This window comes from Gadus chalcogrammus, chromosome 16 (genome assembly GCF_026213295.1).
Source record: "Gadus chalcogrammus isolate NIFS_2021 chromosome 16, NIFS_Gcha_1.0, whole genome shotgun sequence".
Lineage (NCBI taxonomy): Eukaryota > Metazoa > Chordata > Actinopteri > Gadiformes > Gadidae > Gadus > Gadus chalcogrammus.
The window spans coordinates 36,274,255-36,344,075 of record NC_079427.1 but is presented as its reverse complement, the minus strand read 5'-3'; the positions used below and the strand labels follow the sequence as shown (position 1 = coordinate 36,344,075).

The window sequence follows — 69,821 nt, the reverse complement described above, 5'->3', positions numbered from 1 at the left end:
GGGCAGGCTCTTCTCCCGCTCACGGCGGCGGTCGATGCTGCGGCGCTGCAGCTCGTTCCTGCGCAGTTTGTACTCTTCATAGAGTCGGAGATCTTTAGGCCAGGGCCGCACTGCCTGGCGCGGAGGAACGTGGGCAAGCAGTACTGGCAGGGAGGAGCCGGCAACACTGTCTGGGGAGACAGAAAGTTGTCATAATTGACACAGGAAGTAATCCAACAACAGAGGAAAGACTTGACCTCACCACAGGTTTATGGGTACAATGTTCCACTGGCCACTCGATTGGCCAGTTTTAACCAAGTGGTACCGCCAGTACTGTTACTGGGTAACTGAAGTGGAAGCAACGTGGTTACATGTTTAAAGGCTGAATCCAACCATAAAGTTAACAAAAGGGTTAGGGATCTAATCTATCAACCAAGCTAAACGCAAAGCTGAGCTTATTTCGCCACAGCTTGCTACTTTCAGTTAGAGTTCTGGGGCCGTATTCACAAAGGATCGTAGGGCTAAAAGTAGGTCCTAACTGGCGAATTTAGGAGTAACTCCTAAAAATAATGGGCGTGTCACTCTTAAATTTAGGACTCCTAACTTTTTTCACTAAGAGCAATTCACAAAGTATTTTAGGCCTAAAAGTAGCACCTAAATCTAGAGGAGTTTAAAAGTCCTCAAGAGGAATCCTAACTCAGTAAGACCTATTCACAAAGAATCGTAAAATGGCTGGCAATTGCAGGTATGCCCGGTGTGGTCGGTGCTATTGACGGGACGCACATAAAAATAATTGTGCCATCAAAAGATGAGGACGTGTTCGTCTTCGAAATGTTGTGGAGAGAGGAATTGGGCAGATGAAACGTCGGTTTCATGTCCTCCACGGCGAAATACGCCTCACCCCAGAGACGGCAAGCACAGTCATCACTGTATGTGCCATTTTACACAACCTCTGCAAGCGGAGAAACATTCCACAGCCAGACGATGATGATGATGACGATGATGAAGAGGACGATGACCACGATGATGATGGCGATCACCATGACAATAAATTTGGCCGTGTGGAACCGAGTGGACTGGCATTTAGGGATCACTTTGTGAATACACATTTTAGGTAAACACCTTGGCACAACACTTGAACTTGCAAGCTACAACGTCATTATCGTAGTCTGCACAAACTTGTCATCACCCGTGTATTCTGCTAACTGCACTAAAACTACTTAATAGGAATTCATTTCTAGCCTAGGCTATTTCCTGGTTTTTCGGTGATTTAGTGGGCTCATCTGAACAACCAATCACCGCACTGACCGCCTCTAAACTCGTGCACGAGAATCAACGTAATCCATAGCAACAGCGTGTCACTCTTAGTGATTCATCCTTCGTAAGAGTAGGACTCAGCGTCTTTGTGAATAACTTTTAAGAAAAAACTCCTACGTAAAATGTTTTAGCGCGAGTTAGGAGCACTCCTACTAAATGCTTTGTGAATACGGCCCCTGTTCCATTAACGTCATTTAAGGGACTCTCCGCTAAGCAACCATTGGAATATATCCGACCAAACTAACCTGGTCAGTAGCAGGTTAACTGCCGGGCTTATTTGAGCGGTGTTTCAGAGAGTCCATCTGTCGGGAACAAGTGTACCATCAGAAGGCTCCGCCAAGCCCTCACGATTTTGACAAGTAAAAGACCACAATCGGTCAAATTTACATATGAAGTACAAACAGCCGATTAAATTACGATTAAATAATTGCAAATAAAATTAAATGAATTGCATGTTATCGTGGATATTTTCTCAACAAGATTTCATACTAATCTATGTGTACTACCGCATTCCTGGAACCATCAGTTGGGTGAGTGGTCTAACACTGTGGTGCGGGCGGCCCGAGTTCGCGCCCCGAGAATGTCATTGAATTTCTGGCATTGGCTTATTTTTGTAATTCTCTATGTCAGAGAAGGTAGGCCTATCAATTTACTTTTTAGATAATAAATATATGTCTTACAATTTCCCCAGTACCCAAATATAACTTAAAAAAAAAACATGGTAAAGTTAATTTTATTAATGTTCCTGATAGGGAACACTGCTGCATGGGAAATTGTCAGCCACATAAATTCCATCCAGGCGAGTTTATAAATAGGTGAATGTATGAATTTATTGGTAGGATGAGCCTTCCAAGAGGTCTATGGTATATAAGCAGCACCACTTATGTCCCTGTAAGAGCAAACAAACATCTGCAAGAATGGCATGCCCTTTTAAAGACAAAGAGCCAATAGATGTGGGTGCTTAGGTGTGAAGGCAGGCATCCGAGACCACTTCTGTTGAGATAAATCCTATGGTTAGTCGATTAAGAATATTATTTTCTTGCTGCATTTACCAGCCCTATCTCTTCAAAGAAATGGAAAATAAATGGCATGAAAAGTTCTTTGTTTCACCAGTAATCCTTCCTAAATTACTGATTGCGTGGGGATTGAACCCCGGACGAACAGGTGCAAGTCTGACACGTTACCTTGATTATCTTCCCGATTACAAAACCATGGTCAATATTCAATTAAAATATATAACGCTTAATACTTATACATTCAACAGATCTGCGATTTTTTTTGCCAGGCGGCCTCCCTGTTTTTATTAAAGAGCCCATGCCATTAAAATCACATTTTTCCTGTTGTTTGTTAAATAACATAGGTCTGAATAAGTTTGTGAGCTGTGGTAAGTTTGAAATCAATGCAGTTTGTCTGCTGAATGCAATAGGCAATGAAAGGAAAAAGGCAGAAGAAATTAGCCAATCTGGATAAGGTGACACTGTGACGTAGCGTTGTCAAACTATTATTCATGGCCCTGCCCACTTGGTTGGTTCGTAACCACCCACAAGAATTCTGAAGGAGTCGTGATTGAGCTAGTGCTAAATGCTAATACGTGTATGGTAGTTGCTTAGTTCGTAGTAACAGGCTAGTTACAGAATTTTGAATGCAATGGCAGAACGACATCGAAGTACATGAACTGCGACATGCTGCCTGCCGCCGGTTGCCGCGGCGCGAGGCACCACCGCCGCGAGCACCACCGCCCGGCAGCGGGCAGCCGGGCGGTGGTGCCTCGCGCCGGCAGCAGGCAGCAGGCAGCGCGCGGTTCTGTCTACTACAGATTGATGTGGAAGTGGAAGAACCAGAGACGTCGGAGAACCCGACGAAGTCCTTTGTGATTCATTATATCGTCTGGACGTGCACACAGCTTTTGGCCGTGATAATATGTATTATTTGATATAGATATGTATCATATGATATTATTTAGATATAGAGCTCCAGGACTGTAACGCAAGTGTTGTACACTTCCTTGTTATTTGGATAACCGTTCTGCTGTTGGTGTTATGGCATAACACGTCGGACTCTCGTCTATGGTATTTCTACAACTAGACCCGTAGTGGGGGTTATCTCAGCCATGGTTGAGAATGAATTGGGGGAAAGGAACTTTGGCTTTGACTCCCTGAAGTCATGAACCACGACATGGAGGAGAAAGGGATTGTTGACCGCGGTCGTCTCCCGCCGGAGCCTCGCTGCCGATGGACCACCGCCTCGGCTTCAGGATGCGGTGATTAGCGCTGACCGCTGCCGAGGCGGCGGGAAGCAGGGCTCAAGCGGGATACATTCGCGGCCAACAATCCCTTTCTCCTCCATGTCGTGGTTCATGTAGCCTACTTCAGGGAGTCAAAGCCAAAGTTCCTTTCCCCCAATGCATTCTCAACCATGGCTGAGATAACCCCCACTACGAGTCTCGTTGTAGAAATACCAGATATGAGAGTCCGACGTGTTATGCCATAACACCAACAGCAGAACGGTTATCCAAATAACAAGGAAGTGTACAACACTTGCGTTACAGACCTGGAGCTCTGCTCTATATCTAAATAATATCATATAATACATAGATATCTATATCAAATAATACATCACGGCCAAAAGCTGTGTGCGCGTCCAGACGATATAATGAATCACAAAGGACTTCGTCGGGTTCTCCGACGTCTCTGGTTCTTCCACTTCCACATCAATCTGAAGTAGACGCGGTCGTTTGAGATTCATAATAACCTATCGTCTGGAGGCTCACACAGCTTTTGGCCGTGATAATATATATTATATGATATAGATATCTATGTATAATATGGGTTTCTAAGAGCCATTGCGATACATCCACCGTAAACAGAGCGCATGGTATCGTGGCTACAAGCTGCTCAGGGCCAGGTGATAATATTATATATTATATGATATAGATATCTATGTATAATATGGGTTTCTACGAGCCATCGAGATACATCCACCGTAAACAGAGCGCATGGTACTGTCAGTCAGTGGCTACAAGCTGCTCAGGGCCACACCCCCACCCCCCTCCTTGACCTGCCTTGACACGCCCACCGTATACAGAGCGCATGGTAGTGGCTACAAGCTGCTCAGGGCCAAAGATCCCATGCCATGCTATTTATGGATGCTTTAATATAGGTATTAGTGGGCTACAAACACAGTATTCAAAGACGTCCCCGAAATTCAGCCGTGGTGCAGAGTTACAGCCACTCCAAACCAGTCGCACATTGAGCTTCCCCCAAACGCGCTGTTTCGGTGGGCGTGTCAAGGCAGGTCAAGGAGGGGGGTGGGGGTGTGGCCCTGAGCAGCTTGTAGCCACAGTACAATGCGCTCTGGTTACAGTGGGCGTGTCAAGGCAGGTCAAGGAGGGGGGTGGGGGTGTGGCCCTGAGCAGCTTGTAGCCACAGTACCATGCGCTCGCCGCTCTGTTGACGGTGGATGTATTGCAATGGCTCGTAGAAACCCATATTATACATAGATATCTATATAATATAATATAATATATGATGTATATTATCACCTGGCCCTGCATGCGCTCTGTTTACGGTGGATGTATCGCAATGGCTCTTATAAACCCATATTATACATAGATATCTATATCATATAATCTATAATATATATTATCACCTGGCCCTGAGCAGCTTGTAGCCACGGTACCATGCGCTCTGTTTACGGGGGATGTATCGCAATGGCTCTTAGAAACCCATTTTATACAAAGATATCTATATCATAATATATATTATCACAGCCAAAAGCTGTGTGAGCCTCCAGACGATCAAACGACCGTGTCTTCTTCAGATTGATGTGGAAGTGGAAGAACCAGAGACGTCGGAGAACCCGACGAAGTCCTTTGCGATTCATTATATCGTCTGGAGGTGCACACAGGTTTTGGCCGTGAAAATATGTATTATTTGATATAGATATCTATGTATTATATGATATTATTTAGATGTAGAGCCCCAGGACTGTAACGCAAGTGTTGTACACTTCCTTGTTATTTGGATAACCGTTCTGCTGTTGGTGTGATGGCGCATAACACGTCGGACTCTCGTCTCTGGTATTTCTACAACGAGACTCGTAGTGGGGGTTATCTCAGCCATGGTTGAGAATGAATTGGGGGAAAGGAACTTTGGCTTTGAATCCCTGAAGTACATGAACCACGACATGGAGGAGAAGGGGATTGTTGGCCGCGAATGTATCCCGCTTGAGCCCTGCTTCCCGCCGCCTCGGCAGCGGTCAGCGCCAATCACCGCCTCCTGAAGCGGTGGTCCATCGGCAGCGAGGCTCCGGCGGGAGACGACCGCGGTCAACAATCCCTTTCTCCTCCATGTTGTGGTTCATGCCTACTTCAGGGAGTCAAAGCCAATGTTCCTTTCCCCCAATTCATTCTCAACCATGGCTGAGATAACCCCCACTACGAGTCTCGTTGTAGAAATACCAGAGACGAGAGTCTGACGTGTTATGCGCCATCACACCAACAGCAGAACGGTTATCCAAATAACAAGGAAGTGTACAACACTTGCGTTACAGTCCTGGAGCTCTATATCTCAATAATATCATATAATACATAGATATCTATATCAAATAATACATATTATCACAGCCAAAAGCTGTGTGCACGTCCAGACGATATAATGAATCACAAAGGACTTCGTCGGGTTCTCCGACGTCTCTGGTTCTTCCACTTCCACATCAATCTGTAGTAGACAGAACCGCGCGCTGCCTGCTGCCTGCTGCCGGCGCAAGGCACCACCGCCCGGCTGCCCGCTGCCGGTGCTTCGCGGCGGTGGTGACTCGCGGCTCGCGGCAACCGGCGGCAGGCAGCAGTTCATGTACTTCGATGTCGTTCTACCATTGCATTCAAAATTCTGTAACTAGCCTGTTACTACGAACTAAGCAACTACCATACACGTATTAGCATTTAGCACTAGCTCAATCACGACTCCTTCAGAATTCTTGTGGGTGGTTACGAACCAACCAAGTGGGCAGGGCCATGAATAATAGTTTGACAACGCTACGTCACAGTGTCACCTTATCCAGATTGGCTAATTTCTTCTGCCTTTTTCCTTTCATTGCCTATTGCATTCAGCAGACAAACTGCATAGATTTCAAACTTACCACAGCTCACAAACTTATTCAGACCCATGTTATTTAACAAACAACAGGAAAAATGTGATTTTAATGGCATGGGCTCTTTAATGGTTACGGTGTTCCCTTTTTGAGTTATTATATGCTTTTACTCTAGCCTGGTCCTACCAGACTCTCGTACTTCATTTCATTTGCACAGAGAGTCTGGACCTAATCAATTGACAAACGTTAATTCACTTGAAGGCGGGTGTCTGTTGAAGTTTAAAACTATTGGATCTGCCGAATGGCACTCTGGATCTACCATAACAAATCGCGAACGTTTGGCTGGGAATCACGTTGCACGCAGGCTGTAAACAAACCAAACACTGTGCATGAAGATGTCCGTCAACGAGAGCTGACTTTAACGTCATTGTTCTCAGCCACTCACCCTCTGTTTGCTGATTGGACACACAAAATTTGGACATCCCACAAATATACCACAGACCCAAAAGTAGTACTGAAGGGAAAATAAAATTGAGCGGAAGTACTCAGGCGGGCGGAGCCAAGCTACTTGTACTCCTCATAGACCTCTGTAAGCAGTTTCTTTTAGCCTCTAGAAAAGATCCCGCTCTGTCCTTTTCGGACATTTGATCCATGATTTGACATTCACGGTTCTGGGCCGGTTACATATCTCATGAGCGTGCGTAGGACACGATAACGTTAGCCTGATTTGAACTAACCTGAACAAGGCTGAATTGCGTTGATGGAAGGGCTTTAGCCTCAAATGGAAGTTGGCATTAGTTCTAATTGGGCTTAATCAACTAAGCGTTAGCAACTTTGATGAAATACCGCTCTTGGGTCTAATCTGGTTTCTAACCTGAGATCTAGGGTCTAACATGGGATCTAGGGTCTAACCTAGGATCTAACCTGGGGTCTAGCGGCAGCCAGAGCCTGACTGGGGATCACCTCTCTTTTTCCGTACTTTAACACCATAGTTCGGGCTTTTCAGGTTCAGCTAACTGAAAATCATTTCTTGTCCAATTAGTTCCTCGCTTTAAGATCAATTTAATAGTGTGAATATCAAATTAACTGAGTTCTTGTCAAAATTAACTGTTTGACAAGATCATTACAGTCCATGACTTAAAGTTCTGTTGATTTATGTCCTTGTTTTGCACACAATCACCGCAAACAATTGCATACAAATCAGAGTAAATTTATGGTGATTAGGCCAACCAGAGCTATTTACAACAATGGTCCAGATAATGTTTTCCCTGTGACGGCACTTACCCATCAAGGTTTTTCTTTTATATATTTGTTGGTCTCTCATAAAAACATGAAATAAGCCCCTGTCTCCTCATGAAGCATTAGTTATCGTGTAATCATTATTTTCTCTTTTCCATGATTAATATGTAATGGAAAACCTTTGATTGTTGAACTGAAAGAATTTGATTAGACTCCCGGCTCTCTAAACAACGATTCACTCATTCGACGTTTAGGGTACAGCCCTGCTATAGATCAAAGAGTATTTTTCTTCAAACAAGACACCCGCTCTGCAATGATGGTGGTCTCAGTTCTCACAAATGCTGAAGACAAACCTTTACCCGCTGAACAACTTCAAAAGTCTCCCTAACCCAAGGATCCCAGTGTCTTACTGAAGACCACAAGGTGAGAGAACATATTCTGATGATATTTTATGACACGAAACACAAGATACAAAAGTAATTATTTATTCATGTTTATGAACAGTGGAAATGGCTGGAACAAATTCCAAACCATTTCAAATTGTCACAGGAGCTTTCTGAGCTTAAAGGAGTGCTCTGGCTTTCAGTTTACCCAGTCAACAGGAAGTACCGTGCCTTTCTCAAATAGCCCATCGCCCTTACTTTACTGATTAGTCAATCTCAGCTTTCATGGATCTTGGCTAACTAACTGCTGGTTCAATGCTTCTCATTTGACTATGGCTAAATAGAGATAGATTTAACTTAGTCAGGTTAATCTTAGCGTGGGGCCCATCCTCATCACTTGTCTTCACATTTCAGTTCACCCACACGGATCAGCCTGGACCTCCACCCACATCCCCCATCAGACGATCATCCAAACATCACTGCCCTTGTAGCTTTACTCTACTAATGATAACGTTACTGCTTGTTGCTTCTGGAGACACCATCACTGTTTGGCTAGTATTTTACATGATCAACCACATTCGGATACGTCATCAACTACAACACTAGAGCTGTCAATCTACCACTATAATCCCATTCCAACTTTAATTTCTTATTATTTGTAATGCTTATATTGAGCCCATTATTATATTTACTATGCAGCTAAACACTTTGAACAGAGGCTTATGAATTGCCAATGCCACTATCGGCATGTGGTAGTAAAATGTTCTGCCACTAAAGGGCATTCTACCGATAAACATTTCTTTCTTGCGAAGTAAATAATTATATAAGGCACAAATTGGTATTATATACCATGGCGTCATAATTAGCCTTGTTGTCCATGGTGACGACTTGTTCACACGATTGTTCATTGTGATTTTTTCCCACAAAATAAATCATTGAGTTGAATGGGACTGTACACATACAACGTGATATGTTTTTCAAAAATAGCATACGATATTTAACGACTCTAGCCAGAGAATTTATCTTAGGTATTGAAAACACAATGGTGGACGAAGTACTCAGACCACGTACTGAAAGGTTGGGTATGGAATTCTCTTTTTTGGCCATTTTTGCAAAATTACTGGAAATCCCTATCATAACCCACTTGCAGCCACTGAGTTAGAAGTACTGACATGCAATTTAACAAGTCAATCATCTGTGGAACGGGTAGGGCTCAAAAAACTTCAGCCAATGATTTCCAGAACCACCGAGTGGCATTGGACAGTGGTACGGCAATCAAACGGTCGTACTGCCCTCCCCCTCCCCCTCCCCCTCCCCACGCGTGACCCCTTTGTGCACGTACTCAAAGCTCATGACCCAGAGCAAGCTTCTGTTTGTTGTTATCCTGCGGTAGCTACTGCAGCTAGCTAACTAGGTAATCCACATTTGGACCTAGAAGACAACCCTAAACTCCAACCTAACTAGTCTGGCTCGCTCTCGCGCATCTGTGTTCGCGCTCGTTGATGATTGCGCGTCCATGTACTTGGAATGGGTGGAGTCAGAGTCAGCGTTGAAGGAGAGGGGGTAGGACCATTTGAGTTATGCGATTTCAAAATCTGCTGCCGTTTCGCAAATCCCATACCCAACCTTTAAGTAAAAGTTGAAATACCTAGTGTAAAATATTACTCCAGTAAAAGTGGAAGGACTTAAGTAAAAGTATAAAAGTACTAGGCTCAAATGTACTTAAGTATCAAAAGTAGTTTGGTGTAATGTAGTTCCAATGTCTTGCCATGTCCTTTATACACAGTCAAATAAAAAAACTCTCAATACAATGTTTTCTATTTGTGTTATCTGATAGTGATATCAATGGAAACTAGAAAATGCATTTCCTGCAGAATGTGCGTTGGCTGAAGCGCAAAGTGAGGTTGAAAATATGTTTTAGTAAAGCCACATAGATGTAAAGAAATGTTAAATAGAGTGCGTGTGTGTGTGTGTGACACAGCCACAGACAATGTATGTTTGGTACATGAGCTAAAACAATCCTCAAAATATTCATGCATAAAATGATCTTACATTTATGTAGAACTACAAGTAAGGAATAATCACCGAGAGGCAGGGCAATAAACAGTTTGATATGCCCGGCTCGTGGACGGCTTACGGTAACCTTCCGCGAGCAGGGCATATCAAACTGTTTAGGTGGTAGAGGTTTGAGTGACAGATCTGATGGCCCTCCGTCGCCCCTAATTACTATTGGACAGGCAAGCATTGTTTTTCGCATTTAGCTTCTACCTGGAGTACACCTGGATATGTAGAAAGTAACTAGCCTCTAGCCATATAAACGGGAGTCCCCACAGATAAATGCCCGATATACAACAATCGTATTTCAAACGATTAATAATTTTAACGTAACCCTTTAGGCTTGACATGGTGTTTCTAGGTGTTGTATATTGATGTTGTTTAGGGTCCACGATGTCCGCAATGGTTAGCTGTGTCTTTAGTCATGCATGCATGTCGTGGAAAGGAACGTTGAAAGGAACGACAGGTTTTTGGAATGTAGTGGAGTAAAAAGTAAGATTTTCCCCTACGAAATGTCTTTGGGTAAAAGTATAAAGTCTCAGAAAAGAATCACACTCAAGTAAAGTACAGATAAGCTAAAAAGTAACTTAAGTACAGTAACAAATTACTTTGTTACTGTCCACCACTGTGAAAAGGGAAACCTCAAAAAACGTCTTAAAGCATGGATAAATTAAAGAATGCACTCATCATAATCCCCCTTATCCATGAATCCATTCGCTACACTATGTTACGTTGGAATTAAAATTATTAAATAAAAGTAAATCTCCCAGTAAAATTCAACCGTCTAATTAAATCCGATATTCAGATATAAAGCCTGTCTTCACAAGGCTATAGGCAGGTATATAGGTTATACCAGCAACCTATAAAAGTATAGTTTATAGGTCGAGTGTGCCATCTTTTCACTTATGCAGTGGCAATACGCTGCACATTCGCATCGCGGCTGACGTTAACTTTAAGGTGTGAAAAGTTTATTGTTCATCAGGCATGATGTGACAAAAGCTTTCTAGGCTAAGCAGAAGGATGGAAATCGCTTTTGTTAGCACACATTAAAAATAAATAAATAAATGCACCTGCGAAAGGCATTTCTTTTTTTTGCACTAGACTACCGAATTTGGTTCAAACCACCCTATACGACACCTTGATCGGCCCGATTACATTGTGGTTTCAGGAAATCAATGTGGGCGGAAGTCCATATTGGTCTGTGTAGCATAGCTCATGGGATGTCACGTGATCAGGATGGTCTCATGGCTAGGTTTATCTAGTTTTGGCACCACAATATTTTTGACTATTTCGTCATTTGGAGATGAGCGTCAGAGCTCATGTCAAGTGTTCTTCCTACAGGGACACCTCATCAGATGGCGCCAGAGGTCCGTACTGACGAAGGAGCCGTGGCAGAACCGACAGCAGCCGTAGCTCCTGGTCCGCCCTTCCTTTGGTCTCCGCTTGACTTTCAGCAGCCCCGCGCCCCCGGCTACCACCCTACTGTTGTGCAAGAAGTTGCCCCGATTCCTCAGCTGCTCCAGCAGCACCTTCCGTTTCTGACACGACGGTTTGAGGCCGAGCACCAGGGCAATCTCTGGGTGTCCTTTGTGGACCTTCAGGTGGCGCGCCAGCTTGACCTGAGGCTTCCCGCACACCAGGCAGAAGTTCTTTCTCTCATGGATGCTGGTTTGGTATTGGGTTTTGTCCTGGTCCTGGGTGGTCTCTGGCGTGGTACTGAGGAAGCCTTTGAGAGGGTCTTCTAGAGAAGGACCCCCCCCCTGGTCCAACTTCAGGCTGAAGGGGCGAAGGTTCTCTCCCATTCCCAGGATCGGGTCTTCAGAAACACCTTGATGCTCCCCAAACTGCTAGATAGAAGTACGAAAGACAGCGATCAGTTAATACTCTTGTTAAACAGGATAACTGCTCCTTGTAAGAGCATGTTGGTTTTAATATCACTTACTTTCTGCTCAGAGGCTAAAAACATCTCTGCTTGGGCTGACAATCTACTGACCACCAGATTGTTGTCATTACCTGCAAGAAAAACAAAAATGCACATGGACCAATCAGTGTTTGTATGCTGTCACTAAAAACAAATAAAAAGGTTAAATGAGTATTGGTAATATTTAACAGGCTACATGTGTATATATTAGAGGCCCTGGAAGGCTGAATGTGTAGTCTCTAGCTCCATTTGGGTCTGATTCACATGCAGTACAGCCTATTATCTGCTGGTTGATCTTTGGAAACTGCCCTGTGGTTGGAACATTGTGGGGTAAACCGGACAGCAAGGATCCGATTAGCACTGCATACAGTTAACCTAGATGTGCCGCCCAACCGTATCACACGTTGTACTGTTTGCTAGCTAATATCATCCTATCTAGTTTCTCTCTTAAATGCCAAGGGACACAGAAAGACAATTTAAGGAATTAAATGCTTTACTTACTTCTTCGCCATTCTTTATTTCAGCTAGCTAGCTAGCTACTGCATCTCTTCGTCATTCCGAGGTGCATTTAAAAAACGTTCTATAACCTCCATAACGTTTGAGTGCTTCATGTACTAGCATCAGCACACACTAACTGCTTAGTCGGTCAGCAGCTGCTCAAAAACACGTTTTCTACCAAAAAAGTGTTAAGCTCATGAAAACGAAGATTAACCGGGTTTATGAGGAGGTTTCATTATAGGGAAAGGGGGTACAACCTATCCTATCACCTATTGTTATTTTGGCTTTTGGCATTTACTATGATTTGAGAATATTTCCGTAACTATTTCCTCCTACAGTTTGAGGAATCAATATCAAACCACTACCAAAAATGTATTGCAGAGCGTCTAATTTTACAGTGTACACATTGCGTTCAATGTTTAGAATATTATAATTTAAGATCAAAATTCAACTGGGCACCAAAACTCTAAAATCAACCAATTCAAATGTGAACAGCTGGAGTGGTCAAATTTAGCCCATATATGGAAACTGCGCTTTAGCAGGTCTCCAGAAAATTAGGTACCACTTTGACCACAGGGGCGCTGTAACTCGGGTTCAATGTTAAACAACCAACCACCCAGCCCGTTTGAAACTTGGTATCTGAGTCTTATTTGACATCTACATCAACCTTTCTGTACCTTTTTTTCCTCTTGAACCATGAGCCAAAATGACATTAGTTGGACCTGACGTGAGTAATTATGATTTACTATTGGTGGGAAAAGACATGAAATCATTTGCTGGGGTCTTTACGTTTTCTTACATCGGGGGAAATTTGGAGACCAGGGAATCTCCGCAGCACTCTTAATTAATGTCAGCATTTTTGTTTGGCCCTATTTTAAATTAGATAGTAATGTAGTTCAAAATCATAATATTTTAGTAAGACATGGCAGGGAATCATATTATAGTTATTATATAAATATAATCTATTATATTAGATTATATTATAATCATATATATCCGATTGATTGATATTTTTATCTACAAAAGCAAAAAGGAATAAAAGCATAATAAATTACGACAGATTCTTATGGTTGTAGGATTGGTTTAAAATGGAGGATTCATCATGGAAACCATGATAACAAACTTCATGAAATCATGAAGCTAATTCCCCTCTTCATAATATTTCAATGGTATAGAAACACATGAGGACACTGGTACTCACAGGAAGTGGACCCTGGGAAGTTAAAACCATGAGCCATGTGGCCAGGAAGGTTCCTCTGCATCATCGAGCCTCCAGAGAATTCTGACTGCTGACCCTGGAAAACCAAAGACAGGGACTCGGAGTCAGAGACAATGCAAGGGAAGCTAATCAACAGAGACCCGGTTACCAGTTTTTAACTGTTAAACAATTTGCTATAAAATTTGAAAGTCTTTAACCAATAATAAAAATCATAAGTGAGCGCTGGGAAGTGGAGAGTGTGCAGTGTTGGATAACGGAAAGCCTAGTTTAGTGTTATTTTAATGATCTGGAAGAAGAGTTGAGATTATAGTGAAAATATGGAAATATCCTGAAACATCGCACCGAGAGTTCAGACAGACTACTCCTTGAGCGAGACTTTGTTGTCCAAAAAAACTAACTGATCAAGCGAAAGGTAAAGAAACAAGTTTTATTTTTCTTTCACAGTGAGTAATATAATCTGAGCATGGTAGGGTTGGGCAATCGTCTACAAGCCTCCATTGTCCGATAGCGCCCCCTGGCGATCGCCGATACTATCGGGGGGGGCAACTTTATAATAATTCTATAATAATAATTATTTAAAATAATTTATCACTTAAAAAAAAAAACACGCGTTTTTATTTTTCTATTTTTTTCTTAAAAATGATAACGATTGGACCCTGGTAAGTTAAAACCATGAGCCATGTGGCCAGGGAGGTTCCTCTGCATCATCGAGCTTCCAGAGAATTCTGACTGCTGACCCTGGAAAACCAAAGACGTAGGGACTCAGAGTCAGACACAATGCAAGGGATGGTAATCCCTTGCATTGGTCTTCCTGATTTAAGTTTCGATACTTCGGTGCCGGCGGCGCTGTCATGATGACACACGCAGATGACACACAGCTCGTAGCTGTGTTCGAAATCGTTCCCTATCACGGATATAGTGCACTCGCCATTTTGTAGTGTTGTTCGAAATCTCACTGGTTAATTTCATGCACTAGTATATAAAATACCCCAAATTTGAGTGTACATATGATGTTCCCTACGTGTTACTCCTGTATACCACAATGCAATGCGGTCGTGTTTTTCCGGCGGAGAAGTAGCTGAATAACCGCGAAAACGAATACATTTAATGATGGAGTCTCCGGCTTTCGTTTAGAAATGTCAACAATTTATTTGGGATTTAACATAGAAAATGTAACATTCAAAATTAATGAGAAAAACCTTGTTCAAGGAAATGTAACATTCAACATCAATACAACCTCGAGAGTGCCCGGTTTGTTTACATGATGTGGGCGCATCTGCCTGCGTCACACAAATACCCGGCGCATTTACTGACGCAAATGACGTTTAGAGATGTTCAGCGTAGTGTCCGAATTCTCGTTTGTTCGTTCCCTATGTAGTGCACTATATCATGAATACTATAGGGAATAGTGAGTGAGTGAGTGAATAGGGAACGATTTTGAACACAGCTCATGTACCACAGCTGTGACCCGGAAATGGTGCAGCAAGGTGTGATGTAATTTCGCCTTGCGAGCAGACCGGTAGGTTTCGAGCCCCTCCCCTCTCCTTTCGCAGCAGTGAGTGAATACGGCAGGTCAGCGCTACATAGTATGTTTTCCACCTGTTCATTTCAATTACAATTTGCAGGGTTTTTTAAGTTGTAAAAATAGCTACCACAGCGCTGTTTTTAAAAAAATAAAAAAATGTAAAAAATAAAAATAATTATCGCCTTTTTATCGGCAACTTCAGACGATCAACGATTAAATCCATCTATCGTCGATAGTCGATAGAATCGACTATCGGCCCATCCCTAGAGCATGGCAGTAACAAAAAGAAAAAAAGCCCATTTGGAGGACGTTTATTGACGGGCTAACATAGAACAGGATAACAGGATAACATGGTAGCCCGTTTCCTGGATCCCCTCTTTCATTCTCGCTAAATACTGAGAAAGGTTGTTGACTGCAATAGTCCCTTAGACCAGTGGTTTTCAAACTGTGTGGCGCGCCCCCCCTGGGGGGCGCCAGAGTTCTTCAGGGGGGGGCGCGACGTGAGAAAAAAATAAACCCGAAAAAAACCCTGAAGACGATGATTCAAATCATCAGTCGTACTTCAACTGTAGAAGTAACATAACTAAATCAATTTTCAACCGTTTATCTTCGTGCAAACCATTTAACAAATCTACACACTTGTATATTCAATAATGTCTAAACAGAATTTCGATATCATTTAAAATGTCTTCAGAATCACAGTTATAGTTTCATATCGCTTAGTTTTCAGCTGTTTTCATTGAAGACGTCAGCCCATTCTGATACACCTACTTCTAGACATCGTAACTCATTCCTTTTTTCAATCGTTTACCATCGTTCAACCATTAAACAAATCTACACACTTGGTATCTTCAATACTATCTAAACGGAATTTTGATAGCATTTATACTTTTTTCAGAATCACAGTTTTAGTTTCAAACCGGCGTCGTTTTCAGTTGCTTATAATAATTTAGGTCACCATAGCAACGCCGGTAAACAAACCCCGCCGAATAGTCGAATCTCTGGACTGAAAAGGCAGATCTGATTCGACTCAGAAAATTCAGAGTCGGGGACCCTGAATGAATCTGTAAACCTGGCAGTTTACACAGATTAAGAAGTTCAAATGTATTTAAAAAAGGTTAAGCTAAAACATGCTTAGATAAAGTTGTTAAATTGTGTTGTTTAAAAACGCAAAAAGATGTAATGTTTCAGAAATATGTTTAAAAAATATGTTAAACAATTTGTTTCAAATGTTTCAAAAATATGTTCCAAATGTTTTACAATTATGATCGGAGATGTTTGAAATGTGTAAATAATTAAAATAGCTTTCAAAACACAGGTATTTAGAAAAAAAAAAATTGGGGGGGGGGGGCTCAGCTGAATTTTTTTCTCTGAGGGGGGGCTCACTCTCTCACACTTTGAAAACCCCTGCCTTAGACCAAAGATCCTAAAGTCAAAGACAAAACTACAACAGAAAAGTTGTAGAATATTTGGGTATAGCCCATTTATGTTTACTTGTGCAACAGAAGCATAAACAAGAGATCCGTTTCGCTAATATTGAAAACCGGTCAAAATGATGTTGCAAAACAATTAAATGTAACAAACCCTAATCCTAAGAGAATCTGAATGCAGATCCAGGTCATTAAGAAGCCTGTCGTGCATCTTGTTCTGTTCTAATTAGGAATGTCCCGATCCGATCCACGGCAATGGTATCAGGCCGATAATGGCCAAGTACGCTGGATCAGATATCGGAGGGCATGTAGTGCAGTATTTCAACCTTATTGGTGCCATGACATGCTATTTTATGTATGCTTTAATATATTAGTGGGCCATAACACAGTATTCAAAGGACGTTCCCGAAATTCAGCCGTGGTGCCAGAGATTACACGCCACTCCGAGCCAGTCGCACATTGAGCTTCCCCCCAAATGCGCCGTTTTCAAGGTTCAAGTTAAGTGTACTTTATTGTCAAAAATCTATGTAACGGGTTAGCACAGAAGTTTGAACTTGCGTTTGGCCAGACTCCAATGTGTAGTTAAAAAACATTTAACAAAAAAACATATAACATTTAAATAAGACATTGACTAATAATCACACCACACACACACACACACACACACACACACCACACACACCACACACACACACACACCACACACACCACACACAGCGACACACACACACACACACACACACACACACACACACACACACACACACACACACACACCAGCAGAAGTACAATCAGTGGTCACAAGGTGCAACAGTAAAGTAAAGTGCAACAGTAAAGTTGCCAGTGTACATGGTTGAAGTTCATGTGGGTTTTCTTCTCAGTGGTTGATGAGTCTGATGGTCTTGTGGAAAGAAAGCTGGTTACTCAGTCCTGCTTGTGCGTGACCGCAGGCCTGGCTGGTAGCCGCTTCCCTGATGGTAGAAGGTGAGGAACAGACTGTGTGCTGGATGAGGTTTGTGTCTTTGATGATGTTCATTGCCCCGCTGGATGGAACAGTGTTGAATTGTACAGTTTCCTGAATGCTGGTAGGGGTGACCTGATGATCTTTTCTGCTGTCCTCACCACCCTCTGCAGTGCCTTCTTGTCTGCAGCTAGACAGCTGCCGTGCCAGACAGAGACGTTGCTGGTCAGGATGCTCTCAATAGCACCTCTGAAGAAGGTGGTGAGGGCAGAAGTGGGGAGGTCAGCTCTTCTCATCCTTCTCAGGAAGTAGAGTCGTGTCTGCGCCTTCTTGACCAGCGCGGTGGTGTTGGTAGTCCATGAGAGGTCATTCGTGATGTGCACTCCCAGGAACTTTGTGCTTTTCACAGACTCTACTGCACTGCCGTTGATGATGAGTGGGATGTGTGTTGGTTGTTCCTTCCTGAAGTCTACAGTAATTTATTTTGTTTTGTTGACGTTGAGAAGCAGATTGTTCCTCTCACACCAGTTGATGAGTAGCTGTACCTCCTCTCTGTATGCTGAGTCATCATTGTCTTTGATGAGGCCCACCACTGTTGTGTCATCTGCAAATTTGATGAATTGATTCGTTTCAAATTTGGCACAGCAGTCGTGGGTCATCAGCGTGAACAGCAGGGGGGATAGCACACATCCTTGCGGCACCCCCGTGTTTATGATGGTGGTCGCTGAGGAGTTGTTTCCGACTCTGACTGTCTGCGGTCTGTTAGTAAGAAAGTCCAGCAGCCAGTTGCACAGTGAAGTGCTGATGCCTATTTTACTCAGCTTGTCCACAAGATGTTGGGGGATGACGGTGTTGAACGCAGAGCTGAAGTCTATGAACAACATCCGTGCGTGACTGTTTTTATTCTCCAGATGAGCCAGGCAGAGGTGGAGTGCTTTTGCTATGGCGTCATCAGTGGAGCGCTTGGGGCGGTAGGCAAATTGGTATGGCTCCAGAGTAGTGGGGAGGGTGGATGTTAGGTGGGCCTTTACCAGTCTCTCAAAGTTTTGGTGTCTGTAGCTAAAATGCAAATGAGGAGGAGTGAGGCGGCTCAAGGAGGAGGGTGGGGGTTTGGCCCTGAGCAGCTTGCAGCCACGGTACCATGCGCATCCGTTTACCAGTGGAATTGTATCGCAATGGCGAGGCGCACACAGCCTTTAGCAGTGTTCTGTAAATATTCTAGAACACACGGGAGTCCTGGAGCTCTATATCTAAATAATATCATATTATACATAGATATCTATATCATATAAAATATATTATCACGGCCAAAAGCTGTGTGAGCCGATATTATGAATCTCGTTGGGTTCTCCGACGTTCCTGGTTCTTCCACGTCCACATCAATGTGAAGTAGACTGAACCGCGACAAGGAGAAGGGGATTGTTGCCGGGCAGTGCTTAGGCACCCCCGCCTCCTGCAGCGCCGAGGCGGTGGTCCCTCGGCAGCGGGAAGCGGGGCTCAAGCGGGTTCGCCGCCAACAATCGCTTTCTCCTCCATGTCGTGGTTCATGTTCTTGAGGGAGTCAAAGTCAAAGTTCCTTTCCCCCCCAATTCATTCTCAACCATGGCTGAGATAACCCCCACTACGAGTCTCGTTGTAGAAATACCAGAGACGAGAGTCTGACGTATTATGCGCCATAACACCAAAAGCAGAACGGTTATCCAAATAACAAGGAAGTGTACAACACTTGCGTTACAGTATATCTAAATAATATCATATAATACATAGATATCTATATCATATAATACATATTATCACGTCCAAAAGCTGTGTGCGCCTCCAGACGATATTATGAATCACAAACGACTTTGTGGGTTCTGCGACGTCTCTGGTTCTGCCATTTTCACATCAATCTGAAGTAGACTGAACCGCGCTCTGCCTGCTGCCCGGTGGTGGTGCTTCGCGGCGGTGGTGCCTCGCGGCAACCGGCGACATGTCGCAGTTCATGTACTTCAGGGAATCAAAGCCAAAGTTCCTTTCCCCCAATTCCTTCTCAACCATGGCTGAGATAACCCCCACTAGTCTCGTTGGGGAAATACAAGAGACGTCAAAGAACCGACAAGAAACACTTGCGTTCCAGCAACACACACACACACACACACACACACACACACACACACACACACACACACACACACACACACACACACACCACACACACACACACACACACACACACACACACACACACACCTCATTGGCGGGCCAAGTCTATGGGCGGGCCAGGCAGAGTAAGGGGAGGAGTTTACTGCATGGTGACGACATAGGAAACCACATTCCAAATCAGCGCGCTTGAGCCTCCGTTTTTTTCAAAGGCGTGCAGAACACTTAGTTCTCGTTTTACACGGAACGCAAGTTTTAGCCACTTGGGGACCATAGGCAGGCTAGGGGAACTCATTTTTATGTTAGACAACCTCATAAAGTGAGATTTTAATGCCATGGCACCTTTAAAGAAGAAAAAAGAGAAACATCCTGATGCAAAATTTGGCTGTCGCCGAGCGCGTAACGCATTCTCAAGGTCACCCACTCAAGCTTGGGCTAGAGCGGATCTGATTCGGTTCCCCTTTGTGATCGCCACAAGCTAACCATTTTGGTCATTGCGGACGTCCAATAAATTAAAATGATTACCGTATTTTCCGGACTATACGTCGCTCCCGAGTATTAGTCGCATCAGTCAAAAAATGCTCCATGACGAGGAAAAAAACATATATACGTCGCATCGGTGTATAAGTCGCATCTATTTTTAAACATTTAAACAATAACGTTTAGTCTGGAGAGACTGAATAAAATTGCAATAGGAATATAGGTGTGTCGGTCCCACTCGTAGTTCTGAGAGTATACCGAATTCAGTGACACCGGGATTCCACCGGACGCGTATGCGCCGCGGTCCTAAACCTGAGCGCACGATCGGGAGGTGGAAGTTGCGCAACTTGCGCTAGATGCCTTCACAAGTCCAGCGGAGGGCTCCAGTTTTCGCCGGCCAAGTCATGCGCTGTGATATGTGTGACAGCTATGTTGCACAACATTGCAGCTAAGGCTGGGGTAGCTTTGGTTGAACCGGAGGACATTGAGGACGATGACGACGAGAATATAATTTATTCGGTGGTGCAGTAGGCTTGCAGCGTTCAGTTGTAGGCCTAATGAATGACGGTGCCATCTTGCGGCCGAAGATTATGTACGCACAATTTTGGCATATAAGTCGCTTCGAAATATAAGTCGCAGGGCAAGCCAAACTACAAAAAAACCGCGACTTATAGTCCGGAAAATACGGTAATTGATTGGAAATACGATTATTATACATCGGATGTTTGTGTGCGGGGACCCCCGTTTATATGGCTAGAGGCTAGGTGCTTCTTACATATCTGATATACTTCCGGTAGAAGCGGAATGCTAACTTAAACAATCTTTTTCAAGTCCTGCTATCTACACAAACAATATGCCATATAAAAGAGACTCCAAGGAGTCCAACCGTACAAGCCTTATCATTTTGTGAGCTTATCACGATTAACTAGATCGAAAGAATAATGTCAATAACACTTTTCCTGGGTACTACAAATGATGACACAGCCATTTAACACAAGCCATTTAACTTTTCTTTAGTGATGTGGTTTTAGGGGGCTTATTGCAGACCTGCAAACTCCTCAGAGAAAAAAAGGTGGCAGTGTCACGGGGGGGATTTTTTCTTTATTGTAATATGCAAATGACACTAGTCTGAGTGTGACTTAACAAAACTCAGCATACTTTATCAAAAATCAATGTCAAAACATCCTTGAGGCTTATAAAAAATATTTTATTGACAACTGTCACAATTTTATTTTTTTGTCACTTAGCCTGTGGGGTGTTCCACAAAGCCGGTTTTATCACATAACCGGGTAAGTTAACCAGGGTTGCTGTACCCTAGGTTTTCCGTTCCAAAAGGATCACGGTATGTTATTGCTATAGCAACATATGCTCTGAATCAAACCTGGTCGGACCAGGTTTTTGCGCAGGGTTAAGTTTGAAACATAACCCGCGGTTTTGGGTATTTCAACCGGCGTTCACCGCAGGATTTCACGATTTCAGGTTCACAATGGCATGCACTTTTGATGAGAGAAATGCTGATATCAGAGTGCAAATTATACGTGGCAATCCACCGGGAGCGATTGATAAGACCACGGCTCGACATCTTGGCATATTGGATGACTTTTTGCTGGAGTGGAGAGATATAGATTCTCGCGCAAATCTTTAATATATTTAAATAGCCTTACATAGCCAACACTACCAATCGAGGACCTAGCCTCAGTTCACTCCAGACTATTTGCGTAGCCCTCCGTTTTTTTCAAATGGTAGTTTTATCTAGGCTATAATGCTGGAGATGCTGAGCACATCACAGTCGTTTCAGATGACCCATCCAAGATTTGTATCGGCCTCCTATCATACAAAGAATATTGTCTGAGTACTATGCCGAGAGGCATTTAGCCTACAACATAAAGTATAAAATAGTCCTAACGGACTTGCAATCCACTGGAGAATGTTCGATCGTAGCCGGCGGCTTCCTTACAAGCACTGATCCATCTGTGAAGTTGATGAATTGTCACTTTTAGGTTTTCTACCCAGTTACCAAAAAAAGAAACATTTGGAATAGTATGCGCTGTGGCAAGCACACGGTTTGCATGTGTTACTTCGAAGGCAAAAAAAATCTAAAATATCCTACAAGAAAACACAAAACCTACATTCAACCAGTGTGGGGTATGGCCCATGACTCTCTGAGGTGGTAGGTACCTCCAGGTACCCCCTCCATGCCAGGGCGCCCTGAATTTATGTTTATTAACAGCTCCTCCACCGGGGTCAAGACAATTTGAGGGCCAGATCCAGTCTGCCGACTGTCAGCCTTTTCACGATTGGCTTAAAAAAATGGCTTATTTAAATTTATACCAATACGATGGTGGGAAAAGCTTTTTTTTTTTTTTTATACTTCATTTTTATACTTGATCCTCTGACCGCTTGGAAGCAATCGGAGTACATATTGTTTTAGAAGAAAGGGGTTATGTGGTAGATCTTTAAGAATGCTTAACTGGGATATTTATATATTCATGGCTCAAATATTAAGGATCATGCTTTTGACGTGTAGGCCTAACTAACGCATTTACGCGGTCAGCGATCCGCTGCCAGGCTTTGGTTCTCCGGGTTCCAGAGGTTTTAGCGTTCCCTTTTCTTGTGATAATGTCCTTCTCCTCGTCATAGCTCTCCAGGAGAACCTGGAGTTCCATTTCATTTAAATAAGCGGCCCGTTTCGCCATATCGATCAGGGTTTCCATGATCCATACATCACGTCTTTTTAAGTTTGGCGTGGACGCGCACAACCCTGTGTTAACCAACCCCGAGTTGATTGAACTAATGCATAACCGCTGCTGTGGAACCGAAAACTCTGGGTTGGTCGGCACAGGGTCAATCAACCTAGAGTTCAGCGTTAACTCAGTGTTTGTTAAACCTCCGTTCGTGGAACACCCCTCTGGACAAGTGTTTCGCAAGCTCTCTTGCGTTGTTTGGCCGCATGCATATGCGGATGCGCGGTAGCCAGGCGACCGTCTCATCCAATGGCGAGTTCAGTTGGCGCTGTGTGCTTCAAGATTCCGATTGGCCCAGAGAAATGTCAATTAAGAAGATTCTGAAGCAAGTGCTGAGATTCCGTGGCCCAGAGAAATGTCCATTATAAGAATGATCCAATAATTTTTCGCAATTCTGGACCCACCCCCCCCCCCCCCAAAACAAAACTCTCCGGTTCTACATGATTCACGTGAATGACCAAATTGACCAAGAAAACGGCGATTGTCGCCGAAAAGCAACAAGTTTGCAGCTTTGTTATTGGCAATCATGAGAAAAGTGCTTCCATTTATTTTATTATTAGGGGTCCAAGCACAAGATGCGAGGCAACCTATTGTTGTTAGTTTTATCATTATTATTCCCAGTGTGCGAAATTCTCGTCAATATTCGGGGGGGGTTTCCATCCCCCGATTGTTGCGCAATGCCGATCTAAATTTTCTGACTATGCAGTAGGCCTATAACATTACAGTATTTCTTGGATGCAAGAAATCAGTCTATAGCCTACATGACAACATGCACACAAACACAATTTTTGATAATCCGATATGCTATAGTAGCGTATTCGTAAAGCAACACTTTATGTCAGTACTGACATAGGAGGCTGCAAAGGCAAAAGTTGTTTGGACGCACGTTGTTTTATAACAAGAGGCAAAGTTGTGCATACCAATGCAAACACGACAATAATTGGCACCATTCTGGCACACTTAGAAGAGCAATCAACAACTGAATAAATGCCAGGTATAGCCTTGCAAATGAGCAATCAGTTCTATCATCACAATTCAGTCAGTGCAAAGTGACTGAAGAAAAAGAGATGTAAAAGATAACCATAAGTTAGAATATACCCAAAGTGTGTGAGTGATACACTCTGGTTTAGCAAAATAACAAAATAACATATTTGTGAATAAATGTTTTGAATTCTGAATACTCGACATGGTGAGCTTAAAAAAATGTAAGTTACCACCATTAGTGACTTTTTTTTTTCTAATATATTTTGGACAAAATTTGAGACCCACCTCAAATTTCGCATTTGAGGCTTTCAGGTGGTCGAGCCCCGTATTTCGCACACTGATTATTCCGCCACGTTTGACTTACACAGCCAAAACCACACGCAGCCTTTTTATGAAACTTTCTACAGCTGAAGAGGAAGCCTGAAGATTAATAGAGATGAAATATTACACAGATTAGCCCAAAGGTGATGCTATAGCATTATTCCAACCATGGCATACTTTGAACGAGCATATCTCGTGACGCCTTTGACTTACAGTCATGAAACCTTTCCCACACATGCATATCTTCTAGGGATGCACCGAATTTTCTGCCACCGAAAGATTTTCGGCCGAAAATGGCCCAAAAGCGCATTTTCGGTTTTCGGCCGAAATACTTTTATCACCGACAACACAGCCGAAACAGAAATATGTGATAACGCAAACAAAAAGCGCGGCCAGCACACGCTTGTCTGGATAAGCGCAAATATGTCTGTGGTGTGGACGTTTTTTAATGTTGCTGAGAAAGACCCACATCGAGCGATTTGCAAAAATTGCAATGCCTTGATTTGAATGAACTTTGTACACAGTCATAGCCATAAATGCAATGGTACTAGGGTTGCCGCGGTGTGGACATCTTCACAACGAGTAATACACTCGTGTCAACAACGGTATTACACCGAGTATAAACGGCATAAACTTTGAAACTAGGTCAACTCTCCTCTCACACTCGGTGACAGCGTCTGGCAGCGGGTCAATTCTCGGTGACAGTTTCTTATAACGTTCTATATATGATAGTATAATATGATTTTATACATAATATCACGGCCAAAAGCTCTGTGCGCCTCCGGATGGCCGTAGCGCGGGGAGCTCTCGTAGGGATTGGGCTTCGCAGGGTTTGTTTACCAGCGTTGCTAAGGTTACCGGTCTACTGCGTTCCAACGCATTATTAGGTAGCCTATCTATTAGAAAAAACACATAAAAAATAAAACAGTGCAAAGACAAACTGGCAAACTTATTTTTTTAATCAAATAGGCCTAAAGATGAAGACGATTTTTTTTTTATTACTGGAAAAAAATAAGAAAATAACTCGGTGTTGGCCTCAACACCGGTAACACCGGTAATACCGTATACCGCAGCAACCCGAAATGGTACTAATAATTGGCGTAACAATTTCTTTCGGTGTTTCGGTTTTCGGCCTTGGTTTCCTCAATTTCGGTTTTGGCCAAGAATTTATTTCTAATATCCCTAATATCTTCAAGATGAACCAAACTGCCTCTAGAACCTATGATCCGCCTGGATACATTTTCCGCAATTTAGTCCAGTCATTTTGTCAAAAACCTTAAATTCCCAAAGGATCCTAGGTTGTTTGACTTAAACAAAATCCCTTTAGCACATATCATATATGGACCAATGTCTTCAATCTGACATAAAGCAAAGCTTGTACAAAACTATAAACCAACCCCCCCACACTACATCAACAACCTACGCCTTGCAAATGAGCTAAATGTGTTCTACTGTCACTTTGATCGACAAATGGACAGACCTGACACCATCCCCCGCGACACCTTCTTCCAGCCTCATCCCACTGACTTCCCCACCACCAGCTCTACAGGACCTCCACACCTTCATACCTCTGTGTCCCCCACCTCCCCCACCACAGTGACGACTCTCTGCCTGCAGGAGTGGGACGTCCACAGGCTCTTTAAGAGTAAGAACCCCCGCAAAGCAGCCGGCCCAGACTCTGTCTCTCCATCCACCCTGAAGCACTGCGCCGACAAGCTGTCACCAGTGTTCACGGACATTAGGGCTGCAACTAACGATTATTTTAATAATCGATTAATCGGTTGATTATTTTTTCGATTAATCGATGAATCGGATGAAAAAAAGAAACATTTGTAATTGCTGCATCTTCTACCATCTGGTGACCTGGTGCAGCCAGAACAACCTGGAGTTTAACGCTTTAAAAACAGTGGAGATTATTGTGGATTACAGGAAGAACCCTGCCCCATCCACCCCCATCATCCTGTGTGGCTCCCCAGTCGACTCTGTGGAGTCCTGTCGCTTCCTGGGCACCATCATCACCCAGGACCTAAAATGGGAGCTCAACATCAGGTCCCTCACCAAAAAAGGCCAGCAGAGGATGTTCTACCTGCGCCAGCTGAAGAAGTTCAACCTGCCAAAGATTATGTTGGTGCACTTCTACACTGCCATCATTGAGTCTATCCTCACCTTATCCATCACTGTCTGGTACACTGCTGCTACGGCTAAGGACAAGAGCAGACTACAGCGTATCATACGCTCTGCGGAGAAGGTGATTGGCTGCAACCTTCCATCCCTCCACGACCCTGCACAGCTCCAGGGCTCTGAGGCGGGCAGGCAGGATTATGGCCGACCCCTCCCATCTTGGTCACAGTCTATTTGGAACTCTCCCCTCTGGCAGGAGGCTGCGGTCCATCAGGACCAAAACATCCCGCCACTTGAACAGTTTCTTCCCCTCTTCAGTTGGGTTCCTTAACAGGTCCCAGGACCACCACCCCCACTGACTGATACTGACTCTGGCACTCATACCCATCACCAATTTGTAAATTCTTACACATTTTTAAGTATCGTTTACTTTAGTTTTTAATTTATTCTATTTTATCCTATTTTTAATTGATCATTTATGTCCCTGCTTGTTTATATTGTGTTATACATATATCACTGTTTGTTCATTATTATTGTCTTAATGCATGCACCTTATTCACCAAGCCAAATTCCTGGTTGGTGTAAAACCCTTCTTGGCAATTAAATCCTTTCTGATTCTGATTCTCTCTCCTTGTCAGTATCCTCAGACGTCATTTGTATTATTAACTGCAAGGCACACACACGCACACAAACACACATCATCGCGTTTTTCTTATAAGCCTTCCACACAAGAGCATGGAAACCAGACAAATATTTTGAAATGATTATGCTCGGGTCCGCATCGGGCTCGGATACATCTGCACGGACAGTTAAAAAAAACACACGCACATTCTTGCATGCGCATTCCCTAATCTTCTTCTTATGACAAAGGAACACGCGTGCAAGGCGTGCATCGCACACATTCCACACATGTGACACACAGCACGCACACTAGAGCTGTCACTTTTTCCAAAAATGAAATTCGAACGAATTTCGAATGTCCATAATTAATTCGAATACATTCGACCCCCCCCCCCCCCCCCCCCCCCCCATAGAACTATTAAAAAATAAAATAAAAAAAAACACGACAACAACTGTTGTCGTGTTTCTTTTTATTTCTTGTGGAAATCACGTATACCTACTGAATTCATAACAGCAGGATAAAAACACATCTTTGATAACACATTTGTAAACACAACAAGAGGAAGCTCCGACACACAAGTGCGGCTGTCTTTTACGCATTAACAATAACTGCTCGGAGCGCGATATGCGGAGCGCATGTCGTCCATGGCACACACAGCCTAAACGAACAATCTGTGAGGCCGACCTCCAACACGGCATGCTGCTCTTTTTATTCCTTACGGACAAGAAAAATACAAGTAGTCATCGCAGCTCTCCGTTTACCGCTGCCAGCTGCTTCCGTCAGCCGTGCTGTATAAGTCCCACAACAGGTCTGCCATCGCGCCAGGCAGCAGCCAGACTTTTCCTCTTCTTGTCGTGTGCGATCAGTGTCCGGTCTCCGTTTCAATGAGCTCGGGTGGAGAGTCTTTCAGTCACGAGATGTTTCTGTGCAGGGAATGGTGGAACTAACACGTTAGAAAGCGGGGATCCCAGGAGGGCCGCGTTATTGAGGAAAAGCCACTCGCCGCTCATCTTCTTTATAGCGCATTTTACAGTTCGAATGTAGAATTACACTTCGAATTCGAACTTTTTCACCCCACCTTCGAACGAATATTCGAACTTCGAATAAAAAGTGACAGCCCTAACGCACACATGCACTTTTTTGTGAATTTATGATTGAGCCACTTGTGCTCGCGGTTTACGCTGGCTTGTTGCGCTGATCGTTTGATAATTCCAAAATGCCCCCCCCCCCTTATATTTGTTTGATAAAGGCATGCTTTCATGGTACAAACGTAAATGTGTCATTACTAGTGTGAGACATTTTCTTTACTTTAATTGTGTCGGCCAAGCTGGAACAAATATTTCCTCTGGATAAGGCGGAACATTAGGTTTTAGAGATCACGTTAGGACGGTTGTCCTTGCTTTATTTTCCAGAAGTTGGAAGGCTTATTAAAATGGACACCATTCACAATTCCAATACCCTACCGATTTACCTTTACAACAGAACGTGTTCAGAACCGTCCTATGTTGTAAAATCAGACACTGAGTAGCCTACGAAGATGGAACGGCTTCGATGGCTCACCGGCTCTCCGCTTGTAGCATATTTGAAGATTTTAAAACAAGCGCCATGATTGGTCGAAGTCTTCTTTTCCCAACAGGTTGCTGCCCAATGCGCTTACACCCAGCGTGCGAGTTGCCTAGTGCGCGGCGAAGGTACAGACAAATGCTGAACTCAAATCCATCCATGGCTTTTCGCGTATTTTGAAGTGACAAATCGTGGCAGGGTAGTTTGATGTCGAAATGCGTATCTGTTACGAATAATGCGTAAAGGTTGGCAGGTATGCGAGAGTAAAACAAAGTATTAGACTGATATTGCTACCGGCAGATAGCCAAAGCTGCGGTATCGGAAGTGAAAAAGTGGTATCGGGACATCCCTAATTTTTTTATGCTTATACCTAGTTCGTCTTTTACAGAAAATGCATTTACGACGATTTTAGGGAGACCCTTTTTTCATTTAGGGTTATATTTTGTCGTTCAGGCTTTTGCCGTCTACACTTGCTACCGTCAGTTGGCGGTGTAGCGGGAGTGCTTGATTGACTTTACATCACTTGTCATCTAAAGCAAGTTTCTAAAGCGCATGGTTTTGCTTTAAGCCAATCACAATGCCTAGTAAGGCTTAGATACGGCGACCCTTGCCCCTCACCTCTGGCCCCAGGAGGTGAGCTGGTCTACCCTGGCAGTCCAGCAGCAGAGTGCCCACCTGTTCTTCCTCCGGCTCCTCCTTTATGGACAACACCTCCTGAAAGGTAGGAAACTCCTCCTTCACCTGAACCATACAAGAACACTAAAATTAATTGCCATGGTATTTACCTGTACAGGAGAGGTGTGTTATGGTATTATCTGTACAGGTGTGTTTTGTTATTTACCTGTACGGGAGGCCTGTCATTGTATTTACCTGAACAGGTGGGGTGGAGCAGGGCAGGGTTGAGCTGTCTGCTGGGAAGGGGGCATGGCCAGCAGATGGAGCCGCGCTCTGCATACCTGACTGCAGGCTGATTATCCAATCCCCGTCCTCCTCCTCCTCTTTTTCATGAACAGAAGCATGTCCATCCCCAGAATAATGCAGGTCCTCTGTTTCAATGCGGAGATGTGGGATGGGAAGGGAGAGATGAGCCAACATGGATAGCATACATGGATTTACACACAAGTTAGGCCTGTGGATTATATTTACACTGGCTGGTATGTTCATCCCTCTCCCCAATGCACAACAACAGACACACTAAGGCATTCAGTGGAGGTTGAACTCCCTGTGGTCACTTAAGATCTGCTGAAGGGGTCATTGCCGGTAACAATGGTTTCATTCACCCTTTATTCAGTACATTATCCTTTACGTCAAAAGGTATCGTTCTTTATATTATCCATCTATTCTAATACAATTCAATTTGAAATACAATTTGACAGGGAAGCACACGTCGCTTCCTGGATAAATATTCACCCAATGCAGTGATGTTGCCTCACGATTTAATCACTTATGTTCCTAAAGACAAATCCCCGAAATCCGCCAGCCACCATTGGAAAGGGCTTATTTTGATGACGGGACTTTTGCACTTCTAGGGACTAAATGACGTAACGAAATGTACCGTGGGCCGCTGGATGTGTGGCCAGTAGTGTTAATGCAGCCGCTCCGTCCCTCTCTGATTGGCGGTGGTCTAGCTGACCCCTGGAAGACTGGTATGAGCAGTGGGTCTGAAGTCCTAGGGCACTAGACTGACTAGATCTCCTCCATGAGAGTGGCACAACATATTCAACCAGCAGACCCTGGGTTCAGTTACTAATGGTGCGTTTCCACCAATCAGTGAGGTAAGGTTAGGTGCGATTAAGTATGATTAGGTGCGGTCCGGTTCATGTTTCGATCGACAAAAGTGGGCTTAGCTGTGATTAGCTGTAATTATCTCTCAATACTCCGTTGGGCCACCAAGCAGTCTGAAAGGGTGCCAAGAAGTTGGGGCTACACATGTCGTCCGTTTATTGGTCGACAGAATCATCACTTCTGTGCGACAGGGGGATAATAACAGACAAACACAGTACCCTCAAGGTATTTCTGGACGGCGAAAGCTTTCTTCAATAAACTAAAGCTTTTTTTTATTGAAGAAAATGTCCCACAAAAGTTTGCCTTCCTTCTTGGACCTCCTACTTTGTTTTGCTTTGTTTAATGTGTTGCAATCTTTTTTTCATTGTATTTATTAGCAGGCTACACTATGTCTCGCTGCTATGATGTCACAATGCTTACGTAGCTGCCGCGGCAATCGTCATTTGGCTTAAACCTTGCCCTACCATAACGGTACTGTCGGCGGTGGAAATGCGAGCCGTAACTGAGCTGCACCTAACCGCACCCAACTGTGCTACATCTACCGGACCTAATCGTACCGGACCTAACCGCACCGCCCAATGGGATTACAGGGTATATGCAGAGATGAATTTACTACCTTTTACTACCTTTCTTACTACCTCCACAATATTTTTTACTACCAACACGACATCAAGCAGCGGGGCGGGGGGTATGCAAAGCACCACTTACTACAAGGTATAAATGTGACACTGCCGCGATCCCTGTAGCCCTAATGCTGCTGCTAGCACCACAAAACAACGACATAAACGACAATAGATTTTGCGACGCAAAATAGTGCAGTGCGGGACAAAAAATTAAAGCTCATTGCGGGTGCGGGCGGGATGATAGAGGTGCATTTGCGGGTGCGGGATGATACACTGCACTCCTGCAAATCAAATATGAGGGTAAAGTAAAATACACAAATTATCATGAAGCCCTCATCAATAAGCAAAACCTACCTTTCCAACAACTTTTCCTTCATGGTCGAAGCAGCAGCCGATTCTTTTACCTTTCATTTTGACGTGCTGGTACCGACCTGCAGTTTTTATTTTTTTAATATGAGACTGTTTCTTGTTTCAGTTACTGAGGCCTATTAAATGTTTTGTATGATTGAAAACATGCAGGCTTACCAATAAATATGTTACCAATACTGGTAGCCTAATGAATTATGTGCACGCTTGTTTTTTTCCAAGCCAATGGACAGGCCTTTCCTGAGACAGAAAGTAAACATCCATCCTTGCGGGCGGGAGCGGGATGTAATATCATAGATGCGGGCGGGAGCGGGATTAAAAATTAGAGCTCTTTGCAGGAGCGGCACTGTACAAGGCGGGAGCGGGAGTGAATATTGTGTCCCGCGCAGACCTCCAATAGAGATCTGCTCCCCCTTTGCACGAAGCTGCTGCTGGTGAATACTCGAAGCGTTGATTTAATCGCTTTAATGCCGTTCCATGTCACATTGATCGTTTTTTTGCACAACGAGCAAAAAGGTTCTCGTCATTTCCCATCACGGGTTTCAGCCAGTCTTTAAATGTCGGGTCGTCAACCCATGTTTGTGAAAATTTGCATTTACCCATTCTCTCATAGAGCTAGAAACTCAGCCGTACTGAACTCTGAGGGGAAAAGGCGGAAAATGTTGCTGGTGTTACACCGAATTCTGGAGTAGGGTCCGTCTGCGTCCTGTAGTGGGCGTTACTTGTAGTAGGAGGCGTAACTGATACTAGGAGGCGTAACATGTACTTTTCTAAATCGCGGTCCACGCAAGATCTTCCTTGAAGTCAGATCTTCAGATATTCATGTCGGTAAGTAAAAAGAAGTGGATTAACAAGAATGATTTTTCTTGTTTTTACAAGCTTAATGAACTCTAGAACTAGGGCAGACTACTGGTTGTGATACTGCTTAAAATTCTTTACGAAATGTTCGAACGCTTAGGCCTACTGTTTTAACGTTGGAAGAAACCCCAGCTTTCGCTACCTCTGTGAAGTTAGTTCGATTCACACGTTTGAGATGCACACTGAAAAGTCACAAAATACTCTATACTGTACAGGCTAGTAGATGTTGCTTGCTTCTTTCTTCCCCGAGTTTGCACAGTGCAACAGTGATGACGTACCTGAGAAATCCATGTATTCAAGACTGGCAAATATATATAAAATGAGGGCTTGTAATTTGAACGCTATCATATGAAGGCTTTCTCATAACTATCCTTCTGTTAGTGACATTGTTCTTGTCTTGTTTCTATCAGTAATATTTATTTTAATTCATTGTTTTCTATCTCATGCAGGACCTTGAAAACATGCAGCATGCGATCAATAACAATATATATTCAATAAAATAATTTGAATTATTAATCTGCCGTCTTTAATTTTTAATTATTAATCTGCTTTTTGTTAAAGGTATAAAGGGATTAAGTAGGCTAAACTTAAGCAGGTTCCCCACGTTAAACTGCTATATGAATTACATGTCATTGTAAACGGCTTCTTTTCTTAAATGCATATGACTCAGGGATGTCAGTTTCAAGTAAGGCTATGATTAAGCGAATCAAGAGCATATCAAGATTAAGTTAATCAAGAGCATATTTTTAAATGAGCAGATACTATTGGAGTTCTGCGACCCATTGAAAAGTGTGGCCCCAGGGGGCGCTGTTGCACATTTTCGCACACCAAAACATAAATAAACACAAGATCTCCGGTGGGTCTCTCTTTTCTTGATACTAACAGTAATTATAAACAGCATTTTACATAGTAGCCTATAATAGGAAATGCTCAAAGGTAAATCAGCGGAATTTAACTATGACTGTAGCTTTTTATGGGTAAAGAAGCAACGGTGAAGGACCGTACTAAACGCCCCATCCATTGTATGGGTCTGTAAAATGCTTAATATGCTTAATAAAAAGGTAATTGGTTGGGGGGAGATCTTATGTTTTATGTATGTTTTTGTCATGCCTGTCTACGCTTCAAACTCGTGCATATTGCAGAAAATATGCAACAGCGCCCCCTGGGGTCACACTTTTCGGTGGGTCGCAGAATTCTGTGGAACACCGGCGTCGCTATAGCAACCAGCGATGCCAACTCTAACGGCTACTCAGTTCAGGTCCTTTCAGCACCGTATACTGTATTTTTTTGGCTAGATGAAGTTAAAACATGTAAACAAAAAAATGGAAACTCATTTTATATTGCGGTGGTGGTGAAAAAATGTACTACCAAGTCAAATTGCGTTTGTTACCTTTTACTACCTTTCAAGGGCCTTCATTTTAGATTATTTTTTTTACTACCTTTTACTACCGCGCGGACACCCTGGATTAACGCCAGACCCAAGCCTCATTATTGGGGTAAACTTCATGTGGCGGGAATGAGCATATTTGCCCAGGTGAACCAGAGCTCACATGAGCATATTCTTCAAAATTCCCTTTAGTTTTGATATGTCATACCTCATTCTTGTTGGAAATGGTTATGTCTAACAGAATACTACAATAAAGGCACCTATAACATGTTAATTATTCGTCTTCTTAATAGAAAAAAAACTGACCCGAGCTGGATTCGATCACGCTCTGAGGCCCCGTGCACACAAAGCCGATTTTTTGGTGAAACTATAAATGGCACAGAAAGTAAAAAAAAAAAGAAAAAAAAAAAGAATTGAAGATGTTTTATAAATTTAAAACATAAAATTACATATTAGAGCAAACCCATTACAGACGTTGCTGATTAGCGTTTATTGAGGTCAAAATATGCAGAAGCAAAGATAGTTTGGTAAGTGAAAAGTAAACAGTGGTCTGACTGATTCTCACTTGGTGTGGAACGGTCATCAGCGATAGCAGAAGTCAGAATGTTTCTTGGGGGGGGGGGGGGGGCTTCCACGAAAGTGGGTAGAGGGGAATTGTTCATGTTCAGTTGGTTGGATGTGGGTTCTAATGTCCGGGTTTGTTCCGCTTCTCTGTAAATTATTTTTATATTGCAAGGTAACCTGTTTTTCTTTTTGTGAATGTCTCCAGGAGTAAAACCTAATTTTGTTTCTTGAAACTGCAAAGGTCTGCAAAAGCTTAAAAAAGTGAAACAAGTCATGAATAGATTAAAGGATATAGACACTAAAGTTGTATTTCTACAAGAAACCCATCTTCTAGAGCAGCCTTTCTCAAACTTTTTTCAGCCAGGGCACCTTTCAAAAGTGCATAAAATCTCAAGGCACCCCAGTGTAAAATATGATTAAAAACGACACTGCATAGCCTAAACGTAAATGCAAATGTCCTGTTTATTTAGACAGGACAGTAATGAACAGAGCATAATACAACTGTAAAAATTAATAATAATAACAACTTTATAGCACCTTTAAAAACACAGGTTTACAAAGTGCTTCACAAAACAATAAATCAGAGACACAAATGCCATAAAACCATAAGAGGTGGACCGCCCAAGCTATACAGCAACACAGGCAATACAAGAACCCAACAAATTGAGACCAGGAGAACTCAAATGAAGTACAGAGATAGCAGGAATGTTTTTCCATCATAGTGCTTGTTTTCGTTGTATGTTCTCTTTTTAGCATTATCTACCTTTTCGACCTTTGGTGCAGACTCAGAGCTGGTGGACGAAGGCTCGCATGAAGTAGTAGGCTGAGGCTCCATTTCACAGTCAATCATGTCTGGTTATTGTGGGGCTTTTATTTTTAAAAAACGATCCATGATGCTTGTTCCTTGCTCTTTGTGAAATGTATTTTCGCGGTTAAATTATAAAACAATGTGCTGTGTGCTGCGCTGTCACGCTGACACCGGTGGGGACGTCACGTTACGTGAGACAGATTTTTATGGTTACTTAATTTTATATATTTGGTCATCTAAAATGACTTTACAATTTTATTAATCCATTCATATGTAAGAAAGAATGTATTTATGCATTCAATATATTCATATATATTTCATATATGAAATGTCAGTTGTTTTTTTTTGTTTTTTTTTTAATTAAATGTCAGAATACGTAATTTTTTGGCGGCACCCCTGACACAGTCACGGGGCACCCTAGGGTGCCACGGCACCCACTTTGAGAAAGGCTGTTCTAGAGGAGGACAATTAAAAAAAAAATCAGGAGGTGGCAAGGCAGCGCATTCACAGCTTCTTACTCATCCCAGGCTAGAGGAGTGATGATTGTTATCCATAATACTGTCCCATTTAAAGTGAAAAACGTAATCACAGACAGAGGGGGAAGATATTTGATAGTACAAGGCTCTTTGTTATCGGTAAATCTAAATTTTGTAAATCTGTACAGTCCTTTCTGTAGATCTGTTCCTTTCTATCTCATCCTTTGCAGGACAACACATAATAGCAGGAGACCTTCACAGCACATTAAACCCCAGTGTGGATAGATCCACAGGAGTAGATCAATCACACAACAGGTGTAGAACAGTTATAAACAGTTGTATTAAAGAATTGAATCTGCTAGACATATGGAGAGAATTGAAATCACAAGCTAAAGCCTACTCTTGTCACTCTAACACACTTCATACTCTCAAATTTATTATTTTTCAGAACTGCGGTCCAATAATAATTGAATAACTGTTACTATGGTTATATAGTGGTTTCAGATCATGCACCATGTTTCGTAGTGTATGTCGATAAACAAATGGCAAAAGATACACCTAGATGGCACTTTCTGCACAAATGGTTACAAGATGATGGATTTGTAAAATATATAGAAAAACAGATAAAATAATTCTTTGAAATTAATACTACACAAACATCTGCCTCTATAAAATGGGAAGCATTTAAAGCTTTTCTCATGGTGCATATTATAAGTTATACAGGCTCTAAATCCAAAAAGGTGCGTGAGGAGAGGTTACAATTGGAACATAAAATAAAGATTCTTCAGGAAAAAAAATCTAGGAGAATCGTGACCCACAGTTGGAAAATGATCTGCTTATTTTGAGAGCTGAATATGACAAGTTGTCTGCTTTCAGAGCTGCATCTAGTCTTCTATGACTGAAGCAATCTTTTCATGAACAAGGCGATAAGTCAGGTAAATTAGCATGGCAGATTAAACAACTACAAACTAGAACATCAATCACCACCATTATACTAAACGGACATACTGTGGTCGATCCTGTAGAAATGAATGATGCCTTTAGAGATTATAAAGAATTGTATGAATTGTATAAATGAAACCAATGTAGACAATTTTAATCGTTTTTTATATGACTTAGCTATACCAAAAATAAATTGGGCACGCTATCGATAGTATGAAACCCGGAAAAAGTGCACGACCAGATAGTCTTCCTATTGAGCTAAATAAAAAAAATTAAGAACAAATTACTAACACCACTTCTTGAAATGTTTCTAGAGTCATTTCAGAATGGCAGTCTTCCGCCAGCTATGAACAGTGCTGTAATTACTTTACTGCCAAAACAACGCAAAGCCTCGAACAAATGTGAGAACATGAGACCCATCAGTTTATTAAACTCTGATCTGACGTTAATATGTAAGCTTTTAGCAAAACGATTACAGCCATTATTACCAAATATCATTAATAAAGATCAAAACGGTTTTACTACAGGAAGGCAAGGTTTCCACAACGTAAGAAGAGTAATGAATATAATTTAAGCTAACAAAGAAATATCAGATACAGCACTTCTAACATTAGACGCTGAAAAGGCCTTTGATAGGGTCACATGGCCTTATCTTTTCAATATTCTAGAAAGATTTGGGTGTGGAACTGGCTTCATAAAATGGGTGCAGATGATATATAAAAATACTACAGCAGAAATCTTAACAAATATAAATAAATAACAGTAAAGGTTGCAGGCAAGGGTGTCCTCTTTGTCCCCTTCCGTTTACATTAAAAAAATCGAAAAATCGAACCTCTAGCGGTACGTTCACACCCTCAATCTTGTGGAATAAGAATAGGGCTGATACAACATCGAATTTCATTGTTATGTTATTTTATTCATGTCCAAACTAAATCCAATCATTCCGGCCTTGTCCGAGCTAATTTAAATATTTGGTGATATTTCGGGATAGAAAGTGAATAATACAAAATCTTCTAAATTACTACTTAATGAATAGGACAGAAGGAACCCAACTTCTTAGGTAACCCAATTTAATAGTGTAGAACAGTTTAAATACTTATGAGTACAGATATTGCCTAGGCTAGAACATGCGGTTAATGCAAATTATGAACCGTTAATGATTGAAATGAGTGAGTTGATTGAGAGATGGACGTCGCTACCAGTTTCTATAATTGGGAGAATTCATATTTTAAAAATGACTATAATGCCAATATTCCTTTATTTATTTCCAAATATTCCTCTGCCACCACCTTCAGACTTGTTTTCAAAAATTAAAAAATATTTGTTGGATTCATATGAAACAATAGCGAGACTTTGTTTGTCTTTGTTATATTTACCATTTGAACGAGGGGGATTAAAATGTCCATATTTACTATGGTACTACTGAGCTGTGCAGCTGAGGTGTATTATGTTCCATTTTTCAACAAATGAAACTCCCATTGGAGCGAAATGGAATCCGAAGGTCTAAAAGTACCTCTTCCCTTACACATATACCGACAGAAAAAAAAAAAAATCCAATTGTAAAACATATGATAAAGATATGGTATGATGTAAACAAAAATATTTAAAAGAACCACAATCATTATCATTATAAAGTCCAATATGGGCTAACCAGTTCTTTATACCAGGTAGATCGGAAGCTACATTTAAATTATGGAAATTGATTAAAGATCTTTATTTGACAGATTCGGGTGTCATGTCTTTTGATGAGTTGAGGTCTAAATTTAATCTTAATAGAAAACACTTTTTCAAGTACCTAAAACTAAGAAGCTTTGTTAAAGTAAATCAAGACAATGCAATTACTAGACCCCTACACTCAATTTGGAAAAAATTATGACAAAAGACAGTTTAAAAGAGGGTATTAGATCAGAGTATTACAAATTGATGACATCTTACTCACCTGAAAGTTCACAGTATAAATTGAATGCCTGGAGGGAAAATTTGCATCTTTCCGATCAAAATTAGATTGTAGCTTTTGCTGGTGCTCACACTAAGTCTATAAATGTACGTCTTAAACTGATACAGTATAAATGGTTAATGAGGACATAAGTGACCCCGTTGATTTAAATCGATACAACAAAAGCATCCCTGACATTTGCACAAAATGTCAGGAATTCGAAGTTGTATATGGCAATGCAGGAAAATCTAAACCTTCTGGGAAGAGGTAGGAGATATACTTGAGAAGATCATTTCAAAACAAATTTTACTAGACCCTAAGCTTTTTCTGTTAGGTTTATACCCAGAAAAACACAACTATAGTAAAAATGAACGAGTATTCATAGACCCCGGCTTGCTGTATGCCAAAACATGTATTGCAATGTTATGGAAAAAGGTTAATAAACCAAACACAACTGAATGGATCAGACGGATGTTGTCATGCCTCCCTTTAGCAAGGATAACTTACATATTGAAAGCTAAACAGCAACAATTTGAAAATATCTGGAGACCGTTCATGAAATATGTTAAAGATTTAGGATCAAGAAAATGAGTACCGGTAATTGTGAAAATGTGGCTAGCAGAATTATATATATTTTTTTTTTAAACATTTTGCACACAGTATTGAGTTATATTTACTCAACCTTGTAAAGCACTTTTTTGTATTGTTTTTGTTTCTTTTTTTGTTGTGTTGCGTCATTGCAGTAATGCAAGATTGTAATTCATACTGTATGAGTGTGACCGACTGTATTTAATGTTGTTTGAACTGTAATAAAAATATTTCTGAAGTAAGTATTTCTGCTCAATTTAAAAGGTTGAATCTCCTCGTGACTGAATGTTTGTATGCAGCGCGCAGGCTGTATGCGCGCAGGCATGATGCGCTCCTCCTTTTTTTGTGGCGAACCAGCGCCTTGAATATTTACTACAGCGTTTCTACAGCTCGATGCGGTTTCACAATGCATCCGTCTTTGCGGAGATATTCCTGAACCGCATAAAGTGAAAACGGATCGATTTCGCCCGTGTGGACGGGGCCTGATACTGAAGTATAATGTTCAGGGCCCCTGCAGGTGGTCCTGCACCTCCGAGACAGCCTTAATACACCTTAATTTAAGTTTAATTAATGACAATAAGCCCCATTACTATTATGGAAACATTTTCTCGATTAGTGGGTTAGTGAGGTATGTTGCGCTCAAAGCCTGGGTTAGCTGTGACACGAAGGTCAATCTCTTTAAGCGTTGCTGTATCATCATGGGAGCAGGTTTTCAGCTAAGACTACCAGGTTCGATTGGCGTTCGCAGCTTCATAGTCCCTCCTTTGACAATGTCGTATCCATTTGTGGGTGGACTTCAGAGCCGGTATCATAAAGGGTCATTCAGACAGAGGGTCTTTCGGACAGATTCCTTGGCATTGCTTGAGAATATTCTTTATGAGGGTAACAGGTTCTCATTCGCTATATCATCCTTGTTGGACCTTATGTAGACAATTCTTACTGTTGCACAGTGCGTTTTGGGGAGAGAGAGTGGTAGAGTGGAGGTAGCGCGTCAGTCTTGAATTTCTCTGTGCGGGGTTTGTCTCCCAAGTAATGCGCATTTATGTGAAGCTTAAAAAGTCCCATTTCTTATGACATACAGAATGCCTATTCACTAAAGATTATGGAATTATATTTTTGTGCTTATTTCGAACATGAACCCATGTTCTCAAAGCCGTGCTGGCACCACATTTCTGGGGGTAAAAGGCATGATGATGGACTGTCGATATTTGAAACCCCGGTCGCTGGCTTTCGGGCATTGTAGTAATCCAGTACCCCAACGCCGCTACATTTCAGCGGTTGAAAACAAATGCGATACATGTCTTAGATAGGGTGTATTTAAAGGGAATTCCCCAAAATATAGAATAAGGCCATGTTCACATCTAGCGTTTTTTTTTTTTTTTTAAATCTGCCAGTGCTTGTTTTACATTATATTCCTATGGGCAGAGTGTTTTTGAAAAAAGTCAAGGCCATTTTTTTAAAGGCTTCTCCCAGGGGTTTCTTCTGCCATACGGAGCATTGAAAAAAGTTAAACTTTCAGGAAGAAAGCGGCCGACGTCACGCGTCTTTTTGGCAACTGACCAATCACAAGCGGAACATCGACACTTCGTCACGAAGGAAACTCTCAACTGTCAAAACAAGAAACAATGGCAGACAAATCACTCGGGAAAGTGCCGTTGGAGCGATTAATAGTTGTAATTACAGAACATGTCGAGATCTACGACATGTCTAATGGGCTCTAGCCTTGAAACGTAGTAGACGAGTAACGTCGGGTCTAGAATGGGTTCGTTGCTATAGGCGATAGAAAAAACGCTCTCGGCGCTTTTAGGGCAAAAAAACACTGCCAGCTTTTCTTTTTGTTGAAAAAACGGTCAGCTCTATATATTACAAAAAACGCTAGATGTGGACGCAGCCTTAGGCGGGTTGGACGTTGCTTTTGCATTTTGAAATCATCTTCACTATTTGGATTAATGGCGAACAATTCTGTATTTGGCAGTTAAGACAATATGCAGACATTTTTCACTTACAAATTTACATTATCGGCTGTTTTTGCCAGCAGGCCTCCTTAACTTCTGTGCAACTGTGTTGCCCCTAGCTGTTATCTGATTATTGAATTAGGAGTTCATTATGACTATCTGTTCCTCTTGAGTGAAATAAATTGCTCTTGATCTATCCATTTTGTAAAGGTGAGTAAAATGACGCGAATAATGTCCCTTTCACGGCAACGCGCATTGAACCTAAAGCGAAAAACCGGGATGGACAAATCGAATCCTAAGTGAGCTACGTAGTACCATTTAACTCTGATTGCGAGTTGCGTCTCTGTTGATCCAGGTTTTCCCATGAAAGCCTGGGTATGTTAAGCTAGGTTTGTAGTACAGGGCACTGGTTACCTGTTATTAAAACGTTTTCAGGCAGTCCAGACATACAGCGGCCGCCTAACAGATTAACCAGTAACTACAGACATTTTGTCGTCTACCATGTCTCTAATAGGCTCTACGTTTTTGTTTAATGACATAAAGCATCACATATAATGCATGCTGTGGAGTTTGTTGCTTTCCTGCTTACATTTTCCTATTCTCCTGGGTTCTTTAAATGTGTTATTAATCTAATTTATCCTACGCAGCACCCAGGAGGGCGCTACACACTGGTATTAAATGAAATGGTACAAAAATGCCATTGATCCAGGTTTTCCCATGAAAGCCTGGGTATGTTAAGCTAGGTTTGTAGTACAGGGCACTGGTTACCTGTTATTAAAACGTTTTCAGGCAGTCCAGACATACAGCGGCCGCCTAACAGATTAACCAGTAACTACAGACATTTTGTCGTCCACCATGTCTCTAATAGGCTCTACGTTTTTGTTTAATGACATAAAGCATCACATATAATGCATGCTGTGGAGTTTGTTGCTTTCCTGCTTACATTTTCCTATTCTCCTGGGTTCTTTAAATGTGTTATTAATCCAATTTATCCTACGCAGCACCCAGGAGGGCGCTACACACTGGTATTAAATGAAATGGTACAAAAATGCCATTGATCCAGGTTTTCCCATGAAAGCCTGGGTATGTTAAGCTAGGTTTGTAGTACAGGGCACTGGTTACCTGTTATTAAAACGTTTTCAGGCAGTCCAGACATACAGCGGCCGCCTAACAGATTAACCAGTAACTACAGACATTTTGTCGTCTACCATGTCTCTAATAGGCTCTACGTTTTTGTTTAATGACATAAAGCATCACATATAATGCATGCTGTGGAGTTTGTTGCTTTCCTGCTTACATTTTCCTATTCTCCTGGGTTCTTTAAATGTGTTATTAATCTAATTTATCCTACGCAGCACCCCGGAGGGCGCTACACACTGGTATTAAATGAAATGGTACAAAAATGCAACAATTAGCATCACTTTCCTGAAGGTTAAAAATAACGTCCCCACATGTAGCACCCCAAGGGGTATACCTGAGCCATGTTCCTGGCCAGAGCCACCATATCCCAGCAGCCCGTCAGGCAGGGCATCTGATTGGTCAGTCTGGTTGGTCAGCTCAGTAACCTCAGATCCTTCATCTGATTGGTGGCTAACTCTGACCATGGGCCGACTGCCACTCTGGGAGGCGGGGATTACTGCAAACAGATCAATTAAAAGTGTTCAGACATGACTCATCGAAGGAAGGACTATGTATTGTTCTCAAAATGTATTTCATATAATAACTAGAAGGTTCTTCAGATGAAAACAAATTCAGTGTAATTAATGTGTTGTATTATAGCCTGTGTATGCTGAATTAACACTTCTGCGTACAGCATGTATACAAAGGGAGGGCGTGGGTCTTTGCAGAGCTGCCGGCCTTTCTACTTCATGTTAAGGAGTAGACAAGGGGCCAGCCTAGTGTTTAAAAGGTCCCATGGCCTGAAAATGTCACTTTATTAGGTTTTCGAACACTAAAATGCGTCCCCTAGCCTGCCTATGGTCCCCCAGTAGCTAGAAATGGCATTAGGTGTAAAATGAGAATTAGGTATCCTGCTCCGCCTTTGATAAATGAAAGCTGAGAAGCTCCTATTTCGAATTTGGCCCCTTATGACGACATATGGGGTCAATAAACAGAGAAGGGGAGGTTACCTCCCCTTCTGTTTTGCCCGCCCATACGATTTTTGCCTGCCCATACAACAATTGCCAATGAGACAATGAGCTACAACTGTTGTACACTTCTTTGTTATTTGGATAAACGTTCTGTTGTTGGTGTTATGGCGCATAAAACATCGGGTTCTCTGTTGTCTCTGGTATTTCCACAACAAGACTCGTAATGGGGCTTAACTCAGCCATGGTCGAGAAGGAATTGGGGGAAAGGAACTTTGGCATTGACTCCCTGAAGTACATGAACCGCGACATGGAGGAGAAAGTGATTGTTGCCCGCAAATCTCTCCCGCCGCAGCCCCGCTGCCTGCTTCCGAGAAGGTGGTGCCTTGGCAGTGGGGCTCCGGCGGGAGACAATCGCGGACAACAATCCCTTTCTCCTCCATGTCGTGGTTCAGTCTACTTCAGATTTCTGTGGAAGAACCAGAGACGTCGGAGAACCCGACGCAGTCGTTTGAGATTCAAAATACACACACAGCTTTTGGCCGTGATAAGTATACATTATATGATATAGATATCTATGTATAATCTGATATTATTTAGATATAGAGTTCCAGGACTCACCGGAGCACCAGGAGTGTTCTAGAATATTTACAGAACACGGCCAAAAGCTGTGTGCTTTTGGCCGTTTTTTCAGGGCAACATCCCCACCCTCAACCTTGACCCGCTTCTAAAAACGGCACGTTTGTGGAAAGTTCATTTTGGGACTGGCTAGGGCTGCACGATATGGGCAAAATATGACATCCGATATTTTTTGGCTGAATGGCGATATACGATATATATATATCGATATTTTCTATAGAGAGGGTTAGATGTATTTTTAAAACATAGGTCAGCATGTCTGCAACATGTGATTTCAACATCGTAATTTTCCACAGAATTGAATGAACATGTTAAAAAACAAAATGGAACCGTTTTTCATCTTCTTAACAAAAAGAAAATCACCTGTGCAAAACAATATAAAGCTGTAGGTTACACACATTAGCTACCATTAAAAGCATTGGCTTCGTCGCATTGTCCTGCGTACTACGGTGAGGGTTTCAGTGTGCCGTAACTTTAATCCCCCGCCCCTTCCCTTCCCCGTTCCATTTGGGAACATGTTTGTTTTCATTTAGCTTGTTTCGTATATTTTAATTAAGAACGCCCCCAACACATTTGCCGCCCTAGGCGGTCGCCTTTGCCGAGCGCCGGCCCTGGTTTTGGGGCAGAAGAAACTGTCGCGGCCGGTGATGCAGCTGCACAGCCACAGAGTTTTACGCATTCCTCATACTGCACTTAGTGCCGCTGCTGTAAATGGTGGAACAGATTTGTCGTGCTTCCACTTTTAGCCGCAACGTTTTTGCTACACTCTCTACAGATGACCTGCAGCTGCTGCTCATCAGTTTTTTTAAACCCGAAATATTTCCATATTATGGAGCAGTCGTTTCTCCTCTTTGAAACAATTTCGTCTGCCGCCGCCGTCTCGTTTTCTTGATGGGTATCCTCCATGCTTGTTGTGTTGTGAGGGGGCTGCGGGGGCGGGAATTAGGAATGCGCGATAAACGATATACGATATAAACGATAAAAAGTGGCCTACGATAGAGATTTTAGTTATATTGCTCTATCGTGATAATGCATGTTTGACGCGATCTATCCATGACCCGCGAAATTTAAAGAGCCACGAGCTGCAACCGTCTGCAACGCATCGTCCGCGACTCGCGAAATTTAAAGAGCCACGAGCTGCAACCGTTTGCAACGCATCATCCGCGACTCGCCAAATTTAAAGAGCCACGAGCTGCAACCGGCTGCAACGCAACATCCGCGACCCGCGAAATTTAAAGAGCCATGAGCTGCAACCGGCTGCAACGCATCATCCGCGACCCGCGAAATTTAAAGAGCCATGAGCTGCAACCGGCTTCAACGCATCATCGTCATCCAAGTAAATATGGCTGAAAGCGAATCGGAGGAACTGGTGATTGCGCTCATTTCATGTTCATTTCAAAATTGTATGCGTTCATTTAGCACTTTTATGTTTTAATATCAAGTATCTGTGCACACACTTGGAAGATTTTTCTTTATTTAAAATAGCCATAATACTGGACGTATTTCCCTAATTCACAGTATCCGTTTCTTTATTAACAAGACACCACCAGTATTCATTTCATTAAGAGAAGTATACGTCATTACACAGAAGATTTTTTTCTTTGTTAAAGTCTCTGCAGCTACAACATTATGTTGTACGATTACAGTTTTGCACAATAAATGTTCTCAAAACGACATACTAAGTTTCTTTCTTCTTTTGTAATATACATTTAGCAGTTTAGCTTTCCTTGGAGTATATGTAACCTGTTCTGAAATGGTTCTATTATGATTTATATATCGTGATATATATCGTTATCGCAATAGGTTGCAATGTATATCGCAATATGGATTTTAGGCCATATCGCCCATCCCTAGCGGGAATGAGGCGTCTTTGCACACGGCACGTTCGGAAAGACAGAGTGGGAGGGGGAGGGGTCGCGCTCAGTCTCCAAGGCAAATACAGACGCTTGAGGCGGAAACTGACCATTTTAACGCATATATCGATATAAACGATAGTCAAATCTTGTATCCCCTTGGAAAATTATATCGATATATCGTACATAGCCGATATATCCTGCAGCCCTAGGACTGGCTCATAGTGGCTGTAATTCTGCACCAAGGCTGAATTTCTTGAACGTCTTCAAATACTGTTAAGGGCCCAAGAACACCTATATATAAGCATCCATAAAGTGGCATGCCATGGGACCTTTAAAAGGTCCCATGGCATGCAACCGTATTTGCTCGTTGCTCATCTATCCGTCACACATCTCGGTGGACACGCCCACCTGTGATGTCATAAGGGACAGATTTCCAAAAGGGCTAGTAACGGCTTATCAGCCCACACCTGGTGGCATGTCATGGGACCTTTAAGGCCCCAAATGAACATGAACCTACCAGCGAATCTGGAAATGGAATTACAAAGCAGAGACTCCTCAATGGAAAAAGCAACATATAAATATGTACAAAAGAGGGTGTATTGCAACTTGCTGAAACAATGTTTTGATTAAGCCATGCGCAATAATTGTATTCTCTGGTCGGTCTGTACAAAAACAAAAAAGATGCAATCTAATTTAACACACAGCCAATCAGAAACAACTTGAGGAGTTCCTTTGCAGAGGAAAGGGATGAGTGCTGACGCCTAGTCATTGTAGTCAGCGCTGTCGGGTAATTCCTCCGCCCAATCCCTCCGTGGAGCTCTACCCCCCTCATGTTGTATACAAATGACAAGTCCCACCGGTCAATGAGTCGAACACCTCCAACGCAAGTGCAGTGTAACAACACTGTAGGATAGAATTAGGTCATAGTGTTTACTTTTGAGTATAGCCCTTTCAATTGAAAGTCACATAAAGCTGAAGTGTATGAAAACGACGAGCAGCATGGATCATGCATGGGGGACGCAGAGATGTGTTGTGGCATAAGATTGGTTACCAGGCGCCAATGGCAATGCCAGTTATTTTTTGAACAAATTAAACCAATGCCCGTTTTCTGAACAAGCTTGCATTTCCACCGGCGGGTGGGGGTCGGTTCAGCATGTGAAGGTGCGGCACGGTTCGTTTTATCACCGCCAAAAGTGGTTGTGATCCGGACTGGGCCATATTGAGCCGTACTCATCTCGCAGTATTCCTCCGTTGGGGTACTGAGAGAGAGCAGAGAGCAGAGAGAGGTCATGTTTCCCGAAGCTCCGCTAGGCATTGGAAAAAACTACTTAATTCATCGTTTTATCTTATTTTATTTACCTAACAGTATATAGTTTGTTTTCGTCGTCCTCAATCGCTCGATTCAACAATACATTTTGGCACTTTTTACTCCCGGATCAGACCGCAGAAAAAGCCTTGGACTATCCTAACGCCAACATGCCTCTGTATTCGGATATCTCAGGCACGGAGACTGGGAAATGCACAGACTGCGCCAAACTGAAACAGACATTGGCTTTAATTGAAACGAGACTAGCAGCAGTAGAAAAATGCAAAGGACTATCACAGGATACAGTGCCGATGGGTGAGTTTGCTGAGCTCACTCAGATACAGCAAGATGATCAAAGCTACACTGTATCCTTCCCGAAGCTGGACAAGAGAGAGACAGTTCCAGCTGCGTCTCACTGGCTCAGAGTCGGCGCTAAGCCAAAGCAACATACCAAAGTGAATCAACAAGTTCACTCAACACCAAATGCTAAGCTACCCAAAGGTAAAGTTACATGTATCAGCCGGATTAGCCCGTCACTCAAATCAACCCTGCCACTGAAGAACCGGTTCCTGCCACTCCAAGAGTCCACGAACGCGCCTGCCACCGATGCACCCCTGAGCCCCGAGATGCGTCCGGACGGACAGAGACGGAACAACCAGTCGCCACGGAGGCGGGCTGCGCATGTGTCTGCCACCGTCCAACAAGGGCCCATCTCAGAGAAAGCAGATGAACCAGACACTCTGATTATAGGAGACTCAACTATCAAGGATATAACCGGTAAGAAGATCAAAACATGCATCTTCCCATATGGAATGGTTAGTGATATCAACCATAAACTAGCCAAAATCATATTGGAAAACCCCAAAATCTCACAGATTATTGTGCATGCAGGATTTAATGATATTCAAAGAGAACAGTCAGAACTTCTGAAGAGGGATTACACTGATCTATTGGATACACTGGACAAAATACACATCAAGTCTTCCATCAGTGGACCCATACCAACAGTTGACAGGGGAATAAACAGATTCAGTCGTCTACTTGCACTGAATACATGGCTTTCCAGAGTCTGCAATGAAAGAGGAAGGGACTTTATTGACAATTTCAACTTATTCTGGGGGCGCAAATATCTTTTCAGAGCAGATGGCCTACACCCAAACAGGTTAGGCTCAAAACTGTTGAGGGACAATCTTCTCTTCTCGCTTTACGCACAGGCCACAATCTTGCCATGGTCTGACGCACAGGCCACAATCAGAGCACAGGTTGAGAAGAAGCGAGACTACAGCCTCCCCCACACAACTACTCTGCCACTATCTGACACACAGATAGCAGACAGCCCACAGACCTTGAAGAGAGACAACAGCCCGCCCGACGCCATCAACACTGTGCCCTCCCCCATCGCTGATACTGGCTTGGCGAGGAACGGCCACCCCCCTCCTCTGCATTCCCCCATCGACGATGACCTCCAGCCTCATCTCTCCCATAGCCACAACAACAACTCGAGCTCCAATGACTCCCTTTGCGATTTTCCAGCCGAATTTAAGAAACTGGAATATGCTGGCATCAAACTTGCATCTGTGTCAATGATAGCATCGCCACGTCATGGCCGCAGGGTGCTAACACCCAGGAGGATGGCGCCCCACCCCCACCACCGTACTGATAGTAGTCCTGAGTATTACTGAGACAAAAAAGGGTTCAGCCGTAGACACAGTATAAAGGAAGTTTCTCATAATCTGCTGAACCCAAGGTTGCCTGCGTCAAAGCAGGGCAACTTTCGCATTCATGCTGTAACCACTAAGAGTAAACAAAGGGAAACTTAGACACACTGCTAACCTCACAAATCTCATATCTATTGCCTCCAAACCAAAAACAACCTTAAAGCCTATCAACAGCACCATCAGGATGGCTTTACTTAATGTGAGGTCTCTTAATAACAAATCATTTTTAGTTAATGATTTTATTAACACTTCTAAACTGGATTTTATGTTTTTAACTGAAACATGGCTGGAACAAAATAACAGTGCAACCGTTCTGATAGAGACAGCTCCTCCCGACTATAACTTTTTTGATGCATGTAGATCTGGAAAAAGAGGTGGAGGGGTTGCTGCTATATTTAAAAATGTATTTCAGGGGAAACAGATGTTATTTGGTGATTTTCCATCGTTCGAATACCTTAGTGCTGTATTGAAATGCTCCCCCAGAGTTCTCCTATTAATTATTTACAGACCACCCACATATTCTGCAAATTTTTTCGATGACTTCACAGAATTATTGTCTAGCATCTCCACAGAATGACTGTCTAGTTATAACTGGTGACTTCAATTTTCATACTGATGATTTGAATGACAAGTGTGCAAAAAAACTTTCTACCATTTTGGACACATTTGAACTGTCTCAACATGTGAAAGAGGCTACTCATTGTAAGGGGCACACTCTAGACCTGGTTATCACAAAGGGCCTCAATGTTTCTGATCTCTCTGTGACTGATCCTTCCTTGTCTGACCACTTTTGTGTTTTCTTTAACATATCTTTTATTCCCGACATACAGACAAAATCAAACACTGTCAAAAAACGGTATATCAATGAAGATTCTAATGTACTTTTTAAAAAGGCCATCTCCTTGCTACCACCTCTAAACCCATGTTCTGCTGATGATTTTGTAGAAAACTTTAATTTGAAAATTTTGAAAGTCATAGATGTCATTGCACCTTATAAGGTTAAAACGATTTCTGGAAAGCAAAAGGCACCCTGGAGAAAAGCTGCTTCTGTAACAGCACAGAAAAAGGAATGCAGGAAGGTTGAACGCATCTGGCGTAAAACAAAACTTCATATTCACCATGATATCTACAAAGAGAGCCTCCGTGCCTACAATTTAGACTTAAAAAATAAAGAGAAACATTTTTCTCCAATATCATTAAAACCAACACTAATAATGCAAAAACCCTATTTGCAACTGTTGACAGACTGACCAACCCCCCAACAGAAATTCCACCTGATCTCCATTCCACGCAGAAATGCAATGAGTTTGCAGCTTTTCATATTGATAAAATTGAAGGTATCAGACGCGCCATCAATATCTCCACGTCAAACAAAAATGTTGGACTACCACCCTGTTCAGGCAAAAATTACATGGCAAGGATGGCATGCTTTGATGTTATAGACTCTCAAAATCTTGTGGAAACTGTGACACAACTAAAGCCATCCACCTGTTGCCTTGATACTATACCTACCAACCTCTTTAAGAAGGTTTTCGACTGCCTAGCAGTAGACATATTGCAGATAGTTAACAACTCTCTCCAGTCAGGCAAGTTCCCAAAAGCTTTGAAAACTGCAGTTATTAAACCCCTTTTAAAAAAGCGGAGCCTAGATGCCTCTATTATTAACAACTACAGACCAATATCAAATCTACCCTTCATAAGTAAAATCATTGAGAAAGTTGTCCTCCAGCAACTAAATCACTTCCTGGCATCAACTGGTTGCTATGACACCTTCCAATCAGGATTTCGACCCCTGCACAGCACTGAGACCGCCCTTATTAAAGTTGTAAACGACAACCACATAATTTAATACTAAAATGCCTTTTTCTATTTTACCCATTTCTTTGCATATGTTTTTCTTTTACTTATCTATTATTTTATTGTATGACAATGTTTATATGTGAAGCACTTTGAGTCTGCCTTGTGTATGAAAAGTGCTATATAAATAAAGTTGCCTTGCCTTGCCTACTGAGACGTCTGAAAGGGTTCCAACAAGTTAGAGCTATACACGTCGTCCTTTGATTGGTAGACAGAATCGTCACTTCCGTGCGACAGGGGGATAATAATGGTGTGTTCCAGATGCCTCGGACACCAGCCTTCCGAGTTGTATTTGTGATTCGTCATTTCCTGTCTCGTAGCACTTATAGCGTACCCGTTGTCATTATGGTAGCGTCATGTCATTGGCTAGTCATTGTTAGCTACATTAGCCTCTTTAGCATCCAGCTCGAAAACAAACAACTTTGCATTGTATCGCACGCACAGCAAGACCATGCAATGCATATATTGGTGACCGGAATAAAGTAGCAATGTAATCAAGTGTGGAAGAGCATTTAAAATCAACATTACCAATGTGGTACAAACACAAAGAAGATAAAACTCTTTACGGGCGCAGCCATCTTGTTTTTGTTTGCCTCACTGAACTCTGTATATTCCCAGAATTCCGAGAGATTAATTCTGAAGCCTCCGTGAAATGCCCCAAGAAATCTAGGCGATTTTCCCACTTGCAACTCGGAAGGCTGGTGTCCTGCCTGGTGATCTGGAACACACCATAAACAAACGCAGTACCCGCAAGGTATTTTTGTACGCCGAAAGCTTGGTTTATTGAAAAAAACTAGCCAATGACATGACGCTAGTCATGTCATTGGCTAGTCATTGTTAGCTACATTAGCCTCTTTAGCAAACCAGCTCGAAAACAAACACAACTTTGCATTGTATCGCACGCACAGCAAGACCGTGCAATGCATATATTGGTGACCGGAATAAAGTAGCAATGTAATCAAGTAGGGATGCACCGATATGAAAATTCTGACCGATACCGATATCCGATATTAAAATTGCTGTTACGGCCGATAACCGATATTTACCGATATCGATATTGGTATAAAAACAAGTTTCTATGATGATTTTGTATACTGAAGAACATGTAAACACTGTGAATATGAAAAAGTTATTTCTTTCTTTATTTACCAAAACTTCGAAACACATTGTTTCTTCAACAAGTTACAGGGCATCCATAACAAACAAAAAAGTTACTAACAGTGTTAGTTTTAGGCTACTTTTACAACTTGCATCTATGAAAAAGTTTGGATCATAAATCACAATAACGATCACAAATCAAAATATCTTGACAAGGTTTTATAACTTAAATCAAATTTGCCAATATTCATGGAAACCAGACACTTATCTAATAAATTACAAAAAGTGTTTCAAGTTTAAGTCAATTTCAACTCAAATCTGTGAAATAGGCTAAATCAAATATATCAAGGGAGGTTGGTTGTAGTCTTTTCACTTGGTTCTAGCCCTACTGTTGATCCGGAGAACCGAGCGAAAAGACTGCAACCAAATATAAACATATCCGCTTCTGGTTCCGGTTTCCGTGGATTTCCGGGATTACGGAACGCCAAATAAAACACAACAAAAACTGTATTTCGCTACGATAATGTATATAATGATTTGACACGGCAACCTCCGCACATTACTTCGGCTTTGCAAGTACTGCATATTGCAATTTGAGTACATTAATTTGAGACCGTAAAAAACATCCAAACCGCCGACATTGATTCTTTTCAGTTAAGGTGACAAACACTCCTGTACTTCCTCTCCGTGCGTCTATGGCTGCGTCACTGACAATGTCACATGACCAAACAAGCTGCGCATGGGCAAAAAACACACACAACGGCAACTAGACTAGGAAATAAATATCGGCTGTTAATATCGGACCAGTTTTACTTATCAGGCCGATGCCGATATGTTAAAAAATGACTAACATCGGCCGATAACGATATCACTGCCGAGATATCGTGCATCCCTATAATCAAGTGTGTAAGAGCATTTAAAGTCAACATTACCAATGTGGTACAAACACAAAGAAGATAAAACTCTTTACGGGCGCAGCCATTTTGTTTTTGTTTGCCTCACTGAACTCTGTATATTCTCAGAATTCCGAGAGATGAATTCTGAAGCCTCCGTGAAATGCCCCAAGAAATCTAGGAGATTTTCCCACTTGCAACTCGGAAGGCTGGTGTCCGGCCTGGTGATCTGGAACACACCATAAACAAACGCAGTACCCGCAAAGTATTTCTGTACAACGTCGAAAGCTTGGTTTATTGAAGAAGAAAAAACCCCCGCAAAAGTTCGATGTCTTTCTTAGACGTCCTACATTGTTGCTCTTTGTTTATTGGGTTGCATTCTTCTTTTTCCATGGATTTAATAGAAGGCTACACTGTGTCGGGCTGCTATGAGGTCACTATGCTAACGTAGCTTCCTCGGCTATCGCCATCCAGCTTAAACCCGCCCTACAATAAGGGTACTGTCGGCAGTTGAAACGCAAGCCGTAACTGAGCTGGGCTATACAGCACCTTCACTCCTGGGCTGAGGGCCGAAGCGCTGGGCCGAAGCTTACCCGCCGGTGGAATTGCGCCATTAAAGGCAGCAATTTATCAAAACTGTTATTTGTCCTTTCCTCCCAACACGTTACCACGAGCCCCGAGCCCCGAGGTCGGTATCGGGTACCGACCTCAAGGTAGGCGACCACTGATGTAGAGGGTCAGGTGGATAAGAAAGATTGTGTGAAGTTATGCTAAGTTACTTGTGTCTGTTTGAGTTGAGTCACCTTGGCTGTTCTCCGAGGCGGTCCGGTCAAGCAGCCCGGAGCCGGGCCCCGTCTCCCCGGGCGGCGGCTCCAGGCCCCGGGCCGTGGAGGATGGAGAGGCATTCTGGCTGCTTGGGTGAGACGAGGTAGTGGCCCTTTGTTGGATCTCTTCCTCAACCCCCTGGCGGTAGTACTTCAGCTTGAGCTCTGTGTACCTCAGCATGGCCCTTATCTTGTCGTTTTCCTTCTCCTTCAGAGACTTCTCCCGCTGCACTGCCGCCTTGTCCCGCTGCAGGGTGGCGACCTGGGCCTTCAGCTCCTCGAACTTCACTCCCACGATGCGCAGCATTTCAGCCAGGACCGTCTCAACTGCCCCATTCACCGCTTGCTCCACCACCGTGCCCATCTGGCCCCGGATCAGCGACACCGCGATGCTCACGTCCATGTTGGACCCCGACCAGGATCCTGAAGCCACAGGACCGCACAGTAAACAACACAGGAGCTAACCTCAAACCCACAGGAGCTAATCCCAAACTGAACTAACCCCAAACCCTCAGGACCTACCCGACCCCAAGCCCACAGGACCAAACCCCAAAACCCACAGGACCAGTGGTGTAGTCTACGTGATACGCAGGTATACGCCGTATACCCACTAGGAACGCACCAGGATTTGCGTATACCCACTTAAAAATGTGCACGGATACGTATCAATCGTCTTGTGACAGATCTTTCCCTTCTGTGTTTATTTTTCGCAAATACCGGTTGGGTATAACTGCAATAAAATACTCTAAGAAGGGGAAGTTATCTCCTACATTCACACATTCATAAAATTCCCCCTGCGCGCTCGCGCTCTGCCCTGTCTCTGTTATGAAGCGCGAAGCTGCCCCTGCATCTCTGCACGTTAGTTGGCGGGCCGAGCCCCTCCTTCTCGCGTGTGTGTGTGTGTGTGTGTGTCTAGTCCTCCCATATTAATGTGTAAACCACATAACAAGTAGTCAACAGAAGACAATGTTTTAATCCCACTTTATATCTCCTTGTTACTTTTAGATGAGAACCCCTGGCCAGCCTTTCGGACTGGGTGTCAGGCTAGGGAATTTAAAAACAGGCATCCTTGGTTAGAGTGGAGGGAAAACAAGTTAGGTAAATGTCAGCCAACATACAGTTGGTATACACAATTGAAATTCATAATGTTAATCACTATGCAAATGAGAGTATAGCTAATTCATGGTCATTTTTAAGGTGCAGTAATTTCACACTTTTACACAATTCAATTACTGTATGGTATGTTAGATAACAACAGTAAGAGCTCAAATTAGAGCAATTGAAAGAGTGAAACATTAGTCTTCTGTCATCTCCTTCTCATAGCCAGGGTTTTAAACAGTTCATTCAATTATTTTGAGTAGATTTTGTCCTTGTTTAGCATGTGCTATTGCTACTATAGATATACAAAGCACAACTTGTCATTTTTGTCTTCTATTTGTTCATACTGTTATTAAAACTGATAAACCTACTCAGCATTACATGATTGTTGATAATCGTTAAAGGTCAGCGGGTTGTAGACCCCTGCGTTGGTGAGTGTGGTGCGACATCCCATAAGTGCCACACACGTACACGTACCGGTGGGACGGGTTTGTACGAGGCTGTGAGGGAATCATCACAGTATACCCACTACAATAAAATAGACTACACCACTGCACAGGACCTAACCCCAAACTAATCCCAAACCAACAGGACCTAACCCCAAACCCAAACTAACACCAAACCCACAGGACGTAACACCAAACCCACAGGACCTAACCCCAAACCCACAGGACCTAACCCCAAACAACACTAAACCAACAGGACCTAACCCCAAACTCACACGGTTGTTTCAAACAACGGAGGAATTATCTAAACAATTCGACATTCTAGAAGAATCCCGTTTTAGTGTAAATCCGCTACTGGGTACCGAGGCTGGATTAAACCAGAAATTAGGTCAGCCTACAGGTCTGTGTTGACCACATTAGTCCGCTCCTAGGCACCAAAGCAGGACTAAAAAATACGTTAGGTCGACCTACAGGTCTGTGTGGACCACATGAGTACGCTCCTAGGCACCGAGGCAGGACTAAACCAGACGTTAGGTCGGCCTACAGGTCTGTGTGGACCACATTAGTACGCTCCTAGGCACCGAGGCAGGACTAAACCAGACGTGAGGACGGCCTACAGGTCTGTGTGGACCACATTAGTACGCTCCTAGGTAGGCCTACTGGGGCAGGACTAAACCAGACGTTAGGTTGGCCTACAGGACTGTTTACCCCGCGCTCAGCAGATCAATTGGATGACGGTTTAACTGTTACCTTCACGTGACCTCAATCTGAACACATGCTCCACGCAACGCTGAGTGAGACCAATGGATTGGGTGAGATGAGTCGAAATGGATGAGTCGGGTAAAATGAGTCAGGTTAGATGATTCGGGTTAGACGTTCTCCTCCAGGATTTCATTGGAGACGATGCGATAACGGAAGTAAACAATACAACATCCGCCTTTTAATCCTACGCGTGACAGAAGCTTCTTAAAGGCGTATTCACGGTCCTGGGGCCTCATGTACTAAGGTTGCGTACGCACAAAAACGTGGCGTACGTCCTTTTCCACGCTCACGTTCAGATGTACAAAACGTGAAATGACCGTATAGTCAGGGGGCCAATTCTGAAAAGGGCTTCCGTTAAGACTTTTACGGACATGTTTTGTTACAAGCTGTCACCCTCTTTTTTTAGTTAGAATAAACCCACAGGTAAGATATTAGGGTGGTTGTCAAGCTGAAAAATTATTTTTGTGACTTTTACAAGCATTTCAGGCCAATTTTTTGGTTTCCTTCTCAATACGACATGCCAACAATACATGTTGAATATCTCCACAACCACAAGGACCATATGCATAACATGTGGTATCAAATGAAAGCTAACACTCATGGGATGTTTGCTGACTTGTCAGAATGAACATTCATTGTACAGTTTGAGAGAAAATAGAACTAGAACATGAAAAAAACAATCTCCGCCTAAAGAGAACCAGGTTTCAAAGTGAATATCAGCTTGGAAACATAACATAGTATCCCAAAACCTCTATAAATCAGTACCCATATCCATGGGAATGAGTCATGCCAAGTTTAAAGCTTGTAGGGAGAGAGTGTGCAATGCTGCACAAGTTATAATAATTAAATGTCCATGCGGAAATGTAGAACTCTAGATGTTGGTCTATGGTGCTATTTGACTTCATTAATCTCCCAGGTTGCAACACAAATTATATTTGATTGACACATCACTATATTTACTGCTCTCTCCCTTCTTTAGGGTAAGGGGTTAGTAACTAGTTAGTCGTAATAACTAGGTAATAGTCACATGGCAAAGGTATTTTAACACACACAAGCTCATATTTATGTTTTAATATTGTTTATTTAAGTATTTTCAATTCTCAAACCCCAGCGTCTCTGTTTTTCCCCATCCAAGCAGTGGCAGTCAGGTAGGCAGCCAACAGAAGGCATCCAGGGACCATGTCCATGTGCTCAGTCTGAGTCCTGGTCAAGGACACAAAAGAAGAGTTTACTGTTTTGATAATGAATACCTTCCCAATACAAAAATGGCTTACCCCAAGGGCATAATATAAATCTAATCTACAAAACAAGAAAAACAATTATGCCAAATAATAATGATTTGAGTACCTGAGTATTCTTGCACCAAGCTGCACAGGCACAACCACATGCCCCACTGCAAAATATTCCACTTCTTCGACATTGACACTGCCTGGTACTGCACTGACTTCCACTTTCCTTGCATCTGCATATCGTCAGCTCCAAGCACTGTACAGGTTCTTTGGTTAAAAGCTGGGGGACAAGCATTCCATCCTTCATGTGCCAACCACAACTGGTTGGTGAGGGCAACTGTGGATGGGTCACTACTAGTGACTGTTTCCAAACCTTCGTTTGATAGTGGGCCCTCATGAGGTGCAGAGACAAGGCATCCTGAGTTGGTGGTAAAGCATCCACATTGGCTTTCACTTTCCGAAACAGGGCACAGCGAACTTCATGGATTAAAGTGCTGGTCGTTTTTGGATCATAAAGTTTGCAGGCAAACTGTTCTGCTGAGGATAGAATAGCTGGACTTGGTACTTCATCCTCACCAAAGTTGTGGAGAAGATGAGGGCACTGCTGGAACACTTTCCACGCCGTCCTTTTCCCTATTCCAGTGAACTGACTGGTAGTGTCACATCCAGTGATGGCATGAAATGCCAACAGACCATACAGAATCTCATTTGACATTTTAATATCATGCACTTTAATGTAGCGCGGTTTCTTAGCAGTTCCTGCTTTCATCCAAATTTCTGGAGTCAGCAGGTGTGCAAACACAAGAAGCAACAACAGTACATCTGTGTCTCTGCACTGAATGATGAGCCTCTCATACCCTTGGATTTTGGCATCAACAGCATGTAGCAATATGCGGGTATCTGCTTCTTCATGTGCAGCCCGTAGGTGGGAAACATCAATCCCAGCTGCCGTTGCCACTTTTTCAGCATCATCAAATCCCCCACTTATTACAATTTCAAGACCATACTGAATGACATGCCTTTCAAGTTCAATTGAAATGAATTGTGTCAGGTTGGCCTAGTTTTCGTCCATTTCGATGAAACTATTCCAGTTAGCTGGTATCTTTACGTCATTACTTACAATGGTGCGAATTTTGCGCAGAGTGGTGCTGTGTTTTGCTCTTGTTCCACCCTTTATAGAGTTCTGTAGGTACTGATCAAAGACTAGATCCACTCTAGTAATGTTCCCATGTAGATTGCCAGTCACTTTCCGCGTGAAAATTTCAGCATAATCCCCAAAGGTTGATGCATTTTGTGGTTTTCCTATTGCTCTTACTAAAGCCATCCCATCAATGATAGTGCATGTTCTCACAAGAGATGGACTTAGCCCTGTCTCTTTTGCACCAGCTTGTAGTATGGTGGCTAAGACAGCTTTGCTAGTAGGTCTGAGCACTGACTCTGTTGTGGCAAGTGAGAGGGGGATTGCACACAGTTCCTCTTGGAGAAGCTCATCAATGTTAACCTCTCTGCCACTGTCCATGGATATAATGATGCGACGGAAAATATCCCTGTCAAGCTTCACACACTTGGATTTGAGTTTTCCAAGTTTGTCTGTTCTGTAAAGATGTGAGAATGTTTTGAGTTTTCTCCTAGTGAGGCTGTTATGGAAGTTTGTGTTCATTGTGCTCATTCTTTTTTTCACCAGCTCAGTTACCATTTGTTTCCCAGTCTCTGCAGCATGTGTTAGGTCATTCAGTATATCTTCTGAAGCAACATCACCGGTTGTCAAAGACACCAACTCATACATATTCTCCAGTTGGAAGACATGATATCTCTGGAATTGGTCTACAAGTTGAATGACATCATCATTATCCCTTCTGATTCTTGATGGAAGGCAGTCTTTGTGGTTGTCTTCATCCTCTTCTCCATCATATGTCAGTCCAAACAGGGATCTAGTGTCCTGTGCTAAAGATGCACGTTCATTGTAGGTGATGGACCAACGGTTTCTAGCTGTCTCATTTCGAGTGATGCCTACCAATCCTCCAGCAACCTTTCCGGTTTTGTTGATGTGCTCAAGGCAAAGATCAAATGGCACCTCGTTGAAGCTGTGTTTGGCCTCCTTGGCTACAAAATCACCATCTAGGAAGCCCTGGTAGACCCGTGGTGCTGTCTGTGCAAGATGTTCCATGTCTGCTATGAACACAGCACCCCATCTTGTGTAGTGGGTGTGATCATATGCAGCAAACCAGGGCATCATGCTCTTGAAGGCAGACATGTAAAGCTTCCAGTCACCACATCTCAGTGCCCGTGTGAATGCCAGGAGAATAGACACAAGGTCCATGTATTGTCGCCAGAAGGTAAATGTTGGTTTGTCTTCATTAGCCTTGTCAAACTCAGCAAGGAGATCCTGAACCTCTCCAACTTTCAGAACAAGATCTTCATAGCATGCTGCAGCTGCCTCAATTTCTCCACATCGTATGTGTTCGGAGAGTGCATCTGCCAACTCGAGGCAACTGTTGTCTATTGTGCTATCATTGCCATCCACCCGTTGCAGAAAGGTTGGCCACAATATTCTCCAAAGTGCTTCAAAGGTAAGTTTGTGTGCACGGGCTACACGGTTCCATCCCTTCCCTTCATGATGTTTTCAGCTGTGTTCTTTCCGAACACACCACTTTCCTCAAGAATGTCCCTCAATCCAGAATCAGCAAGATGCTGTCCAATGACCTTTGAAAAGTTCAACTGCACATGAAAGCCACCCAAGAGAATAATAATATCCTCACACTCTTTTTGGTGGTGCCACTGAAGCATCTTTGCTTTGCAGTAGAGCTGCTCATCAAAGGTTATTATTGTGTACCTTTGGCCTAGTTTCGTAGTCATTTTGTGGCAGTTCTGTAACACTGTCCAAATTGTGTCATAGTCATGTGCTGGAGAATTTATGATAGGCATCATTCCAGCTACTGTTTTTGGGTGATCTGATTTTGACATAAGGTGGTTGAAGCCACTCCAAGATGGAACAACCTGATCATCTGTGTTCTGTAGTTTGCATATAATCCAGGCAAGATCTTGGTTCTTCGATTGTTTAGTTAGTTGTGCGTCTGAATAATACATCTCGGGTGTAACTGATGCATGAAATTTTGGAGGGGGCTTCTGAGATTCCATGTTAGCATCCTTGAGTTCAAACACTCCTGGTGGAACTGAGACTGACTTTGATCTCCCAGATTTCAGCATTATTTTTGGGATTTCTTCTTCAGGTTTACTTCGTCTGAAAGCAGCAGTCTGGGAAGCATGAAAGGTTCCTTTACCATCAAGGGTCTCCTCATTTATGTCTATGTTGTCATTTGCATACGTTATGTATCCAGGGAGATTAGCATTGACAAAGTTCAGTGGAATGTATACTTCACCATTCTCAAAGTATCGCTTCATAGCTTCATTTGCCATGGTAGTATCTGCTCTCAACACTGACTCATAGCTTACGCTGTGCCCAGCAGCATGAAGTAACTGCACTAAGTCCTTTGAGCGTGTAGCTTGGTGTAAAGCAACTCCAATTCCAATGTGTTTTGGTGTTGGTCTTCGTCCACCAGAAGCCAGGAAAATAATGTCTTGAGCAATGCTGAGTAGCTTTGTGTGACGGGATTGTTCATTCTCATTTTCTGAGTCATCATCATTAACGCAAAGGAGCCGTAAGAGGATGTACGGACTGTCAGGCACAGTTTTTTCTGCATGATGCTGATCTATCCCTCCAATAACATCATGTCTTGGGGACTCCCTGATGTCTGCCTTGACCTTTACCGACACCCGAAACAGCCAACTCAGTATCTCAGTGTCCTTGTCTGTTCCACAGCTAGCCATTGTCATCCCTTTAGCATCATCTTGTTTGTCATCCATTCATTTCTTCACGTTAAGAAGAGCAGTTCCAGCTGTCATTTCAGGAAATATCATGATGGAATCAGTTGGTTTTAATGATTTAACAAACATTGCTTTTCCCTGAAGCAACTTTTCAAGCTTTGTCTTGAAATGCTGACCTTTGTATATTCCTGGTTCCAAATCAAAGTCTCCCAGAAATGTACAGTATCTTTCCCAAACAGTTTTCAACAAGTATATTTCACCTCTGGCAATTCCTGCTCTAAGCTCATCTGCCACATTGTGTAAGCAAATGGAATATGGATCAACTGCTCTTGATGAAGTGCTCTGATACTTCCTGAGGAACTCTATGTAGCAGATAAGATGATACTTGCCTTCTGCGGCAATCAAGTCATTGACTCCTGCAAGCCTCAGTCGCAATTCTGTGTCTTGTTGAGCTAAATCAAGAATCTTTTTAGATGTGGTCATGACTTGGATGTTTCGAAGTTTGTCATCAGGCTTGTCTTTCTGACAGAAAATACATTTTTCCCAAGACACTGAGGTCATCGAACTTCTAGTGGTGATCGGCTGGCAATTGCTTGCAGTATTTAGTGACATGTTTTCACTTTCAAAGCGTTTCTTCAGGCGGGAAATAAAAGTAACATTTGTAAAAGATGAATAGCATGTTTTGTGCCATTTTATCTTTTCAGTTTCTGTGTCCAGAAACTCTTCAATTCTCTCCAGAGTATCAGCATACTCTACGTCTTGGTATTTCACCCGTTCACTTGCTCTCAATCTAATACACTTTAGCCCATTCTCAGAAGGATTTCTTAGGGTTTTATCTTGGCTGTATTTTCCATATTTCTCTTGACAAATGAAACATTTTTCCCAATCAATATCTCTTCCTATTTGTTTTTCTTTGGATGCTAGGTTTACAGCTCCCTCTGGATCCATGTTATCTCATCTGAAGGGCAAATAAATGTTTCACTACACTAGTCTGATTGGTTTCTGAGTAGATCACTACAAGGTCATCTGACATAAACTGAGGGCTTTCCTATCTAACAAACTGGTTAACACTTTTAGCTAGCAAACTGTAAAATAGGCTGATGTGCAGCAAATAAATTATAAACATAATATTTCCATTACACATCGGCACAAAACTTAATTGACCTATTAGTAAGTAAGCTAGTAATTATGAAAGTACATTAGCCTAGCTATTTGTCTGGGAAGTATAGCTAGTTGGAAAACGTTTAGCGTACCTTTTCTGGCAACATTTGATGGTAGAGTCTTGAGGTAATTGTTTTTGTAGACAAATAGACCAAGTTAATCTGTTATGTGATTGTGTTATTCACTCCTTTTAATTTTTTTTTACGTTTTGTTCTGACTGTTGAAACCTGCTGTAATCATCTTCACTGGATCTGCTGACTCATGCTGCCCCAAACTCATGCTTTTCTAAGCTGACAACCTGGCTAGAACACATGTTTAGGGGTTAAATATTAATACTGGATAGGTTGTATGCTTGTAACAAAAAGTGTCCGACAAAGTTTTAATATCAGTTTTGGCCCCCTGACTGCCGAAGCGTGACCGCAACAGGTGGGGGGACGGGAGTGGGGGAACTCTCCCCCTTCGATTTGAGAGTGGCCGCTTTGATCGGTGACACAGCTCTCACCGGAGTGGTGGGAGCCCATGAAGGGGACGCCGATCATCCCCAAGGTAAATATGCTGAAGTCATAAATGCTGTAATTATACTGGTCATACAATTGGCTGCTTGCAATACACATAAGTCATGCGTAAAGATGCCAGGATATTAAAGACTTTGACTCGTGTTTATTAACTTACATTTTTTATTTTTGAATAGACAAGCAAGGAGAGGGCACGGATTGCTCCGTCGGCCCCGGCGTCTCCAGCGCCCTTCGGATTTGACCATTTGCGATGTCCTCTAACAACGCTAACGCACCCAATTTTTAAAACAATTTTCTTCATCCATTGCGCATGCTTTTATAGCCACCCATATAATTGCAAGGTGTGTTAATTGTTCATTAGTGTGTCTCTGATGTGCAAATCACTCTGATGAGTCATTGTTTTCACCTTTTTTCCCAGTTTCCCAGCGTCACCTCTAAGTGTCGCCAAAGGAACACTAGCTGTAGAAACGTGCGTACGACAGCTCTGGAGCTGGCGTGGGGACTGCACATTTTTACGGTCATTTCACGTTTTGTACATCTGAACGTGAGCGTGGAAAAGGACGTACGCCACGTTTTTGTGCGTACGCAACCTTAGTACATGAGGCCCCTGGGGTCTCATTTATATATCATTTATGTGCGTACGCACAAAACGGGGCTGAAAGTAGCGTACCCGACTTTCCACGCCAAGGTTGTGATCTATAAAAAACTAACTTGACGGGAGAATGTGCAGCCCTAAGCAAACTCTGACCCATGCGTACGCATGGTTTGGAGGAAAAGGAGAATTGGCAACACGGACGGTGTTGTGGTGAACTGAAGTCAGACAGAAGAAATGCAGAGAAGAACGATTATGTTTCATCATCGCCCTTCATAAATTTATTTCAACCCGTATCATGCGTGAAATCTATGTAATCAGAATAATTTAAGTCAACTGCGTTAATTCTCAGTTATAACTCCAGAAAAATATCCTTAGAATCGAAATCAAAATTCAAAATCAAACTTGACGCCAGTCGCAGGGAGCGTGATGTCACATACGAGACGTGTAGTCTTTCTCATTGTGTTTTCTCTACAGCCTTTAACTGAAAAATTGCACAATAAACGGTCAAACGATTGGGATGAAAATCTGATTTCATTGGTCTATAAATCCTAATCGATGAATCCTAAGAGGTTCGGCCTCTTTTCTCCACGACCCGACTTTTGTGTTAGACTGTGATTAGAGTTTGTTAGCTGTTATTGAGATATTCGATTGATTGTAGATTTGAGCTCATAGATATTAATAGTAAAAGTAATATATATATATATAGTATAAATATAAGGCTTGTTCTATTTCATCTAGGCTTCGCCTTATGGGCTTGTCCCGTACGCGTGCTCGCGCTCACGGAAAATTTCAACTATGCACCAATCAACGTGGGCGCCGCCCACATTTCCCACGGTACCGTGTATATAATGCGGCGCCACTCATCCTCCCTGTTCTTTCAGCAATTGTACTGATCAAACGAAAAAGAAGAAACAAGAATGACTTTGAACCTTCAAACCGCTGGCAGCGGCGTGGGCGAAGCGACGGACCAACGGCCCTTTTCAGGGCCACTGGAGAGCGCATTTATGAGAGCTAGGCCCTCTACACGGCCTCAGTGCGCCTCCTGTCCCGCTTCCCTGGCGCCGGGTGACGGGCACCTGGCGTGTTTTAGGTGCCTCAGCGCAGAACACGCTGCGGCTGCCATGGTTACCCCCGCCTCCTGCACCGCCTGCCGCTCGCTGCCTGAAGAGGGGATCCTCTCCAGGGACCTCTTCTTTTCCCCGTCGGTGGACCTCTCAGAGGCCATCGACATCTTTAGGGCCAGAGTTCCAGACATCGAGGACGTCGATGACGACCACATCGAGGTGGACGACGTCGCCTCCTTAGACGACGTCTTTGCGGACCATGCGTCTGGATTCTCCCGCTCCAGGGCTTCCACCGCAACTGTCGTCCCCAAGGAGAGACCACGCCGGATGGCCGATCTTTTCGGCGAGATCATGGGCGAGGCGGCGGCCATCAAGGGCATCCCTATGCCAGCCCCGCCTCTCGCCCCCATGTCGGATGACATGCAGGGCGAGTGCTTTCGCACCCTGTCTTCCTCCCGCCGGGAGGAAGACAGACTTCTACCCTGAAGGCCCAGGTGAAGGCCTTCAATGACTTCACTAACGTGTAGGGGTGAAACGGATCAGTGTGTCCACGGTTCGGTTCAGATAACCGTTTTGGGCCTCGGTTTCGGATACGGTTCGGATTAGGATCATGTCCGTGATAGTAAATAGGCGGACTTTTTTTTGACGGAGGGTTTGGGGGAGAAACACAAAAATGAATGAGACCCACAGGCTATTTGCAATGTGTTAATTGACTGCAATCAGACAACTTGCAAGGCTTTTTTGTGCAATAAATGTTCCCCTAAAAATGCATTTGAAAACATGGTGCACTGAGTGTAACATGTAAGGGATAACGGCCGACGAGGCTTAGAACTCTGGCGACGAGCGCAGCATGAAGCCAGAGTTGCCTCTACCTGTCCATTATTTCCATCGAACCGGTCGACCTCGAAGGCCGTTATCCCGCTTATCACCCGTTTGTATTTATCTCCCGTATATTTAGAATATAATTGTATCAATTACTTTCTTTAAATTTAGGAATCGTGCGCTTGAAAAGCCCAGTTTGTTTTGAACGCTGACAGGCTGAAGGGAGGGGCGGGAAAAGTATCATTGGCTCGGGCAGCACTGGAGAGAATGCATTCCGCTGGGTCCTAAACACCCTTTTGTTTCGGACGTAGGCTACAGTAGGCAAAATACGCTACATAAGGCAATGCCTTCATGAAACCGAAATCCGCGGATCTCCAGAATGCTCCGAACTGTGGTAAACGAACCGAACGGATTCGGATACAATTCGAATCCGCTGCAGGCCTACTAACGTGGAGGGGTGGGCTGATACTCAGGCAAGGGGGATCCCTCGCCTGGAGCCTCCCCGGGCACTGCTTCTCCGTCCGGGCGCCGGATGGCGTCCTAACGAGAAGCTGCTGCCCCCCGACCGCCTCCAGAAGCAGATTACCGGCCTGACGGACAGAGTGTTCGTCTGTGCCTCACATCTGCGACGGCGGTCAACAACCTCGCCCTGCTCTCCTCTGCCCTGGTCTCCTTGTCGGCTGGCAGGGAGGCTTGCGGCTCGGAGGAAGCCGCAAGATGGCTGAAGGTTTCCCGCTTCTCCAGCGCCATCCTCCAGCTATGCCAGCCAATAGCCGTTTCGGCCGGCCGGCATATGTCATGGTTCACCATTATTCAGAGGGCCATATGGCTCTCTCACACTGTGGTGCCGGAACGAGAGCGGGCCAGCCTCAATTTCCTCGCGGTAACGAGGAAATTGCTCGTCCTCTCTGCGACCGCTATGCGTGTTGGCAAGAGCGGTGCGTTCTACCATCGTTGTTGGACAACACGTTAAGATGGGGCCATCCCATACAGTTCAAGCGCCGTCCCCCACCCTTGATGGGTTTGGTGGAGACCAGGCTACGGGACCCAGCTCCAAGCACGGCTCTGGCAGCAGAGGTGGCCCGTATCTTGGAGAAGGGGGCCATCACTGCCGTTCCCCCCCACGAGTCACACCTAGGGTTTTACTCCTACTTCCTGGTTTCCAAGAAGTCAGGGGAGAAGAGACCTATTCTGGATCTTCGCGTGTTCAACAGATTCGTTACCGCAAGGAAATTGAGAATGCTTACTATCAGAGCGCTGCTCCGATGTGTGAGAGAGGGCGACTGGTTCACATCCCTGGATCTCAAGGATGCTTACTTCCACGTTCCTGTTCGGCAGGCGCACAGAAAGTTTCTCAGTTTTGCCTTTATGGGGGTGGCGTACGAGTACCAGTGCCTGCCATTCGGCTACTCCCTTCTCAAAGTGTGTGAAGACGGCGTTGGGACCGCTCAGGCGTCAGGGAAAGAGGGTTCTCTTCTACCTCGACGACCTACTTATTCTGAGCAACTCAGAGGAAGCTGCGAGAAGGGACACCATGACGGTGATAAACCATCTCTCTTTCCTAGGTTTTGCCATCATCTGGGAAAAGAGCTCCCCGCTTCCCAGCCGGCAGATAGTCTACTTGGGGCTTTGCATAGACTCAGCCACCATGACTGCGATGCTCTCGCCTCCTGGGCGAGACGCCATCCTGTTGGCACTCTCCCGCTTTCGTGTTCGCAGAAACGTGGCCGCACTGTCACCATGCGCCCGTTAGGGCTGATGGCATGGCCGCCCATCCCGTGGTTCCCCTGGGTCTGCTCTTTATGTGCAGACTCTAGCTGTGGTTTGCTCGCCAGCGGTTGGACCCCATGCGACACAAGCTCAGGGTGCTCCTCGTACCCCGTTCAGTGTCACCAGACCTGGAATATTGGGGAACCCCCCCCACCCTTCTCAGGGGTGTTCCCCTGGGCAGAGTGTTGTCCTACGTAGTGGTCTTCTCGGACGCCTCGTTGACGGGTTGGGGAGGGACGTGCCTCTCTCACTCGGTGGGAGGCGAGTGGCGCACGCCCCCTACAGCTCACATAAATGTGCTGGAACTCGCCGCTGTGAGGAAAGTGCTGTTGCATTTCTTTCACCTGGTACGTGGCCGCCATGTTCTGATCAGGACAGACAGCGTGTCGGCGGCGGCATACATAAACAGACAGGGGGGAGTGTGCTCCTCTGCTCTCCCCCAAAAGGCGGTCGAGGGTTGGCCCTGTGAGTTGACGTTCTGTCTGTCAGGCCCGAGCTGCTTGTTGCTAAACAAGGACAGCTCCTTTGCGCTGCTCAGACTTAATCCTGCGTTCCTCCCAAAGAACATTAATAGTTCTTTCCGTTCGAGAGATATTGTGCTTAAGGCTTTTCACCTCCCGCCTCATTCTAGTTAGGCGGAGGCGGAGTTGCATCTCCTGAGCCCGGTGCGGGTGCTGGCTCTGTACGTGAAACGCTCTGCCGCGTTCCGCTCCACATAACAGTTGTTTGTGTGTTATAGCGACGCTAGTAGGGGCTGCGTTCTCTCTAAACAGCGGTTTTCTCGCTGGATATGTGTGGGTGTTTGCTTAGCCTACTCTCGGCAGGGCTTAGCGCCACCATTGGGCGTTAAAAAGCTCACTCGACATGGGGCGTGGCCCCTTCAACGGCTCTACTCAGAGGCGATTCAGTGGAAGACATCTGCGCGGCTGCGTCTTGGTCTTCCCCCGGCCCCTTTGTCCGTTTTTACATGTTAGACATGTCTAGGGGCTCACTCGGTAACTCTGTGTTTGAGTCCGGGGCCCCTTCTACGGCTTAAGAATATAGGCATGTTCTTTTAAGCGGCATCGTTTAAATTCCTCTCGCCGACTGGCGAGTTCGACTTGACTGCCAGTATTTCTCTCCCGCCATTTTTCAAATGAAAAACGGACTAGAGTGGTTCCTATTGGCTCACCAATTGACAAGTTGGTTTTGTCTGCCAGTATAGCAATCCCACCGTTTTTTCAAATAAGAAACGGACGAGAGAAGCCCCTTATTGGAGAGTCGAACTCCATTGCCGGTGGCAGCGGACCTAATGGAAACCGTATTACTCTGGTTTTTCCCTTCACTTTCATGGATTCCATGAAGGACGGATTGGGGCCGGAGTCTTTGCAGACTCATTTTCTCTCTTGATCATCACCTTCCTTGATCTAGGAGGAATTCGTTTTTTGTAAAGCTGTTGTGTTTTACACATCCGCGGCTTTTTTGAGTCTTGTGTGCCCTGGTGACTTAAGTTTCTTGACTGGGGTCCAGCAGGAGTACATTGATTGGGCTCCGATCGCAGCTTCACCTTAGCCCATAAGGCGTAGCCTACATGAAATAGAACGATAGTTATGATATTATAACTCTAGTTCTGTGATTGTAGGCGTAGCCGTCTAGTTTCCCACCTGCTGTACCCTCCAAATGCTGAAAGAATAGCGTGGAGGATGGGCGGCGGTTTGCGCCGCCTTATATACATGGTGCCGTGGGAATTTGGGCATAGTTGAACATTTTCAGCGCGCAAGCACGCGCACGGGACAAGCCCATAAGGCGAAGCCTAGACAGCTACGCCTACAATCATAGAACTAGAGTTATAATATCATAACTATCGTTTTCAGTGTCGGAATTCTCCGTTTTAGTGTGGACGGAAGGGCTAAACGGATAAATATTTATGCGTTTGTAGATTTACCCGGGTTAGTGTGGACGGGGCCTCAGTTGGAAGCATATCAGGGCCTTGAATGGGCAGTTCAACCATTTAACACATTAAGGCCAAGTGAAAACTGCTCAGAAAAATCCAAATTCTTCAACATATAGCAACCCCTTTTTTTTACAGTAGCGCAAATAGTTACTTTCCCTGGTAACTAGTTACTTTTATTATAGAGTAATTCAGTTACTAACTCAGTTATCTTTTGGAACAAGTTGTGAGTAACTAAAACTAATTACATTTTTAAAGTAACGTTCCCAATACTGCCTTTCATTACACTTCTTTTCGCCCCTATCTTAGTTGAAACGCCCTACGTACTCAAACTAAGTATAGTGAATGCGAATAATATGGCTATTGGAACACAGCACGTTCACAAAGCGGCCTCACACAAAACCTAACGTCATCAAACTTCTTCACGATAAATTTTAGTTTTCTTTGTATGAAAAATTATCATTTAAATCCACAAACAACATATGTGTAGTCCAGTGGCGATTTCTCTAAGACTGCAAGGGAAGCTCAGCTTCCCCTAAAATTTCGAACATTAAATTGTCAAATATGTATTGTTGTGTTAACATTTCATTGACTACAAATTCGTTAAAATACGTTCATGTCGAAGACAAGTTCGATAAGAATCTTATCCAAGACTGACTCGATTTTGTTAACTTCTCATACATTCCCGTAATGTCAATGCATTAGACCGTAGAAGCCGAGCGTCCATTCACTTCAATGAGACTGCATGGAACAGTTTTTTTCATTGCCTCGAAACTCGACGGTCATTGGATAAATGCCCAGATTTGTCCCGCCCCCGGACGCTCAGCGTCTCTGGGGGTGGATGGAGCAGTGGGCTGGCCTGGGCTAGCCTGGACGCTGGGCTTCCGCGTTATGATTGGAGGATCAGTCGAAAGTCTGAATCACTTTTTGATTGACAGCTATTTTGAGATACACACAGTCACTTCACTATCTGAGTTCAGTGACAGTCCCATCGCGGATTTTGCAAGTGAAGTCTCATGACAAACTGCAACACATTTCTTGGTATTTGCTTGGCGAAATTGCTTCCATTATTAATTTAACAGGGTCACAGACCATTTTCTTGAAAAGGAACGGAGGGCCGAATTGAGGTATAAATAAATTGACAACTATTTTGATGTAGGCCAAAAATGAGCTTCCCCTCTTTAAAAGACCAGCAGCCGCCACTGGTGTAGTCTGGGGCATATAAAGCATAAAAATAATTACTTTCTCTGCATTGAAACCCATTCTTATTTAACGATCTCATAAGTCCCATGGGGTCTACCAGAAGGGGCGGGACTTTGCCGCTCTATAGTGGACGTTTGGGGAATGTTATTATGGTATATACAAACTGCTATAGAATCATAACATAGAATCACTTTTATTACACCTTATTGTACAGTACACAAAAGTAAAATTCGTAGGCTT

At 43.4% G+C, this 69,821-nt stretch overlaps 1 protein-coding gene across 3 annotated transcripts; it reads right to left on the bottom strand.

Moving 5' to 3' along the window:
* Window positions 1–9,338: 9,338 nt before the first annotated feature.
* LOC130406547 (uncharacterized) lies at window positions 9,339–55,656 on the bottom strand. Of its 3 annotated transcripts, none has more exons than XM_056612191.1 (8): window positions 55,456–55,654; window positions 53,141–53,584; window positions 42,358–42,519; window positions 29,466–29,641; window positions 29,214–29,336; window positions 13,685–13,778; window positions 12,007–12,077; window positions 9,339–11,908 (listed from the first exon to the last, which is right to left on the bottom strand). In XM_056612191.1, the coding sequence occupies exons 2-8, from the start codon at window positions 53,562–53,564 to the stop codon at window positions 11,387–11,389; spliced, it is 1,572 nt and encodes a 523-aa protein (XP_056468166.1). In that variant the 5' UTR covers window positions 53,565–53,584; window positions 55,456–55,654; the 3' UTR covers window positions 9,339–11,386. The 3 variants fall into 3 exon arrangements, with proteins under 3 accessions (XP_056468166.1, XP_056468165.1, XP_056468167.1); XM_056612190.1 differs by having other exon boundaries at window positions 9,339–11,911; window positions 55,456–55,653; XM_056612192.1 differs by lacking the exon at window positions 42,358–42,519 and having other exon boundaries at window positions 9,339–11,911; window positions 55,456–55,656.
* Between the last annotated feature and the right edge of the window lie 14,165 nt (window positions 55,657–69,821).

What these genes read in the sequence shown, in the direction of transcription:
- LOC130406547 (XM_056612190.1), bottom strand. Translation starts at nt 53,564, where the DNA reads ATGGACGTGAGCATCGCGGTGTCGCTGATCCGGGGCCAGATGGGCACG. An exon ending in CGCCTCGGAGAACAGCCAAG is followed by an intron (nt 42,520 to 53,140) that starts GTGACTCAACTC and finishes ATCTGTTTGCAG; the next exon opens with TAATCCCCGCCTCCCAGAGT. An exon ending in TTTTAGCCTCTGAGCAGAAA is followed by an intron (nt 11,912 to 12,006) that starts GTAAGTGATATT and finishes ACTTCTATCTAG; the next exon opens with CAGTTTGGGGAGCATCAAGG.